Genomic DNA, 72089 nt, shown 5'->3' with positions numbered 1-72089 from the left:
AACTTCTGAACAACACTTTCACTGCATCATGCCCCCTCATATAAGGTCTTCACCTCTTTTATTACCTTTGCACGTCTCCATTGAACCCCATCCTGGATGCAGGAGTCATCACGGCTCTGACTTATTAGTTCCTTCCACTCTCACCGGGCTCTCATCCAGCTCTGTCCGACCCTGACAATGACCGGAGCCCTTAGCATAAGTGTCCAACACGCTCGGCTCTGTACCCCCGCTTAGTGCCACTCGGGACTCCTTTTAGACACAATACATCTCTGGGGAGGAGGGACCGCTGAGAAAAAGGGCTCCATAGATGTGTTTACATCTGGAGCTGTTGGTATTGTTGTTGAATGCTAACTGGAGGAAAAGGAGTGAAGTGGTGGGGGATAATTGAGCTTCATTCCTCTGGCCTCCTGAACTTGGGTTTGCAGGAGCTCCCTGCCCCACCTCTCCACCGGTGTTAATGATGAGGTCGGATGTTTGTACGGTACATGTGTGTGTCGGTATGTGTGTATAAGCATGTGCGTGAATGTATAAAGATTTTTTTTGTAACAGATGTAACACACTTTTCCATAGATCTATTTGTGTTCAGTTTTTATCTTGACTTTTGATTTTGCATGCCTTTAAAGGAAGAGTTCAACATTCTGGGAAGTACACTTGTTAGCCCACTTGAATAGTATTAGATGGGAAGATCGATACCACCGCTGCATCAGCAGCTGGTAAGCTTAGCAAGCTTATCATAAAGCCTGGAAACGAGGAGTAGCTGCTACACTGGCTCTAAAGCAGACAGGGATAAAAGCCTTTAGTGATGTTCAATGGAGACGTGCAAAGGTAATAAAAGAGGTGAAGACCTTATATGTGGCATGATGCAGTGAAAGTGTTGTTCAGAAGTTTATCAGTACCAACAGTAGTAATACTGATGTCATCAAGTTACTTTTCCAGTACTTGTGTTGGTGTAATCCCTTTTACAGCACGTTTGTTTGAAGCAAGAATGGTATTGGAATGTTTTTATTCTCAAAGTAAAGTTAGACACACATATTAACAAGTAATGACAAAAATGTCGTATACTGATAAAAGCCTTTAGTGATGTAACAATGATCTAAGGCAGCTATTTACACAGCTTTTTAGGAAGAATTACATTAATTAATGGTATGGTCCAGCACATGTCGATTTTTACAGAAACTGTTGTCAATCTTCTTATCTAACTCTTGGAAAGAGTTGTCAAACTATTGCTTTAAAGTGTGTGTGTGTGTGCGTGTGTGTGTGTGGAAGGGTTATTAGGTGAGTGGGTGTGTAAGAGCAAGTGAGTCATTCATTAATGCTATTCGTTTGACAGCCTTCATTTATTTCTAGCTTTCATGTGAAATGGGGAATTTGTCGCACTCTCTGGGGAAATTTTGAGAAGATGTAATCAGGCAAAAAGAGTTTTTGATGTCATTGCTCATTCCTGTCTGTGCGCTGACACTGCAAGCACTCAGTTAACAAACACACTGAATGCTTATTTTTCATCACTGAAATTATATGTGTACGTTTAGCTCAGATTAATGTAATGAAAATGATGTGCAGTTATTAAAAATTAGGCTATATATGTCACAAACAAAAACCTGCTGAGCTGCTTAAGTTCTAAAACAGCGAATCTTTAAAAAGCTTTTCCCTCTTTTCTTTAGGGAAGTTTAGTTGTTCTGCTTCTCAAATTTGGACATTTCCCAGTTTATTTGCACACGCAACTGTATTTCCAATGAAAAACTCTCATATGAGGTAAGAGAAGCTTTAAAAATATATCAAGCAGAAACATAATTCATTATCAGCAACCATGAACTTTTCATCTGACCACAATCCAATTAATATTCATTAAATGTTCCAATATTTTTTATTCTGGTATTTGTCTTCGTACGCATACGCACACGTGACTTTCATAATAATTTTCCAGATCATGGATGTGTGCAGTGTCTGATTTTTATGTACATTCATAGACAAAATATATATGATAATGACATGATACTTATGGCTTTATATCTTGTTGTGTGGACAGACAAAGACAAGACAAAGTTTGTTTATAAATATATATATATTATATAAATTGCTTTAGTTGTATTACACATAACCATTAACACCATTTGTGTGACATACAAATATATTAATTGTCTTAAAAATGCCATTAGAGGACAATATGTTCTTTTTTAGGCTTGTCAAGTTAAAAACATTGATTCATGTCTGCATTTGTGTCAGTTAGTGTTAATCTTGTGTAGCTGGACTCTGTTGGAAGTCTGCAAAGATCCAAGTGTAAATATGGATAAAAGGTGGAGATCCGGTAGATTTAGGTAAGTGAAGTTGGAGTAAAAAAGTAGAAAACATCGCCAAACCTCCGAAGAGCTTGACAAGACAGGGTTTCCCTGAGAAATGCCGACAGGGCAGCAACATACTGTATGTGCACATTGTGTTGACCACCACATGCTTCTTTACTGATCGTATCGAGTAGAAGCAGTCCCCCCACAAAAACACCTGTGCAATATCCAGGGGAATTCAAATATCTTGCAATGTTGAAGTTACCAGTGAAGAAGTGGTCACAGTACAATTTTGAGCATATGTCTTCTGTTTTTACTTGGTTTGGGTGGCAATCTTGGTTGACTTTTGGTTTTGGTTGGTTGGGGTCGCAGCTTTCAAACAGTGCCATCATACACCTGTCATCACGGGTGTTGTTTATCTACCGTAAAGAAAGCCAGGATTTATAAATCTGTCACTCGACTCTTTGAAGTCGCTGATGGGACTTCCCTGGTATCTTGTTTATGCATGTAGCTTCTGATGGGGTGTGTTCATAACAGAACTGAAACAACTTGCCACACCTGGGTTGTCTTCAAATGTTGCATGAAAAACAACCAAATGCATTGTTAAACTGAAAGTTTTAAAAGTGAAGTTAGGCACGTCCCGATGAGTCAGTGGTGAAGATATGATGTGCTTACAATGTTGTGGTCATACTGGAGTTATATTTTTGACTGTTTTCACCATGTCTGTCCGAACATTGTTTCACAACTCTGCTAAGCGCAGTACTGATTTTAAATCTGACTAAGGGCTGTTTTTCTCTTTTAAAGTCATATTGTGAACTTTGTGGGCTTGTCTTGGTTTGCCTAAATGCTGCTGTCAAAGCTTGTTGATTAATGTTTAAATGTCATGAATCCAGTGTCTTCCTTGTATAATGTAATTACTGCCAATAGGTGTATATCTTTAGCTGTCCATTATATGTTTAACACTAATTACTCTACATCTGTGCTACAAAAGTTTCAATAAGGCTCCTGTTTGTAAAACTGTCAGTCCTTCTTCCAGCGTCTATGTTTTGTGGCAACATCTGGAAAGATATAACTGACATGGAGCCAGCTGTAGTGGTTGTTTGTTGTTGTATGATTTCATATTTTAAATATATCACAGAACATGATCGCTAATGTAGCTCTTCTCAACATTTTCAAGACTTATGTCTTGTACTGAATGTGACCTTTCAGGAACTATGGCAACAAAACAGCAATACAAGCAACCCCGTGTCTGTTTTTCCTTCCCTTTAGAAATGTCTCTCTATGGTTTGTGTATCTTCTCATTTTCATACCGACCGGGTGATTTGCCTCCATGCAAAACGGGCGCGATAACACGTATGTCATACATGTCCTTGAGAGAGGAGCATGTCTGTGTGTGTGTTTGTGTGCATGTGAATATTATGCGAGCATACAAACGAATTTGAAGATAGTATTCCACAGAATACACAAATGGGAATGGAGTTATGTATCATGTTTTGATACTCAATATCAGCTCTGCCTCTTGCTCCTCCACAGAACCTGAGCGGTGAAGATGCAGCACACCTCGTGTACAGAGGACAGGATCCAGCATGCTCTGGACAGGTGTCTGGACGGGCTGAGACAAAGCCCCACAGCCGCACACCACTGGAACGGTAAGACTCAAGGAGCTAGTGATGAGGACCACAACTGAGATTTGGTTGTGTTGAATAGAGTTTTGTCAGGTCATGTAGCAGTGACTCATGTAACAACAACTAATTATGTTTGTGCACTGCTGCAATGAGGATCATTGAATTATGATGTATCTCTTCAGTTTTTAGCATGATTACATTACATTTCTGACTTTGTCTTGTGTGTTTTTTTAAACCTATTTGTTCAGAGAATGTTTTTGTCATGCACTTACTTCTCCAATACTTGCAAATCAATGTAAAAAAAAAAAGAGAAAGCCCTCAGAGAGTGCATAACTATTTTATTAATGATTGCAATTTTTCAGCCAGCATCTGCATCCAGATCCTCATCAAGAAAATATACACACTGACTGATGATTATTATATTTAACATATATAATGTAAATATAAGTACTATGCTATACAGTCATTTATTAAAATAGCTAAAATGTTTAGATGTCAAAGGTCATGGACGTGTTCTGCCATCTGAAGCCTCTCCAAAATCACATCACTTGTTCTTTGGTCCAAATTTAAAAAAAAAATCTGTTTTTTTATATATATATATTACTCAAGAAACAATCAGATATGCAGACAGGGAATTAAAAGAGAACCTCCTTGGCAGAAATTTGGAACAAGGTTAATGGAGTGGGTGCCAATAAAGAGGAAAACCATTGTCTTTCACTGTTTGATTTCGTAGTCTTGTGGTGTTTGCAGCTCACCTCCACCTGTACGTTTCCAGCTATCAAAAGTCAAAATGCTGTGAAAAAGGTAAATTGTAGGGTTGGTGGTTCAATCCTGGCTCCTCCTGTGCACATGTGCCTCAGCCAAAAGAATGTAAAATCAAACATAACCTTTTATTCCTGTCTTTTTTGGCTGGTGTGCTCATCTAGAGCCACTCAATAACGATGAAGCAGTCTTGTTCAGGGACTTGTGGCTATTGCACAAGGTCAAACCTGCGACCTCCTGTTTCTAAGAAGTTAAAAAATAGAAATATCAACCCCAGTGCACACATTCAGATGTGATATGTGCAGTTTACAGCGCTGACTCCAACAGCAGGCTTGTTGTTTGTTCTCGCTTTCTCAACACCAGGCCAGAGTGTGACAGGCACTCTGCCAGCACGCAGGGCGAATGAGCATATTAATGTCTGAGCTTGTTGTTGGTGACACTGTTGCTGTATGATCGTGTTATTGGGTGCTTAAGGAAGTTGTGTAAATAGACAGCTGGGAGGAAGTGGTGGCACAGACCACAGTGTGTGAGTGAGGCAGCGTGAGGCAGGAGCCACTGGCGCAGCGTGTAAAAACAAGTCGGATGATCAAATTGGCATCGGCCTCCCACACGTCAACCTGTGCTAGAAAGAGTGACGCTCACTTACACAAATATGATAGACTGATGAAACACGCTAGCATGAAGCTGGAGTTCGTTGTCTTCTTCCCTTCATAGCTTTTTTCATGGCATAGTCTGTTTAGAAGATTTCAAGGGATGTGTGTTTTGTCCATGAGTGTAATCACATTCATGTTAACTTGCACTTGTTAGCCAGTAGTCCTTTAAAGTACTGAGATAATCGAATTTACATCTCAACAGGATCATTTGCAACTTTCAACTTCATTTCCAGTGCTGGCGTCAAATCAAAATAAACCCGCAGAGCTCTCCAGTAAATACTCATGATGGGTGCAAAGAACTTTAAAGACATACAGCCACTGACAAGTTTCTTTGAAAACATTTCTAAGTAACCTGAACAACTGCTGTTGTGTTACTTCCTTGGAAACTGAGCTTCTTAGAGATGCACACTCGGAGGCGTTGAGGCCGAGGGATCAAATGGAGAGTCAGCAACTGCTCTCGGTTGTTTTTGTGAGTGTGATAGACCTCATATTGGTGTGATTTGAGATACAGTGTGCACAGCTCACTCCCGTTGTTTTATCTCATGTTTCCATTTCACATTGTAAAGGAAAACGTGCCGTCAGAGCGCGGTGAAAGAACCCTTCTCCTTCATTTACATCCCAAAGCTTTTACGTTTAAATTAAAAGTTTCCAGCGGGCTTTAGTGAAAAACAAAACCTAGAATTTTAAATCCACACTTTATTTAACCTGGCCAGTGATGATCTGTGAGTGTAGTTATCTCCAATTTTTGCAAATTTAACTTTAACTCCTCTTAATTTTCCTTTATTTTTTAAATGTTCCAAAACACATCCTTTTGGGGAGGATACCTTAACTCTGTTTTCTTGCAACAGGAAATCTGTCCTGCCAATGTACAAACATCCTAACTGAAACACTGAACAAAAGGTGATAAAACACGCCCTTGAAGTGCACCAGCACTGACAGTTATAGGCTTTAAAGCCCTGCTGTGAGCAGTTTCAAACCTGCATTTGGTTCATGGCAGTCCCAGAGCCAAATGCAGGCTTGTCTGACTCCCACGTTGTTAACACAGTGTTGTATACATGATGGTGTTAGATGCAGTTCCATTCCTATTGGCTATGATTTCTTGGATTTCACAACAGTACTCAAATGCCTCATATGAACTGAAGTTTCAGCTGGCAATAAATAATAAATGCTAGTATAATTGTTATATTCTCATTTGTTGTGATAATTAATAAATATTAAAACTGCTGCTTCAACTGAATGTCCGCACATATGAAATGGATGTGTAATAAAGATGTGAGATGTGCAGTCAAGTTCAGGTTAATGAAGACATTGTTTACATGAGACTGAGCTCACAATACACTCATGGTCAAAGAAACATTTCCAGTAATTACGTGGACGTAGGGTCTGTGCTGGTGGTCCACTGTATGTAATCCATTAAAACTACAGCCACTTGGCAGCATTCTTGACAGTATAATCAGAGTTGAGCTCAGAGAGCCTTTCCCACAGTCCCTACATGTACCAGTAAGGTTCAACTGTAAGTGGTAAACCTTGAACAACTGCACATCTTGGGAATATATGGCTGTGCTCTATGCTTTAAAACTGGGTGAAGCTTGCATACCATTTTATTTGTTTGCTACAACTGAGAGGCCATTATTGTATGACTTTGAGCCACCTTGGGGCGGTTCCTTTTTTTAATATCTGCTTAAATCTAATTAAACTCTTTTAGTCTAAGCTCCCTGACCATCAGAAAGTATGCACTTTTTCTTGCATGTTAAAAGCACGAACACAGTGCCATTTATTTGTATTATTATAATTCACAACTACCAACACATTACTGACCAGAACATCCTTGTATTAGCTCTGCTGCTATCAGAATATAGCCACATTTAGCAGTGATAAATAGCAAATTATATATCTTTACACTATGGGCCGTGTACAGATATAACTACAGATTACACAAACAATAAATTCTCTCAGTTTATATTCCAAGAAGGTTTCAGGACACCCCCTCTGCACTATTCAGCAACAGAATGAAACAGATAGTCCGCAGTGAGACTTCACCCAGCATCACTAATTGGTGTCTGTTGGCTCTGGTGGAGCACAAGTAAGCAGTTTCCTGGCTAGTGGTGCTACTGCCTGCTCCCCTGTTTATTGAATATCCTTGGTGATCCTACAACTCTGCTGTAACCCTGACAGCATACAGTATGTGAAGTGTTTTCCTCTGCACATGTACACTGATAATTAATGTTTATTTTCTTTAACCCACTCATTGATGAATCATTACAAGTACATGCAGTGTAGCACAGCATTGCTACATGCTCATCCTCAAAGCTTTATTTTAAAGGGCCTAACTGAGAGGTTACAGTGAAAAAGGCTTTTCTGCCTTCAGAAATGTTTTATGTTTGCAGTGATTGTCTTTTTGGGGTCGGAGCAAAATTGTTGTGGCGATGTAAAACATGTGACTTCTGTATCTTGATCTGTTTTCTGCGCACGCTGGATTTGTGCATTAACAGGATTCAATACATGTGCTGTCTTTCAGTGCTGATGTGCTCTGCGGGTCAGTCAATGAACCGCTGGAGCCTGGAGGAAGTGGTGAAGAGGGACCCTGAGAACTTCCTCATCCTCTTACAGCAGATCATCAGAAAGACCAAAGAGGTGAGAGGACAAAGGTTGAAGATCATGGTCAAAGAGAACATATTGTCTACTGTATATGTTTTGTAGTAATGAATGTTTACCATAATCACTGCTCTCTTTCTGTCTGTCTGCCGGTCTCTCTCAATGTGTGTGTGTGTGTGTGTGTGTGTGTGTGTGTGTTCAGGTTCAGGAGCAGTGTCAGTACGAGCTGGTGGCTCCCCTCGCCATCATGTTCTCCTCCACACTGCTTCAGGTACAAATCGTCCTCATCCAGATGTCATCAAAACCTTTAACCTTTCAACACCTCTCAGTACCATGTTTCACATTTGTAAGAGCACACACCCTCAAAAGGTCAATCAGTTCCTCAATTCAAACCATGTTATTTTTTTGAGGTGCTACTGTGACAAAAGCTTCTAGGGCAATTGAAAAATCACTGTATCACACAACACTTACTGGCTTGACTGGAACTATTTGGTTCATAAACATTTGCTTTTATCTTTCAGTCAGGCTGATTTGCCTTCACACTCCCTAAAATCAAGTGGTCTAGTAACAGTACACAAAAATCACGTCATTGGAAATCTGATTCATTGATTTATTACTGGTTAGACAGAGCCAACACTGACTACTTCAATAGGTTAGCATGATTCTATACATGTATTTATACACCAATCACTTTGACTAGAGTGCAACATGCAACTTCATTGTGTATTTTCACTAGGAACTGAGAACCTGAGAGCTCAGTTTGAGCTGTGTAGTAACTGATAATGTTACAGCTTTGAGGTTTTGTAATGACGTGACAAATGTACCTTTGGTTGTTTGTCATAAAGTCTGTAGTACGATAAAACAGTGGATAATGAAATAACATCACATTATTGCACTAAACTGGGATAATTACCTGATAAGGTTTGCAACATGTTTTTAGTCGATGATGTAACGATAAAATTGAGCCGCAATGTAATAATGGATAAGAACCAGTAAAATGTCATGTAAGCCAATATAGTTATTACATCGTCTGTTAAAGTTATATTTCACCTCTTATGAAGTCATAAAGGCCAAATTCATCACATTAACAGGTTTTCATTACATGTCTGATCCATCAGGGGGATCATTTGTAAAAGATATTTTACAAGTTAGTACATTATTTGGAATTGAATAGTGCTGAGTGTTGAGTGTATTTTTGATTGTTGGTAAGAAAAGAAAGCTGTAGCTTGGGCTCTGGCAACTTAATGCGCAATTCATTATTATTTTTGACACTCATCAAAATCAATATCAAAAAATTACATAAAAAATAATTAATTGATTGATTGACCAATAATGAACATAGTTGTTGCTGTAGTCCACACCAGTGTTCTGTTAACTGTGTTTTGAGCTTTGATCAAACGTACCTGTGCAGTACACCACATATATACAAGAAACCTAGATGTATTGGCCACCAAACATCATAAATGTTCCCTCCATTCAAATTAATGAAGCCTCAAACAGGTCTCGCTGCTCCTCAATAGAACCCCACTAAAATACCTGATCTGTGCTTTGGTTGCAGACACCGTACTGTCCTCCAGACACAGAGTTGCTGGAGGAAGCTGTTCAGGTGTTTCGCTGCTTCCTCACCTGGCCTGAGCCTTACTGCAGTGTGTGTAAAAACCTCCTCTCCACACTACAGCTGGAGATCAAGGCCCCAGGTAAATATAGAAGGGTTTATTTTGTTTAAGGGCCTCTCTGTGTGTCTGTTCATGTACTGGTCTGCACAAAGTCTCTGAAACACTTACTGTTGTCTCTCAACCCTTGTGATCGTCTTCCCCCTAGTGACAAGTCAAAGAAATGCATTTAGGATGACGCTTGTGCTAAAAGACCCTGCTTATACCACAAACACAGCATCAGCAACAGCAATGACAGGAAGATGATAAGGCTTCACGTTGAACTGGGCACTTCTTCATACTGACGCGAAATAGTTTGAAAGCGGATGAAACTTCAGCATTTACAAAACAAAAAAGCAGAAGAAACACGTGAACACCTACGCTGAAATTTACAGGAAGTGTCAAAGGAAGTGCTTAAAATGCAACAACAGACTGAATGAAAACATTTGAATTAACTGAATGAATGAGTGTTAAATGGCGATTTGATTAGCTTTTTTTTTTAATTCATCACTGTTCCATAGTTTGAAGCCCTTTTGCTGCAAATGTAAGGCCACCATGGATATGTGACGCCCAAGAATGTTTGTACACACTTTCATTGACTTTTAAGCCACTTCTTGAAAGATAACAGTAGATAATAGTAGCCTAACCCTTCATCTGCCTGCAAGTATTCCACCATAAATACCATTGTGTACTTGTCAAGTTGTTAGGTTAAAAACCATCAACAGATGAAATAAAAGTATTTTTCTATTTTCCTCACAGGGATCTCCTTTCAGAGACTGGTGAGAGAAGAGCAGGGCCTCATCACCTCTAGCCTGTGCTCCAAGACCATGTAAGTCCACACAATAAAACATTTTGGAGTCATAAGGCTCTGCAGTTTCTCACTGCTCATCTGTGAGGTGAGCAAGGGCTTCATTGCTGAACAAGTGTATTAGCAAAGGACATATTCTGTATGTGAACATGCGTAAATCTTGTTTTTACCTCTTTGAACAGCTGCATGTTCCATCCTGTTTCAGACTATCTGTTATCTTTGCACACTTTCTGCTTTCTTATTGAAATGGGCAGGTTTTTTTCATACGTGTCGGTGGTTCACAGTAAGTTGATCTGATCTGACACCATACTTTCAAAGTAAAAAAAACAAACAGCATTCAGTGTCCTTAAGTTAACTGAATCATAGCACTACAGGTTCATGGCCTGGGAAGTCCCTTTTCATCCCCTTCTCCACCCACTAAACCCCACCATCACCATTGCATCCTGTTAGCATCCTCTCCCATGTGAATGTGTGTACATGTTCGCACATTACCAGTGACACCATCTGTCTGCTGTCTGCAGGACCGTGCTGCTGATGAACCCGAACGAGGTGCCTGCTGACTTTCTCTCAGTGGCTGAGCAGCTCAGTTGCATTCAGCACTCGCAGAAAGAGACCTACATCAACCTGATCAAACACGCCTTCCAGTCCACACTAGGCACCAAGTACCCTCTACAGAGTATCCACAGAGCCCTGCAGGTATGTGGTTCAGAGGTTGTGGACTATGGACTAGAATCTATACATAGTTCTCACAAACAACAACAACATTACATTTTGAGTATATGTTTGTGTTTAAAATGTAAAACAGTTAAAACAACAGTTCCCTTTAAACCCTGTTAGAAAGCTTTTATACCAGGAGTTTATAATATTTCAAGACAATTGCAGAAAGGTTGTACATTATATATACATAATAACACCATGTAAGCAATGCTGAGGAATTGAGTAGCATTACATCTGCTGTACTATACATTACATTTATACTTTTGAAGACTAAGTCAACACAAACCGTCAGAGAGTGTGTAATTATTTAAAGAATTAGAGAGGATAACAATACAGGAGCGTGTCAAGACGTGTACCTTTAATATACTATATCATGAATACTCTTTGCAGACAAAAACTGTGAATGACTTGGGGGAGATCTTCTCCGCGGTAAGTGATGTCTTAGAGACTGCCGCTGCCATGAGTGAACCTCTGAAGGGCCGCAGTCATGTGATCCAGGGACTTGAGCAACTGAGGGAGAGGATGAGAATCCCAGCATCCAATGGGAGGAAGTCTGACGGTAAGAGGGCAGGTTTCATGAACTGGGGGATATATACACAGTGTATCACATGGTAGTTATATATGAGTGTCCAGTGGATGGTGCTCTGATCAGCTGTTATTTTGCTCTTTTTTCTGTCGTGGCTTTCAGGAATGCTACAAACTCTACCATTGCCTACAGCGAAGTGTTACATGTTTCACTGGGAAAAAGATAACTTTGGTAAAGTATACTGCATGGTACTTTAATGATTCATATGTGGGAATTATCTTTCTGCTTTGAGCTGAATGTGAATGTTATTTCATTGCTAAATGTGACAGATATGTGTCTATTCTGATTCCTGCAGATGTTCTGAACACCCTTTTGGAGCATGACCCTGATGAGCTGGCCACTAATGGGCAGGCTGAGGAGGAAGAGGAGGTAGACATTGTTGATGATGATGATGATGATGATGATGATCATGAGGAGGAGGATGTGACAGAGATTGATGTAGAAGAAGAGGACGAGGAAGAAGACAAAGAAGAGGAGGAACATGGAGTAGAATTGCCTTCAGTGTCTATCATCCCTAATGGCTGCAGCACCAACCATCGTGCATCCACCTTCTCCACCATCTCCTCCCTGTCCACCGCCTCCAAAGACTCCATGTTCTCCACCTTGTCCGTAACCTCAGAGTCCTACTCTCCGTCCCTCTTCTCTGTCACTTCTGGAGCTGATAGTGACTACTTTGAAGATTCTGATGACTACTGCTCCTCTCCCATCATGGAAAAGTGTTCGCCGAAGTCTAACAACAAAACTTCGGCTCGGCTCAGCCAGCACTTTTACCGGCTCTTCAAACCTAAGAGCCCTCGGTTACTTTACCGGGCCAAAAGCTTGGGAAACACGGAATCAAAAGACCTTTTAGTGGTGCGAGAGAAGCGCTCCAACTCTCTGCCACAGCAAGTCAAGTTACGGAGTCCAGAGCCCTTACTCCAGCCACAAAGTCAAACTCTGAGACACGTCTGCTTCCGAAGGAGGCCTATTCTCAGCAGCGATGAGGATAGCAAGAATACTACACTGAGGGTGGTGGTGTTCGGTGCAGATCATGTAGCAGGAAAGGTGGCCCGGGCCTACAATAGCCTGAGGAGGAAGGAGAGTGCATGCCCACGTCTCAGCAGGGCATTCAATCTTCAGTTCTACTTTGTGCCTGTGAAGAGGGACGCAGCAGGGCCGGGGAGTCTGAGGTCTCCTAGTCCGGTGGTTCACAAAGGAGCAGCCCTCTTTAATGTAACTGAACTTCATACATTGAACACAAATTTTTGTTTGTAACATCATATTTACTAAACTGTCAAAGATCGGAGTTGTACAGAGTAAAGAAAGCCAAAAAAACACCCTCACATGTGAGAATTCCACTGTTTGGTTGTAATTGTTGCTTTTGCTCAAGCAGGATCTTCACCTCATGGGCACAGGGGACAGCACTAATGACATTGCCCATCTGCTTGGTATGTTGGACCCTTGGTACGAAAGAAACACCCTTAGCCTGCTTAACTTGCCTGCCAACGTCGTCTGCCAGGTACAACTGGAATCTAACTTTTATATTGCCAAACTAAAACAAATCTGAAAGTCTCTCATTCACCTTTATCCAACTAAGAACATGACTGCACTTATCATGCAGATAGATAAAGCCTGGAGTATAAATAACTTTCAGCAATTTACAATGTTTGGTTTCGGCTACACCTACATAAATCATCCTGCTGTATAATTGTTCAATTATTTTTGTATTGCTCTGCAGCAAACCTCAAAGACGGAGTCAGAGTCATATGATAGTTCATATGAGCAGCGCCTGCCCATCCTGGCTGATTTGGTCCTGTACTACTGCCGCTATGCTGCCAGACCAGCTCTGATCCAGCTCTATCAGGCTGAGGTCAGACACACACACACGCACACACACACACACACACAAACAATAAGCCCTGGTATCCGCCCTTAGCACCCTCATGCCCTCTGGGTTTTAGTAATAACTAATGAAACACTGTTCCAAATTCAGTGATTGATGGAGGTTTTTTGGTGTTGTAGTTGACGTTAGCTTGTGGAGAGAGGAGGACTGAGGTGTTCGTCCACTCCCTAGAGTTGGGGCACACCGCAGGAACACGAGCCATCAAGGCCATGGGTGAGTGTGACACACACGCCAAACACACAGCCATATCCTAGCAACCGCGTTGCAAACGAATAAAATCCTTCACATTTTCCTTGCAGTGAAATGCTTCATCCGTTTTTATGAGGTTAAGACTGGACTAAATTTATGGTAGAGGAACATCTGCTATTTCTATATCATGATTCAGTCTACTTCTACTTTTCTAGTTTCACTCGTCGCCACCACTTGCACTTCTGATTTTTAATTTCCTTTGAGAAGTAAAAAAAAATCAGGGAAAGATGTTTAGGCCTAATGTCCGGTAGTTACTGTGGTATAGGACTTTATTCCATTACTCACAATATTCTTCACACAAAAACATCTAGTTTGTGTTACTGCAAACATACAGTGGATTATCTTCCACTGTAAAACTCTAAATGTTAGTAGTCGCATTTAACAGTATTGTAGCATTGGTTTGCACTATTTTGAACTGTATAACTGAAACACTACTCTCACATGGATCACTAATGTGTGTGTGTGTGTGTGTGTGTGTGTGTCTTTTTCTCTCTTTATGTAGGTGCTGCCAGTAAACGGTTTGGTATTGACGGTGATCGAGAAGCAGTGCCACTAATGTTGGAGGTGGTGTACAACAGGGTAAGATGGTGATTTTATTTACTCTCAATATGTATGTCTTGAAGCTGCACTTTATAAGAATTGTATTATAAAATGTATTATAAATATGTCTTATCAACAGAATAATATCCTTTTATTCCTTTGGAGACAGTGCAGGGTCTCCACATTTGCCCTTATTCAACTGGTTTCAGTTGTGGTCACTTCTCCACCCACAGGAAATGACGCATCACAATTTAAGTCTGCTAAACAGCAATGAACATGTGTCCTTTCCTGACAAAGCTAGAGCTTTTGCCCCTGTGATGCCTGTGGTATGAACTATTAGAGACTGGTAAACATGATGTCCCTCTTTACTGATATTATAACAGCTCTTATCCATTATAATCTATTATCTGTCCCTGTTCCCAATTCAAAATTCCTGCTGTAGTCAGGCTGTAGTTCTAATCGTTAAGGTTTTTCTCATTTCCCAGTAGTTTAGTGTTTTCCAAAATATAATATAATATAATCTTATCCTCCCTTCTCCTCCCATTCAGGTGGTGATTAGTGGGAGAAGTCAGTGGAAAAGAGAAACCAAAGTCTGTACTTCAGTAAACTTAACCAAAGCATGCAAGAATCCTGAGGAACTAGGTACGCTCCAGCCACTGTCTACTATAATACATAGCTAAGTCACTGAACTGTTACACATTAGCGGCCTGGAGGTTCAACACAACATAATAATTACTGTTTATTGTGAAAAGTAATATTTTTCATCAGCAAGTCAATGTTTGTTGCACAGATCATTCATTAATCTCATAGGAACTATATACTGTTGCTCTGGCTAATGGTAAATGGAAATGTGTTGCTTTTGATACCTGCATTTGGTGACGATGAAGCAATTACTGTCAGATGGGTTAGTGTGTTCATAATATAACTGAAACAATCTCTGACAGACTCAAAGATGGAGTGCCTGCAGCTCACGATGACTGAGGTCCTGAAGAGACAGAACTGTAAAAGCAAGAAGGGCTACAACCAGGTGAGCTAGATTGACATCAGGTTTGCGATTAAAAAAGTGCAGCAGCACCTTGCTTCCACAAGCAACTTTGCAACACATTCTCTATTTAAAGACTTAAAGACTTCAATACGTTCTTGACAGCATCTCAAGCTCATCTCACTGAGAACTGCTTGATGGAACAAAAAGCCACAACACAGGCAAGAGTCATGTCTGCTCTGCTCACGTGTGTTTTGGCAATAACATTATTTGCTCAACTTTGTAGCTTAATCTCTCAACCTTGTTTAGATTTGGAGCTTTGATAGTCATTGCACACCTCATCAGAATGTACTGTAAATTGTTGATTTTTAGCTCAAGGCTCTCTGCAACTCAGAGACAAAACAAGTGCATCAAAAACAAAAATAAAACAACTCAGACATACTGCAATAGCAGTTAATATTGTATCAAATTATATGCAAATGTACAAATATATCTCCAAAAGGTTTATTCGTGAGATGCAATGCATTTAGTTTTGCTCTGTTCCTTCGTTTTGTAGCAGCTGAGCATGACAGAGGTGAAGGTGGACAAGGTGCAGGTCAGCGGTGCTGGAAACACAACCTTTGCTGTATGTCTGGACCAGGATGAGAAAAAAATACTGCAGAGTGTCACCAGGTGTGGAGATAATCACACACGTTTGTCTTTCTGTATTTGTGAGGACACCTCATTGGCATAATGCATGCCCTAGTAAAGACAGCACTACAAGCCCACACACACACACACACAGGAATTGATGTAGACATACGCAGTGTCTGGAAAGGAGGGGTGCACCACCAACTATTTAATCTTTCCAATAAATCGAATGTTTCTGTCAAGTGGTGATAACTCCTCTGAACAGGCTCCCCATTATCTCTGAACGTCTTCAACGCGATTATAAATTAAAACATCCTCTTTCAGGAGTTTCACATGTCAGAGAAATTATTCCTCATCTCAGATCAGACAGTCGTATTCTCACAGCAATTTCTTTTCTTACCTGCATCCTCTGCAACCACAACCTAGTTTCCTCTCAGCGAACATACATTGACAGAAAAAATTACACACATATTTACACCATCCAGTGTAAGTGTTATTTATCTAACCCATGTGTCTCCCTCTGTTCCGTATAGGTGTGACATATCAGTGTGCTATAAACCTGACAGCTCCACTGACTGGAGGCTAAGAAAATCTCGAGACTCAGCCCAAATCCAGCCTCTCCACCCGACCTTCTGCTCCCTCCTCTGCCTGCCCATCGTCACTTTCAGTGGGGCTCTTCCCTGAGACTGCTGACCACTAGTTTGGGTGGTCTAAAAGGAAAGATTCTGTGCACTGTTATTTATGTGCTCCGAATAACAGACACTGACTGCAGAGGGAAAGTACATAGGACATACAGTTTTTTTTTCCATTTCTGCCCTGTGTCTTGAAGCTGCTGTGGTCAAGTTAACATGATGGAGGCCTCAAACAGCAGTGGGACGCAACTGTTGGAAACAGAAGAGGTAATCAGGAAACTGCGGACCTGGCCGGCCTGTGATCATTGATACAAACACATGCCAAAGAACTTGAGAAACAAAGAATGACTAGAGATCCAGAGTTCTAATGATGCTTTCTGCGGCTTTCTCTGTACAAATCAATCATTCCCTGTTGTTAAGGAAATTGTTCAAGTTTCATTCCACAGGTTTCAGTTCCTCTTTCCCTGTGGGCAGAGGAACTGAGAGATGTAAAAATTTAGTCAAAGTAGAGTCAAAGTTTAGGAACTTTTCTCTGGATCAACCTACATGGACATGGGGGACCACAGAGAATTTTTACACCTGTTGACTACACCTCTTGTACTATGTAATGCCTCCAGTACGGGTGATTATGTGACTGTATCTGAGAATGGACACTATGGACTTACACAATATGTAAATAATATGTTTGTAAAATATTGTATTGCATGCTATAACTTGAATGTTACACCATAATGTTTTATGTCTGTTTTCTACATGGGCTTTTAGTGATAACATTTCTCCTAAGGAGTTACAATAAAGTCACTGTTATTATACATACACTGGAGTTATACTTAGGACCAGCAGGGGGCTCTGTTGATCTCCATTTGACTTCAGTTGAAGTACAGATCACTTTAACAATCCAGAGTTGGCTACACTTGCAGTAAAGTCTCACTTTGTAATAACTGTAATGGAACCTATGTATAGACCATATTTTTGCTCTTGCAAAGTGATAACCTTTATTTCATTAAGGGCATTGATGGAAAATATAGATTTGATATTACGGTGCTAAAATATACATTTGGATGCACGTCATCCTTTATAAAAAAGTAACTGATTCATTGCACTTTGTATGTTGTAAACTATGACATTTTTCTTAAGAAAATGTTGTTGTTGTTTTTTGCTGTAAAGGGATAATATACTGATCACCTGACTGAGACTGGAATAGTAGCACTGCACAGAATATATTTTATGCAATTGAAGCACTTGAACATTAGATTGAATAAATTAGGTACTTTTATGTTCAGATAAATGTCATCACTGCCCTGTCCCTACGTGCCATATCCGATGGAAATACTGCAAATGCAATACTAGTTTTGTAATTGTATGTGTATCACCTATACAGTGGATACATCTCAAATTAAATCATCATTAAAATATATGTCTTATATGTCTTCAACTGGCGATTCATTTTCATTACCAACTTGTTATTGTGTACATATGCAGGAAGTATGGGTACAGTGGGTGAATACATTCACTCAAATACACTACATGTAGAGTTTTGATGGACTTCTCTCTTATTTGTGTATTTTCATTTTATACTAGATTATACTTCTACTAGCAAAGAATTTCACTTTTCATTACATTTATCAGACAGCTATAGTTACTAGTTACTTTTCAGGTAAAGATTTCACATACAAAATATGTGATCAACTACATGCATTGTTATTTTAAAAAACATCTGCAGGGGCAGATGAAGATGTCTGGAAACAACAAGTTATGATGTACCAGCTGATTACTCCGTTGCATAAATAGGCTGATAATATCACAGGCCTGAAATGCTTATAAGATGAAACAGTACGTTTACTTTTGATATTTTGAATACATTTTACTGATACAGAAATACTTCTGTACTTTAACTTTGGCTTCAAGATCTGAATAATTATTCACCAGTGTATATATACAGGTATATATACTATATGTGGAAAGCAGTAAGATAAGTGAAGGATTACTGTAATGCTTCTATCTATCTATCTATCTATCTATCTATCTATCTATCTATCTATCTATCTATTTATTATATAGGCTTGTATAAACTTTGGAACACCTGTGGCGTAAATTATTATTTGGATACGTGCTCTGATTGGTTACCAATGTAAGCGCTTAGTGACACGCCATTGGTCGGTTGCCGCGGTGGGCGGGGTCAGCACCCTGTCAGACAGTTGACCAGGACTGAGTGAAGTGCCACCGACAGAGTCTAGAGACGATACCGGAGGCGAATGCGACTTATATGTAGGTAAGTTTTCCCAAAGACCGAAATATTTGATATTTTACCAATAGCAGACATCTTTACATCTCTACTTTATAGTTTACTGTCTACTTACACATGGAAAAGTTCATGTCGACGACTAACGTTAAAAGTTGTAACGTTAACGTTAGCTCGCTGATGTTTCGGTTGATGACATGTACGTTAGCCTAAGTTACTGTAGCTGTGTATGTAGATGTACATTTAATTCCGTTTTACATAAACTTGTCACTAGCTGCTGTTCTTCCTTCTGAGTTGACCTGTTTATATTTGAGGGATGTTTTTTTTTGGCTGTTCTTCATGACTCATATCGTCTTAATGATGTTTACGTTTTGCACTGATGAGCCCTGGCTATTATCTGATTATGTTAGTAGTATACAATATGCCACTTACTGAAACGTTGCTATGCAGATAAGACGTGGCAGTGTGGTTCACTGTGCTGCACCTGGCTGAAATATCTTACCAGAGATTCCTGTGCTGCTGTAAGGTTACATGTCAGCCGCTCTTTTGAAGAAGCGCCTCTTTTTTATCCCCGCATCTTTTTTTGAATGGGCTCTTTTACATGTGAGTCAGGCTATAAAAAAAACGTAAAACATCATGCCGTACGACACGGGGAGACACGAGGGACGGCGGTTTATTTTTTCCCTCCTGAGATAATAACAGGGGTTTGATAACAGTGCCTGATCTGATTGAAGCCCTGGCTCTGTGTTGTGTCTGTTGGGAGTCTAAGAGCACAGCTGTATTTCCTCTAACTTCCTTGTTTTAGATCCGAGCTTCCTGGTACCACTTTGGGGTTAAGGGGATGCTTGTGTTTGTCCATTTGGGTGTGTGTCCCTTGTAAGTGATATTTACGTTTAAATAATGAGCCAATAATCATTTCACTCTATGGGTATGGGAGCAATTTCTTTAGCAATAAGGAACACGTTAAATCTTTTTAGGTTATGTAAAATTCAAATGTTGTCAAAATAAATGTGTTGAAGCCATCCACACAATGCCCAGTTAAAAACCATCTCTCTAATCTGGATCAAAGTCAGACTGGTAATGGCAACTATGGGGTGAGGCTTGAGAAAACATTGATATAATGGTTTCAATTATTTAATCTATTAGTTGCTGGTAATCTAGTCTTCAACTTGGTTCTAGAGAAAATAACGTGACACATGGGGACATCAAAATAACACTGTAAAACAGTAATGGCAACTATGGGGTGAGGCTTGAGAAAACATTGATATAATGGTTTCAATTATTTAATCTATTAGTTGCTGGTAATCTAGTCTTCAACTTGGTTCTAGAGAAAATAACGTGACACATGGGGACATCAAAATAACACTGTAAAACAGTGGTTACGGAACAAACAGTTGTCATAATTCAGCAAATAATTAAGCAAAATGAATTACAGTCCACAATGAGTTAAATCTGATCTCTGTTGTCTAATGATCAGGTTACCACACCTTATCATTAGACAGTGTGATCACCGTGTCAAAATATCTTATGACCACACAGTAAATCTGGGATGATACAGTGAGATAAGGCTGCAAAACAACATGTTTTGGATAGTTGTTTGGGTGAGGTGATGACTGGAATAGGTGCAGCATGAAACGTAGGATTGTAATTAAACCAAACACCCTCAGCCTGTAATAATGGTAATAAACACATTAAATTCATAAAGCTTCATACAGTGAAGTGAACTACTCCTGCTAGAGGGAACCTTTCACACAGGTGGAATGGCATTTAGAGCCTTTTTCAGAAAAGATTCTGTTTATGGAGCAAGCATAGACCGTTAACAAAACAAACAAACAATATTAATGTATTAAGATTACAACAGGTATATCCAGCTGGAGTTGGATTTACCTGTCACTGCCATCTCGTCAGTTGTGTGGAACTGAATAATCAAAATTTGCGATACAGGGTGCAGCTCAGGAGGCATTAAGATGAAGCAATAAGACATCACAACTGACTTTGACATGATGAAACTGCTGGCAATTAAAAAAAATGAGCTTTGTTTTCTTGATAGAACAGTCATTTTCCCAATTTGTGTCTTCCTATCAAGACATGAAAACAGGGCCGCCAAGAGGCGAAAACTGTCTATAATATTTTTACTTTACTATATTTACTTTAGTTTTTCTTTAGATCTGTATCCAGCAGCCATTATTTATCTTAAGGCACGTCAGCCTTTGGAGTTGTCACTTTGCAGCAAGCATCATGATAATTATGATTATGGTGTAAGATTCAAGACCTACCAGTATTTAATAGTTTGATTGGTTTGACAAAAACTGACCAAAATTAACTCTAACCCTGGTTTATCATCTTAACTGAACTTTTTAAAGATGCCATGTTTTATTATGTTTGGGTCAATCTGTGTCAACATTGTCTGGAAGGCAGGGTCAGAGTTAATCGTCATTAGATCCATGAACTGGATGGATGGACCGGGCATGACTCCTTGTGCCACTCCATCCCATGAGGGTCACCATCATGAGACTGTGACCTTTCTATACAAAGACCTTTTAGTCCTCTACGAAATGCCAACCACTTAAAATCTATGTTTGGACCAGTGTTGCGAGGGGTGGCCCAAAGGCGTCTTAACACTAAAATAATCTGTGTTCTATTGTTAATCAGTAGATCAAAAAGTGATACTGGGAAATCAGTCCATGTGAGGACAGCGGTGTCAGAGAATCAGACACACAGTTACACTTGTGTGCTTCAAGGAAGTGGTCGGCCTTTGGTTGGAATGCTGAAGTTGGAGAGGCAGATTGGCACACATTAATAGAGGCACACGATCTGGTGCTCGAGTTAGCTGGTGGTTGCGTTTTGAAAACTGGTTTCCCTTACCAACTTAGCCAGAAACTCAGCTAAGACTTTTCAATTAATTTGTTTTTTACTGTAATTTTCCGAGAACAAACCGAGCTGACCTGTGATGCTGTTGATTATGCTGCAAACACAAAGAACTGACATTAAGGACTTGTTGAGTAGTTTCTCCGGCTGCATGGGAACTCAATAAAGCCTTTTGTAGTCCCCTTTCCCCTGTGATGTTTAAGAGGAACAGTAGTTTAGGGCAGTTAGATCAAATTGACTCCACCAGGTCTGTAGGCAGTGTTGACACAAGACTTGTATGCCTCAGCTGAGGCTATGACCATTTCAGCTCAGTCAGATGACCTGATTAATTCAAGCTATCACTTAGTCACTTGACATGATGCCTTATAAACACAGGGCTCAGCAGGAACCTTCATACCAGTGTTTACAGTCATGCACAAACAGCAGACAGTGCACTCCATATCAGTCAGTATTTTTGACAATAGTGCGTTGTGTTGAGGAGCTTTGTAGAGCCAAAACAATTAGTCAATTGTCAGAAATCTGTAACTATTCTAATAATTGGTTAATTGTCATTTTTCAAGCAAATCATTACCTAGTTCCAGTTTCTCAGTTGTGAGGATTTGCTGCTTTTGTTTATCTGATGTGATAAACTGATGTGTAAATTTAATATCTTAGTAGAAGATGACATACGATATTAAGGTGTGACCTTGAACTGTAGGAAAGTGTTTTGAGCATTTTTCAATTAGTAATCAATAATTAAAACAATCGTTAGTTGCAGCCTGAGAGCGTTGTTTTAAAACCCCTCGACTACATTTGCCTCTTCAGCCACATGTTGCCCTGGAGTGCTGGGCCCTTGTCAGCCTACGCAACTGTTTCGTTTTCCCGGAAAACGTGACCCAACATTTTAAATTGTCATTTAAATTTAAATGACAACCTTGCCTCAAGTTATTACAAAGCACCCTTAATTCCACACAGCTCCCAAAATGCAGACAGCCACAGACTCCAACTTCAATTTGAGACGCCACCCTTTTGTTTGTCCTGTGAGGAATATGAAAACAAATGGCAACACTCCTTGGCATAGTCGTATGCCTGTGGGCTCCTTGCAAAGCAGTCTCCATCGTGGCTATGGCTATTTCATGCCAAGTGTGTCTGTGTGTGTGGATCTATTTGTGTGGCTGATCATGTCTATGTGACGCACTTGGGACATCCTGTGCTTGTAGCAGTTGGATCACTTTACACCCTGTGACCTCCTGTGACAGTTTACCGCTATGTTACTGCGTAGCCTCATTATGCCCACAGTGGCTAAATAAGGTCTAAATAAGGTCTGCTGCGTGGTGAGACTGACAGTCCACAGGAATCCTCACATTTCTCTACAGGCTTTTTACGTTTCCCCTCGGCATGTCTGGAAACAATATTTGTTTTTCCACACACGTCAGTTGCAGAATATCCAGAATATTTGGTTAGAGAATGTCTCAAATGTGTGCTTTACTGTGTGCTCACTGAAGTAAAGAGTGAGTCACAGTAGAGTTACAGTAGATTTACAGTATGTTAAAGGAAATCTGAGATATGTTGCTCTTGATTAAACAGGTACACAAACAAGCAGGGATGCCTCAAAAGCAGAGACTTAAACCCATGTCATCTTTTGAAAGAACAGTCTTGCAAACCACAAGGCCACCATAGCAATTTCTTGAAAAGCATACGAGGGAATGTGTAGGTTTAGGGATAAATAAGCAAACAAAATATTTGAAACAAGCAGAAAGTTACAGCTTCTTTCCCAAGTTTTCTTCCCAAACTGGCAAAGAGTTGTAAGCCAAAGTCACAACTGCAGTAGACAACTAAATATATGATACCCTACCTTCTGTATAATAAAAATAGCTTGTTATGCATTAAGATTTTGTGTGCAAAATACATCATTCATACTCGCTGCTCCCCCACAGCCCTCTGTCATCCACAGGCCTTCTGCTTGAGGCCACAGCTGTATCTATGGTGACAATGCTGTCTTTGTTAGTTGTTTTCATCCATGATAAGAATGGATTTAGAAATATTTCATGTATAAATAATGAATCTAATCACTATTCAAAAACACAGATGCAAATCTCTGCAGTAAGTGGTCATATACACAGGATATAGCCTACTGTAAGTGGAAAGCTGAAGGAAAGCATAAAAACTATTGTAAATATTATTGTTTGTTCAGTAGTTAAGATTAAGTGGTATGTAAGTCAGTGGAACTTGCATGTGCACTAAATTGTACGCATCTTGTGCATAATGTATGTATGTGTGTTTGTGCATCTGTTTACATCTGCATTCATGTTTCAACATTTCTACAAAACTCCTTAACTGATGCATGTTGCCTAATCCAACCTAAACGCCACATCCTCAACTGACCAATTGACCCAGTTCTCACTATCATAGGCCCCACAGAAGGGACCACACACACCCACACACACATTCTCGGGAAACCCCTTTGTATCTCTATCTCTTTCTATCTGTCTTCCTCTTGCCTGATGGATTTAGCACACTATCCCCAGTGGCATGAATCTTCACCTTGTCCATTCAGACCTGTGATTGGATGTTGTTTTTACACCAACTCCCCCAATCAGCAAATTTCTTTTTTTGTGACACATCCTCCTGCTTGTTGCAACTTTTTGGCATTATTGGACAATGTTTGTAGGCCCTGTGGAGGAAATAATCCTTGATCAGTCAGGCCAGACAGGTTTACAGACACACACACACACACACACACACACACACACACTCAGTCACACATTCACCGGTCCAAGAGGACTTCCTCATATTGTCCAGCATGTTGATGCAGGAAATCACTTTGATTGATATCCCCCGTTGCTCACACTGAATTGAACGTTGTCTGTTTTAGGGGTTAACTTTTGATTTGTGCATGTTTCTGCATGCGTGTTCCTCACAGCATTGAGTTGTCTCAGCATGTTTATAATCAAAGATGACAAACTTTATGACTGTGTGTTTGTCCAGGTCTGCATATGAGAGACAACGAGGCCCATGTGTGTCAATAGACCCCATGCTATCCTAGGTTGGGGATTTCCAATCAAACGCACACACACACACACACACACACACACACACATACCATGTAGCACCCAAGCACCACCTCTCTCTTGCTCTATGAACGCACTGTCAGGTCCTTCCTGTTTTCTGAGATATCTGCAGCGTGCCTGAACAGAAATGAGTGCTCCTGTTTTCTGAGACTTCAGCTGACCACTGCGACGTGTGGCGTCAGCTGCCCCCATTTGGGAAGGTGTAGATAGACGTGTTTCGTAGCCAAAACTTAGATCAGGAACTGATTCACATTAACCGTAAATAGTCAACAGTCATAGGGGAAGTTTGTCTCACTGGTATGTGGCCTTTGCAACCTGTAATAACGTTTCAGCTTGTGCCCTATTTATTAGCACCTCTCTGGGTCACTTTTTTTACTGGCACTAATTTATACCTGACCACTCGTGTGGCTTGTTAAAATACTGGAAGAGGATGTCAATTAGTGTTTTTGCTGTAAGTGCACAGTGGTAGGTTCAAAAGGTAAAAACAAAAGGTCAAAAGATTGACTGTAATTGGTGATGTGATATCACATTTTAGGTAATGTGCTGCAGTTTTTGCAACACCATGTCATTGCATTTTTTTCATGCCCTGTGTGTTAGTTGCTATTTGTGCACATTGTTTATTCATATAGTATCTGTCTTTGATTCTATGTGCAGCTGCAGCATTAAGTGCTTTGTGTTGTAGTAAATCACATCACTATCACCTCAATGTCCACATGTGCAGTTTGTTTAACTTGGTTTTGTTTGATGACTTGATGAGGCTTTAACTCAAATTCCTTTTCTACTTCCTGGTGTGTTTATTACAGCAATAGCGTATTTAAGACTGGATTACTACACAGAGGAAAAAAGGCGTGTGGACTTTGAACAAAAGTATGTCTTATCCAAAAGATATACTTTTTTGTTTTATGAGGCTTACCTTTTTGCAGAAAACTTTCTGCAGACTCTGATTTTTCCAAACTAGTTATTTGGAAAGGTTGTGAATGATGTGGTGCATCTATTTTTATCTATTTTTTTTTTCTTAAACTCTAGTTCCATCTGTCTCACTTTTTTCTTTCAGCATATCTCTCTCTCTCTCTCTCTCTCTCTCTCTCTCTCTCTCTCTCTCTGTCTAAATATAGAGTATCGCCTGCCCACTCATTCTGACAGAGAGGAAATGCTGTGTATGTGTCAACTCCTACACTGCATTAATAGTTACTGTTAGAAAGGTAAAAACTGAGTGTGAGATTCATCTGTGTGGGCAAGAGTGAATGCATGCACATTGATGCTTTTTGCATGCATGTGTATGTGCCTGCATAGTGAGTTCTGGATATCAATACAGTACAGTCAGTTTTTGTGTAGAAAAGAAAAAGAACCAATCTTTTGAGACATCATGCGCATCGCAGACTCCGGATAGATGACTGTAGATGTAAACAGAGATATGGAGAGAAAGGGGAGAGGAATGAAAGAGAGAGAGAGAGAGAGAGAGAGACAAGAGAGTGAATATAGTACAGGCAACCGGAAACTTGTGGTCAAACAGGCAGCGTTCAGCTGCTGAGGCAGCGCTGTTAACTCGCCGTTTTTGAAAGTACTGCTTTTCTTAGGGGGATCAAGGCTAAGTCACATCACACAGATTCCTTTCATTGTACACATACGGGCTGTGGAATGACCCCCAGTGCAGTGTGTGTGTGTGTGTGTGTGTGTGTGTGTGTGTGTGTGTGTGTGTGTGTGTGTGTGTGTGTGTGTGTGTGTGTGTGTGTGTGTGTGTGTGAGGGAGAAATAGCAATAGGGAGAAGGAGAGAAATCGACATAACAGAGAACACAATGGCTCGAGTAAAAGTTTAGAAAAGTGAGACCTGTCGTGAGTCAGACGTCCAAAAATAGAAACAAATCCAAATACAGTCAGCCTTGAGCAAACTGAACACAGTCTTTGACACACTCCAACACCTGCACATACAAACACTCTCTCCCCCTCTTTGTACTGTTTGCCCTCCCCTTCAACTCTGCTGACACACACACACACACTCATAGTGCTTATCCCCCGTCACCACCTCATACCCTCACAAGAGGAAATACACTCAGCAATGAATCGCTGTCCTCACTTGGCTCTGACTTGCTCTCTCTCTCTCTCTCTCTCTCTCTCTCTCTCTCTCTCTCTCTGTCTCTCTCTCTGTCTCTCTGTGTGTCACACACTTTTAGTTTCAGTACAAAGAGCGTAGTGTGTGGATGTAAAAGACCTGCGACACTGTTTGGTCCGTGCCTGCACAGAACAGGGTAAGCTGATGCAGTTTTATCTCTACTTTACACCTGTTGAGCTTTGACTGGTAAGCGTTAACAATGGGAAATGGGTGAGGGTGCTTTTGGGAGTTTTATTGCCTCGTGTGGTGCAACAGGCATACGTTTGGACATTTTGATTTCATTTAATTGGTGGCAGAGAAGTTAAGGGGTTCTTGTAATGTTATGAGACATTTCTGGTGTTTCTGTTTCACTAAGGTTACAATCAGCTTCATGAGCTCTCGTATAATGATGAGTTATGATCAGTATGTTGAGAGCAGATTAGGAGAGTTTTTGTGTTTTTTTTAAGAATTTGCCCAAAAAGGACCAAAAGCATGAAAGGTCTCATCCACCACTCTTTGTGTTTACAAGAAGCAGTCTGTTTATGCATAAATGCTGCAGGAAGTGGAATTTCCTGTGACCATTTGTGACCATTTGTTGTGGTTTTGATGGGCTCACATTTAATTTAGGTCGGATATATTAATTTCAACATAAAGGAACTAAATGCCATAAGAGTGATTTGTTCAATTAAATTCAGTTCAGTTTTATTTATATAGCGCCAAATCAAAACAAAAGTTATCTCATGACACTTAACATGTAGAGCAGGTCCAGACCATACTCTTCATAATATTATTTATTATTATTTGTAGATTTGGCCAAATTTCAATCGCAAAGAGAGGTGACTCATAAACCTGTGTGGGACTTGGGTTGAGGTTATTCATAGGAACACTTTTATACACTGTTTGGGAGGGTTAGTGTGGGACGCCTGCTCTTTCTGTCACCTGTTAATCGTCAGTGTGTGTTGGTAGGTGTGTATATGTGTGTGGGGGAGACTTAAACACTAAACGTTTGATTTAACCCCTCAGCAGTAACTACACCGGCACAAATGTTGACTGGAGGTACTAGGTTTCACACGCAAATACAAAAAGAGAAACTTGTAGAGACACACACAGGCAGAGATGGTGTTATTTTCAGCTCACTTGCATATGAAGAGAGAGAGTTTTAAATAGCTTCATTCAATGTATCTGTGTAATTTTACACTATGCTGTCAGCAAGAAGACAGAAAAAACACAGTCATCCCTTATCCAAATCTACTGTCCGGCCACTTAGTGTTTGACCTCAAACATGACAGAACATGACTGTCCGTGTTCTTTTCCTGATTATAGTTGATATGCCCACAATGCATGTGAGACATGACCAACAAGGCCCCCTGGGATAACTCGAGCAGTATGTGCAGCATGGAGCCAACAGGTACACACTCAGATAAACACACACTGTACTCAATGATGCAAATATGTGCAGAAAAATTAATATAATATATAATATCCATCTTGGATACATTTGTAGTCATTTGGTAACATGTCTCTGGCTTTAAAGTGTGTTTATTCTCTATTAAATATGTAGAGTACATCATAGTTTTTCATAGCTGTGTTTCTTTCAAAAGATACTGATCCTTTTTAAGCGAAACTTTTTTCATATTCAGACTTAAACACTCAAACCTCTCGACTTTATTGTTAGCCGGCTGCTCACCCACAGTTCCAGAGCCAGAGCTCTACCGCAGCATCCAGGCTGTGCTGCCCAGGGAGACGGACAACCAGCAGGCCCCAGACGGTTTCAACAAAGGTACAATATGATCTGCTACAACACACTGAAATAAAGTAAATGTATTCAGATATGAAGTTTCTTTTCTTAGCAGCGATGTGGTTTTTGCTGTTGGCTCTGCTCACGTACAATATGTGAAACATCATCCGCTTATATCACTGGGTCTTAACTTTATTGTTATGGTTAAGAGTTTTAAAAAAGTCACAGCAGCAAAAAGGCCGACTTTATGATGTTCAGCATATAGGTAATGCATTCACATAATTCAATATATTTTGTTATACATTTGTTTCCGTGTTTCTATATTTCCAAAGCTATTCCACCATGTAAACCTTTCCACCCTGAATAGCTATTTAATGAAGCCAGCCCTGCTTGTGTTAATCACACTGTGGCATATTCAGCTGTGTCAACAGATTTTGGATTAGCAGTGTAATGGAGAAATGTGTGACACATTTAGCAAGTTTGTGTTCTGTCCTGTGGAAATCTTGCATCTGTGAATGGCTTTTGTGTTTTTATGTGTGTGTGCAGGCATGCTGAGATGGACGCTTCATAAGAAGGTTCAAAACAACCCTGCCAACAGCTTATCTCTGGTGTGGGTGTTGATAAAAGAGCTGGAGAAGGTACTTGATCTCAGCAGTGGCACTGTTGACACAAGATTTTAAAGGAGTACATAAACCAAAAACACCAAATCTGCCCTGACATAGAGTGTGTTTTCTCTGCAGGCTGAGAGATGGGACTCTCGCAGATGCATCATCCCTCTGCTCCACACACTGATGTACGCCATCATTCAGGTACAATATTCCTGGCACACTGTTGCACTGTGAAAAGCTGCCTCAGACACGCTTGTTCATACTTTTTTGTTCATAATGTTTTCGGGTTGTCTGTCCATCCCATTCTCGTGAACGCGATATCTCAGGAACACCTTCAGGGAATTTCTTCAAATTTGGCAACTGATGAAAGTTTGGCGGTCAAAGGTAAAGGTCACTGTGACCTCTCAGAACATGTTTTTTGGTCAGTACTCTAGAATTGATATTTCACAGTCGGTTGGACAATGAATTAGTGACACTTTTGACTTAAAGGTCACTGTGAAGGCTCTCGCAACTGTTATCCGAGAGCGCACAACTACTGTCATTGCTCTCCTACTCGCAAAACTTTCAGCTGCTTGCTCGCGAGTGGTTTTTCTTTTTGGCAGTTTTGCCCGATCTGTTCTGCGCACATACTACTCTCAACAGAGATGAGAAGGAAAGCGAGATGGTTAGGTACTTCCATCATCAGCTCCGGACAAAACAATGTGTTTAATTCAGAATGTTATTGATTAAGACTTTTTTTAAAAAGTTTTCTTTGCACGAAAGCCGTCAATCTCAAAGACAACTGAGAGATTCCCTCACAGAGATATTAACGTTACAGATTATTTGGACAAGATTCCCTTAAAGAAACGTCATAAATGGTTAGTATAAGTGATTTTATCACTGAAAATGTCATTACATTTAAGTAGATTAACACTGTTTGATAATACAACAGTGTGGTGATGTAGGTTCATTCTGGAAAAAAGGACAGCTAATGAATAACTGGAATAATGAATGACAGCTAGCCAATAGCTTGCCATGCTTTGCGAATGCACCCAAAAATGTTTCACACGCTGGCATTTTTTTCCCCCATGCTTCACCTCCACTGCTACAACACCATCCTATCACGTGCCACTGTAAGGCATGTGATGTAGGGACTTTCAACCCTGCAATTTGTATCAAACAGGAGGAAGAATGTGTTTTTATTCCAAGAAAAAATGTCATCAAGGAAATGGACACCTGAAAAGTGTAGTTTTTCCTCATATTTGAGCTACAACTATGTGATGATAACCATGGTAACCTGTGTGTGTTGTGTGTATGTTTGACGATATTCCAGACAGCCTACATTCCAGATGAGCTGTACAAGCGGGTTTACGACTTTTGTAAGAGACTCCTGACCTACCCTCATCCCTACTGCACCATAGGTCTCAACTACACAAGACAGATAAAAACTGAGCGCTCCATTCCAGGTATTCTTCGACTCTCAGCTCGACTGTGCTGCTCATGAGCTGACCAGCATTGATTTTGTTGCTTTTCTCCAACGAAAAAAGGAAGTAGAAGCCTTGTGTTTGTTTGTCCAATAGCTGAACACACAATTTGGATGGAGCTCAACGAGCAGGAGATGATGATGATGGCAATGATGACAGTGATATTTATTCATAGGCCTTTTGTCATGATGTTCTGATTGTATACTGTCCCACAAAGACCAATCCCTCAGACAGGTCAATCAAAACAATAATTACCTGTGTTATGTTGTTACTCATACTGTTGACATTGAAATTAAACCGGTTCTAAGAAAGGGCAAAACACAAAATATTTTTACCTAATGCAAAGAGAAAAACTACATTGAAAACTGTCAAATGCTGACCACGTGGCCTAATGGACAAGGCGTCTGACTTCGGATCAGAAGATTGAGGGTTCGAGTCCCTTCGTGGTTGAAAGCTCAAGCCTAATTTGAGGGCAAGGTCTGGAACCATTTCTGCTCACATGAATACAAATTTAAGTTGTTTCCCCTGCACTGATGCCAAGTGGTCATGCCTGACTAAACACTGAAAACTGGTCAGGTTCTGTGTAATTTCTACTACTTATACTTTAATCAATAAAGTATTTGTGATTCTGATGAAAGAAAACCACAAAAATAGCCAAACGCATCAAACCTGAACGATAGTAGATTCCAAAGAGGCATACAAAAATTACTGACTGACACCAACTTATACTGCAGACCTTAGCAGCCAGTCAGACCAGATGACAAGCAGAAGGCCATCACTCCAAGAAAAAAACAGATTATGGTTACTGTGATGTTAAATGAACTGTCCATGCATCGAGCACACGTCAGATAATCTGTACCAGGTTTTGCATCCACACACTGTCATTAAATGCCAGTTTGATCCACAGGTCTGATGTACCAGAGGATGGTCACAGCAGAGCAGAGACTAAAAAATGAGCCCTATCCTTTTCAGGAGAGGTAAGCCATAAATAGATAATAAAATAATAAATATAGGGAAATTAAGATTTACAAAAGGCTTTTTCTGTTTCCTCGTACTGCTGCATGCAAGTCAAACTGACGCTGAAGTGTGTCTTGTAAATCCCTGCAGGGTCTTTGTGCTGGCTGACCCAGAAGTCTTCTCTGGTTCTTTGGTACAAGTCCTGTTGGGTGATATTGAGGCGTCCGCTTCAGCTTCAGGTGGATCTCCAAGTCGTCTAGATCACATGCGCAGTGTGGTCCAACACTCCATACAGGCTGCTTTAGGAGCAGAGCAGTACCACGGGCCGAAACTGGCTCAAGCCCTAAAGGTAAGTGGTACTGCACAATACTGTTCGGTTGCGCTCACTTATTGCCTTCTCTTGTCAGTTCTCTAGTTGTCAATTGTGGTCATTGAATTGTATGGCCCTCTATAGTTGTTGTTGTTGATTATGCTTTGTTTGTTTGCTTTCTGAGCCTTGTGCTGATCATTATCCTCAGGTTTGCCTGGCCTATTTTGTTCACTCACAAAGCGTTGTAAAGTAAATGTGAATGTTTTCCCACATTGCTTGCCTTTTTCTCTTTTCTACTTAGAGCCTGGCTCTGAATTCCCTGGGCATAGTTGTTTACCCATTAACTCAATCATTTTCATCAAATGTGACATACACACCTACACTAATCTCACAAAGTTTGCTTCAGCTTCAGTAAATGTGCCCTACCCAGGCTTGGTTTAATGTGGACACGTATCGTGGACAGGACAAGTAGTAATTGCAATCCGACTGACTTTCTGAGCTGTCTTTCGTCTTTGCTTCTGACATGGCAGCAGCTCTGGAGGAAGCTACTTCCTCATATTATCTACCAAAATCCATTTCTGTCAATCTGTATGTATAACAATTTTTTTTTTGTGGACAGGTTTGTAAAATATTAACATTTCGTTGCAGGTTTTATTCAAAAAACCATGTGCATGGTTAGTTATTCTACAGATGCTTATAAAATATCCCTCCACATTCTCTTCTCTTTAGTCATCTCCTGACTGTGAAAGATTCAGATTGAATCTGTACAGTCGATTGCGCAACATCTCTTATAATTCTAGCAATATTCCTTATTTTTCCCCTGAGTGCACAATTGCATATTCCAACTGTTGCAATTGTGACTGTGACCTCCATGTACAGTGAAATCACGTGCATAACCTCTATGGTTACTACATGTAGAGCATTTTGGGAGATTTTAAGTGATCACCTGAGAGCTTGAGAGTAGCATTAGTAGTATATGATATTATCAGGCTAGGTTTTTAGTGATGGCAGTACGTCTTTCAGCTTTTGCTCATGGATCAAAAATAGTTTAAAAGTCCCTGTCCCATATGTACGTGTCATGTGAAACATCCTGAGTGAAGGTCTGTTGTCTTTGACCTGCATGGTGTCCTGGCACTCATCCGAAAGTAACACCTCCACAGGACGCACACGAAGGCAGACACACACACGCGTGCTACTGACCCCTCACCTCTTTGCTATTAATACAGAGTCTGTATGTGTTTGTCTTCCTGTGGGCTTGTGTGTTCACCCTCGTGTGTTTGTGTGTTTTGGGACAGGACACGGGTCAAGACATTGAGCAGTACTTTCAGGAAGTGTTGGCGGCTCTGGAGCAGAGCGCGGGGGAGGGCAGCAGAGGGGAGGGGGAAGCACTGAGGAGCCGTCTTCAGCGGCTGTACAACGAGATCGTCACCCACTCAGACTCAGGTAGGAGCTCTCCTTGAAGGAACTACAGCAACGCCATGCACGTTCCTCTGAGGCACAGCTGCTTTGTCTTTGGCATAAATCAACTTAATAACAACAATGGAAGAAGGAAAACCACAAGAGCCACAGAGTTACATCTGGTTATGTAACAGACTGGTGTCAAATGGAGAAAGCAGCAAGATGTTACCAAGTTCTAGCAATTTTGATATTAACGATGAAAACCATCTAACCATAATTATCTTACATTAGGTTGACTTGCTAATTTGTTGCATTAAATGCAATATGAGAAACATACGATGACATGGACTGCGTATGCTTATTTTATACATGAGTCCCATCTTATAAGTATTTTATCTGGCTTGTTTGGCATTCAGGGTTGCCATTGTCGTGGTTTGCAGTCTGAAAAAAAAGCATTTATTTTAACCTCAAAAACTGGTGCCTGTTTCAGAAAAGCGGTATGCAAGAATTGCTTACATGCAGATCACAAATGGTGTCACATTTCACAACGATTGTCGCGTGCAAATTGCAGGAGCCGGTGCAGTGGTGTTCAGTGTTCTGTTTGAGCACACATAGTCGGTGATGGATGTGTTTTGGCACACAGGCTGTTGCTGAGATCAAACATGTGACCTCCTATCTAGTGGTTTCCTCCGTGGCCAAATCAGTCGAGTCAGTTGTCTGTATTTTTATAATTTTCCGGATATCTATTTCCATGACATCCACATTATTATCATGTCAGCGACCCTTCCGATGAACCTGCTCTTCCCTCATCCCAGCTGGGAGAATGAGGGATAGACAGCAGTGTTCCCAGAGAGGAAGTTGTAGGGGTGGAGGTGGGGGTTTTGTTTTGAGTGTCATTGTGACAGTTTTGGTCTCTTCCTATCTCCCTTCCTCCGTGTGTGTGTGTGTGTGTGTGTGTGTGTGTGTGTGTGTGTGTGTGTGTGTGTGTGTGTGTGTGTGTGTGTGTGTGTCTGTGTGTGTGTGTGTGTGTGTGTGTGTGTGTCTGTCTGTGTGTGTGTGTGTGTGTCTGTCTGTGTCTGTCTGTGTCTGTGTGTGTCTGTGTGTGTGTGTGTGTTGCAGAACCATTGTCCAGGGGACCACTGCGTGACTGCCCTCTTCCTAACCCAGAGATGAGCTTCCACCTGTGGACGGAGGATCTGGATATCTGTGAGTGGAACTGGACACCGTGGGGGGTCTAGAGGAAGTTATTACCAGCAAAAACAGAACTGGGCTGAAACTGGAATTATTACCTCAAAACTAAACTGAATTAACATCTGAAATAAATGAAAAATGGACCTTGAAATATAGTTGAAAACTTTTACTGGGGATAGTTCCTCTATCTTTATATTCTGTTTTTACAAAAAGAGTCACATTTTGTTTTTGTATATTTTCTGTAGGGATCACATTATAACACTTAGCACTCTGTCACTTTCCACGTTTATCAGAGCTGGACTGACTTACTGTAACAAACCGATTTAAAGCAAACAGATTTGAATTTAATCAGTGGAACTGTGACTGAGACATGTGTACATGTACAGTATGGTCTTTATGTTCTCAGTAATGGATGTCACACAGTAAATGTGGAAATCATTGTAGTTGCACTTTCGGTGAAAGCTGAAGTGATAGCTTTGTGTGATTTTTAAATGAAGAGGATGTGTCCTGTCCTGCATTATGTCTTAAATACGATTACAGTGTAAAATTGCCCACTGTTAAGTGTACTGTAAGTTAAGAACAGTGATTATCGCCTATGTACTGTATCAACAAGCATTAAATGCTGAGGGATCATAAGGCAGTACGCACTTAAACAGATTCCTCTCATGGAAGCAGAGAAGAAGTCTTATAACCCTTTAATTTGTTTTCAAATCTTCCTACATACCTCGGGTCTTTAGCAACCCAGCACTTATATAATGCAGATTATGGCATATATTAAAACCTTTCAGAATCTATTATTGACAATAACAAACACACAAAAAGTATGTTTTTGTCACTGTCATATTTTTACAATCATTTATAACTATCAGATTGTTTCCCCAAAATTCATTTATATTAATAGTGCTACTACTACTAACAATAATAATATTAATAATACTAATTCTTACCGCTGCCATCACATTCAGTGTTCATGTTGTCTGAGCTATCTTCGTCATTCTCATGCTACAGTTCCGCTTTTAAATGATCTGATTATGGCACAAAACCAAAATTCCTTATCATCAGTAGCCTCAGGTGTATCTTCATTTCCAGAGTTACTGCCATCAAAACCCTCCAATATCCAAGACACAGAGAAACACAGAGCGAGCAGCTGAGATGATTACTGAAAGGACTAAGTGTTGTTCCGTGCTGTGGTTTTGAGCTGCTTTGGTGCATGTAAGTGTCGACCTGAATTACATATAAATGATGAATGTTGAATTGTTGACAGGGCGAGAGCTGGCCAAGTGGTTTCGATCCAGCTCCATGTCGGAGCAGTTCTCCCTCAGCCAGGAGCAGGAGGACTTTGAGCTGGGTGAGTCTCCCAGCGACCTGATGCCGTCTGACATGACTCGCTTCTCCGTCATGTCCAACGACAGCGGCATCGAGAGAGACCTGCCCCCCAGCGCTGATCCCTCCCTATTGTCAGCCCTGGACACTGTCAGCATGAGTGCAACATGGGAACAATGCAAAAGGTAAATCAAATACCTGTTATCTTTCATTAACTAAAGGCCCACTGCTAGTTTCGTGTAATTTACTTAATTTGCCGTCTTTGTGGTAAAACATGCAAAAATGCCATCCATTTTCCACAGCATACCTTCAGTTTTTAGATTTTTAGAGGCATTGTTTTCCATGTAAATGATCTTGAAGACACTTGAAATGAAGTAGGCAATCCTCACCAAGAGCATTTACTGCAGGTCACTTGATTTTCATCCAAGGAGACTCTTACAACATTTAAGAGTAATTTGCTGAACTGAAAAACATCAGTGATGCTCGTCATGGGATCTTTTGCACAACTTGTTTTGGTTGCCAAGCCTTACATCATTAAAATGATTGGGACTTGGAGTGTGACAGTAAACCTTCTCCTTTTCCCAGTGAGCAAGACTCATCGAAGCTGTCGCGGCGTGGAGGCATCAAGATGAAACCATCTGTGAAGGACAGTATGGTGCTGATGCAGGACACCCTGGAGGACCACACAAGCCTCGGAGGAGGAGGAGGAGGGAGTGGAGGGAGGGGCGGAAGAAGATTGGCGACTTTGCAGAGGCGGGCGGGAAGCAGCGCAATGCAGAACCCCTTCCCCAAGCAGCAGAGACACTTAACTGCCAGGATAGTTGTCATGGGGGACGACAGGGTACTGGGCCGCCTGGCCAAGGCCTACTACTTCTTCAGGTGAAGGACTGATCATGTCACAAGATGCAAACACAAGATGATGAAGCTTCTTTGAGATTTGTGTGTGACTGAGCTGATAAAACAAATTGCTTTCCATTGTTTGACTTATATCCCTTTACTACACTGAACTGTTGTAGTTTGGTACAATTTTTGGCAACTGAAATCTGCTTGTTATCGTGTATGTTGGTCTTTCTCATGAACATAATAGCTGAACACTATAATAAAATAAACTAATAAACTAACTTTATTCTCACAACATACACTGGGTTCCCCCTCTTAAATAGATGATGTGAGATTTTGGAGCAACTTGCTGTTGTGTTTTTTTTTTTTTTTTTTTTACATAATAATGATAAAAAAAATGAATTTTCCTCATTATGTAAACATTGCTGAGTTGAAAAAAATAGCCCTCTTTCATGCCAAAAAAAGTATATGCTCTTTTGGATAAAAATATGATTAAAATATTTGCTTGATATGTTTAGTATGAGTTGTTGATTATAGTTGGTTTATTTCGTTTTGATAGGACACCTGTGTATGTAACAAAGATGCCTTAAATGTATGGTGAAAGTTATTTTTGTCACAGTAATAGGAAGCTAGATGTGTGCTGTATGAAGGCTAACACTCATTTAAGCACTACCAATACAATTTGGTTACTTCATCTGAACTGGAGAACTATTAAATACTTTACATTCTTTCTGTGCCAGTTTGAGAAGCTAAACAGTACTTCTTCTATTGCAAATATCATATGTTGAAATCCAAAACCTTTTCGCTGGGATTGTTAAACTGCTGGTGGTCAAGCGTGCACACTCTTTGTGCTTCTCACGTATCTATGGTTTGTCTTTGCAGGAAAAGGGAAGCGCGGAGGCTTTTTCTTACAATGAAAGTCAACCTCCAGTTTTACTACATCCCTGTTTGCAGGGCTAATACTCCCCTCTCCTCTGTCAAGGTAAACCAACTTCCTCTTGGCCACCATCGGCCTGTTATTGTGTCACCACACGTCTAGACAAAACAAGACAAACGACTTCTGTCACAGCAGAAGATCAGTATGTCAGAATGCCCATTTCAATGTTGCCATTGTTTGTTTATTTTAAGCAGTAATGAAGTGACGAGATTCCAAAACATTCATCTGAGAAAAATTGTCTATTCATATTACTGATACGATAGGAGTCCTTAAACAAACTTCAAAGGTAATGTAAATGGGATTGATACATTTGCTGTCTCCACAGCCGTTCTTGGTATGGTATTATAAAATAGGCAAGATTCTATGTGATTTATAATTATCGCACACTTTTTCTTTCTAAGAATCTGTTTTTAGTTGTCATTTCAATTCTTTTTGTCTGATGTCATTGTCATTACTCTAAAATAAATGTTAGCTCAAGTGTATTTACTCCACCAAGGACTTCCTTTTTAACAGACCTGAGCTGTTTGCCCCTGAGAGGTGGAGAATTTTTTTATGTGAACCTTAATAAATGCAGTGGAATTCACATTCAGCAACACATCATCTCTTTCATCGCTAGCTACTCTCCACAAACGACAGAGGCACTCCTCACTGCTGACACACAAAGGGCGCCTCATATGCAACCATGCATTCATGATGGTTTGCCCTGAGCATGTACAACTCCAGGTGCAGAATGCATAAAGAAAACAAGGAGCAATAGTCTTCTTTTGGTGGTAGAACTAAAAACATGCAGTAGCTTGAAACAGAAAGCCTTCACATTTGTTCCCTCGCTGCTCTGGATTTTCTGTATTTGATGTATTTTTGGTTCCACTTTCATGTTCCTTTTTTCTAGGAAAACCTCCATCAATCCAAGGGGAATCCCTGCACTCTTGGTTCCTACTTGAGCATGGTGGACCCGTGGTACAACTCTAACATTAAGAGTTTAGGCAGCATGATCCCCAAACTGGCTGAGATGGTATGATTTTTTTTATTTTATTTTTTTCCACAGCAGGCTGATGTTAGAATACTAGCACATTTTCTCTTCCACTGGGTTGTAGCTTGTGTCGTCTGAATGATTTACAGACACGCTTCACGAAAATGTCATCACATTACTGCATCCCATTTAGTCAACATGGCGACTGTTCTCTGCATAAGTTTAAACACAGGAAGTTGCATAACATCTCTTACTGCGAGGAAAATAAATGTGTTGATTCCACTGAAACCACAGCTACAGTGAGCTGAACATGTTGACGCCGCACTGACTCCGTAAGCCTTAAACAGGAAATAGAATTACCATGAAATTGGAAAAGATATGCAAAGGACCGTCTAGAAAACAAATGAAGTTGAATGTAATAATATGTAAATGATACAACAGTCCAAGAGATTCATTGCTTGAGGTGACTTCTCTTCATGAGAATTATGGAAAAGCTTGTTTTGTTCTTGAAAAAGTTGAGCGCTCTCTGTCTAAGTCCTTCCCTTCCTTCATTTCCTCTAAATACTCAACTAGATTAAATGTGATGTGACTAAAAGTGTTTTTCTCTACTTCCTGCATCGTCCTCTCTCTTCCAGAACGTCTCAAGTTACTGGAAAAACATGCATTTTTTGCAAAACTTTAAGTCACTTTAAACTTCCAGCAGTGTTACCTCTGTTACTAAAGTGACAAGTAGTTGACCTGTTAGTGACTCATTATATTCACGTGATACGACTTAAGTGAAAAATTAGTTTGTGTGACAACATGATGCAGGCAGGCAGGTTAATTTCACATAATTTCTGTCTTCTCTAGCAACAGGCGAACCCAGGGAAGCCAAAAGAGCCCTTCGTGTCTGATGTCATTTCCTACTACGTTCGTACCGGCCAGCAGCCTGTCTACTTCAGCATCTACTTTGTTAAGGTGGTATGATACATTTTATGCGTAGATTTGTTGTTTGAGCTTTAAAGGCACAGTGTGCTCTCCAATTTGAAGCATCCACTGAGCACACAAAAATATTCACGTTCACATTTTTCAAATGTCTTTTGGTTTTTAAAAGTCATTTGTTCTCCATTAGATCACATTCACCAGCATGACAAAGGAAGCCGTAGAAGATGTGTTTCTTACCCATCTAGAAGTGGACTTTCCTGAGTTCAGACAGATCTCAGCGTCAATCAGAGGTGAATTTGCTACACATATACCTTATATTTCCAATGTTTTCTTTGATGTTTCTGTTTTTATGTGCACAGCTTTGCATGTGAGTGTGCACAACCAGGTTTAACATCAAGCCTGCCTCTCTAACAGATAAACAGAAGAAGAGCTCAGGGGAGATATGCGGAGCTGTTGTCTCGATGAATTACAGAAAGGTAAGGTGTTTTTTTAAGATCCATTATTTTTTTATCAGATTAGGTGTTGCTGTGACCAATGCCTTATCAAACTTCCATTTCAGATTGTGTTGTTTGTGTGCAGGAAGCCTTTGTGTGAATGTGTAACCTCTGAAACTTTGCATGCTTTGTTTGTGTGTGTGTGTGTGTATTTTTATCTGTTTGTGTCTAGGTGACATTAAGTGGCCGAGACATTGACAAAGGAATCTCAGTCAGGACGTCAGGCGCTCAGATCAACGCTATTCCCTCCAATGAAGCAGAAGGTTCAGTATTATCTCTAACACTTCATACTTATAGTGACAAGTTACACACACTGTATGTTTGGTTTTATATGATTGTTATGATTGTGTTTTGCTCTTACGCCCCCTTTTTTCCCTCTGCCTTCGTCTCATAGATCTGAACTGTTTGACACTGACAGTGAATGAATCTCCGACAAAAACTAAAAACAACATTGTGGTGAGTCTCGGCAATACATCTCAAATTGCTGAGTGCTCAAATATCTCTAGTGAATTATCCTTACAAAGGCTGCTTATGTTAAACCAGCTCATAGAATGTAAATACAACAATAAACCCTTTATCCTTTTACTTTGTCAAGTCCAAGATTCGGACCAGCTACGTTAAGATTCGCACTTTGGAGAGTCGGTCGTTCACTGTTACACTGGACAGAGATTGCCGCAGGACCTACAGAGATGTGCAGAGGTAAGAGAGTCCATCGTCAGCTGTACTGTAAGTGAATAAAGGTCATATAAAGGTTTGGTATTTCATTGGTTAGACTAGCAGATCAAAGAGGTCTCCAGTCATGAAGGCCTCTTTTGGACACAAGGGTACCAGTGATGGTGGGTTTTAAAGTGGAACCCTGCAGTTTGTATTTGAATTTAGTAGAAGGAGCTAATGAGACCTTTCAAATCTAAAAGAACTGACCCTTTTTAACACAGTCTTGGTTAATCTGGACCCAGTTTCTGTGCAACCCAAAACTGATCGAACATGTTTGTGTTGTAGCATTGAGGTCTCCCCTTGTCTTGATCCCGGATACTGCGTTCAGAAAACCATGAGGTCCAAATTGAAGTTGGGAGATGACAAAGACGCTGGACTGAGCAAATACATGAGCAAAGGACTCCCTCTACCAATCAACACGTTTGCTGGCATCATCACCTGACACGATGGAGTAACGCCGCAGAGAAAGTTAGGAATTAAAACCTTCCACACTGAGATTTTCATCGCCGGAGTGGTTGTTGTTTCTACGAAAACAGAAGTCCAGTCAGACACATGAAAAGTCAAAGGGAATTACCTTTGAATCAGGTCCTGAAATCAAAAGGTTTCAGTTTGCCTGTGTGAAAAAGACTATACTATACATACAGTACTAATGTGGCGTCTTGCAGTCGATAGAATAACCAGTCGGCTCTTCATGAGTGAACTACTGTGCATACAGTACTTTAAGACAGACAGCGAGTATATGCAGACTGGAATAATGCCAAAGGACAATATTGCCTGTAACACTGGAAAGTACCTGTATACATTAAAGATTTAAGGACTACTGGCAATTGGAGCACTAATCATGTGGCGTTATCACAAAAACTCCACAGGCTATCGGGGAACTCTGATTTGAAGGGTTGACAGTTGTCCTACTTCATAGACACACTACCTTTTACACACACACACATACACACACACACACACACACACACACACACAGACTGTACACACAAAATAATGATAACATACAGACTCACCTGGCCTGTTAGCTGTTGAAATGTGCATATTGTAGAAAGACTGGTACGATGACAGCTGACACGTTTCATCGTTTCAGTCATTTTTCAAGCAAAATGTCAAACATTTGCTAGTTCTAGCTTCTTAAATGTAAGGATTTGCTGATTTTCTTTGTCATTTATGACAGTAAATGGACAAGTCTTTGGGTTTTGGACTGTTGTTTGGACAAAAGAAACAATTTGAAAACATCATTTTGGGCTCTGGTAAAACATTTTTCCAAATATTTTTCACATTTCAATAATCATGAGCTGCAGCCCTAGCTGACGGACAACTTGTTATTCCCATACCTGTTGCATAATGTAAGCTGTTATGACGGTGACATCAACCTTAGGTTCAGTGTTTGGAAACCTGGAAAGTTTCTAAAACCACACTATGTTCAGTGCAGAAGCTCCAGCCATGTCATGGAATTACTACAGAACAGAAGCAACGTTTGTGTTTCACTGTATCAGACAGACACTTGGATCATGCACAGACCAAGCTACAAAAAGTAGCTGTTAGACTTCAGACCGCTGACTTTATTGCTGGAGCCACTGTCTACTTACCAGATGTGCAAGATTCATGCTTAAAAGACGAAGAGCTAAACTTGGCGACGCTCACAAGTGAAACTTGCACACATGCCAGTAAATGTCACACACGTATGTGAGATCTAAAACTCACCTCTGACACTGTGTTGTGTTATAGTAGCAAATGATAAATGTGCTAAACTGCATCTGTTTGCACTAAAATGGCAGGGTTTCTTCAATCATCTTCTTGTGGGAGTGGAGCAACTGTGTGCAAAGCATGTATGACGTATGACTACTTGTGTAATTATGTCAGTCATTACTTTACATGTCATAAGTTATAGAGGATAAAAACACAACTATTGGTTCAGTTGTTATTCATGAAAAAGATAAAGGCATTGCTTTTTTGATATCTATGTTTCACTACCACGGAATTATTAGATTACAGCCTGTTTTTGATGCACTCCCACAGGTGTGATTTCGATGCAGTAAAAGTCAACACCCTCAGGAACTGGAGGTGATGTGTTATTGGGTGTACGACATAAAATCATGTGAGCATCTGTGTGTGTGTGTGTGTGTGTGTGTCTGCTGGCCTGGCAGGGTTCAAATCATCAATCGGTTGGATAATTCATGATAAAATTTTGCACATAATTTTCATCTAATGTCATATATAAAGAGGATGCCATGAAAAGCAAAATGTAATTGTGTAAATAAATGATTTTGTTTTGTACAGCCAGTGTTTGTGTTTTACAATAAATGTAGATATAAAATACTTTTTTTCTGAATTAACCACGTCTTACTAATGAGCTGGCTGAAAAAAGGAAGTAGTTTTTAGGAGTTTTGCTTTGACGCACAGCGGAGTGGACTCTCCCATGCTGTAAGTGCGTCCAGTGGCCACCGGATGGCGCTGTTTAGACACTAACCAAGTAGCGCGAGCGTTGGTTGACACAGGGAGACAGATGCACGCTGCACATTCAACACCGGCACCTGCCAGAGCTGGTGGGGACCGCTGGAGCATCTTTGCGCTCTCTGCCTCTACAGGTTGGTTACTGACTGCTGATGACTCAATGAAACACAGCAGCAGACTGAGACTGCAAGACCCTCCCCTGTAGTTTCGCCCCTTGCTGTTTCCCAGCCGTAGAGAGGACAGAAGAGAGGAGCAGCTGCCGGACCGATGGAGAAGAAGCAAGGATCTCCTCATCAGTACGGTTCACTGGAGCGCACTGAATGGACCAGAGACACCAACAAACCAGGTTACCTAACGAACAAACACTGCAATATTATCACTTGACTTGTACATCTATTGTGTGAGTTTAAAGTGACCTTTCTGTATATATTTAGTATCTCCTACAATATTACTCTCAATTGTCTTAATGTGTCACTGTAGTGTACTTAATGTTCTTATTGACATAACGTTTGCTCCAGGGAGTTACAGTGCAGCGAATACACAGACACTCCTCAATCTGTTTCTACACTATTCTGTAATACAATCTATGGCATCTAATGTTCCTGTAAGGCGTCATTGGTTTGTGTTCTGTCTTGAAAATGTAAAAAGGATTACTGTGGTTTGTTTATTAGTCTTTTACTTTTATATCTGGGTCATTTTTTATAGTTTATAGAACCAATCGATGTGTTTTTCTAGCTCACTCTGAAAATGTCAAGAATCCACAGGTGTCTGTCCTACTAGTGTGTGTGTGTGTGTGTGTGTATGTTTGTGTGTGTGTGTCCTTCCTTGTGTAAGAGAAAAGTGAGGCCCCATTACTCAGTGACCTGCACCTCAAATGATGAATAATGACCCACATGTGGGACTTGGCAGGACATTAGACGCATCTCAGCTTCACATTTGAGAGTGATCAGAAACCACAAAACTCTGTTTTGCATAGTGCAGTTTTACATTTGCATTTTTACACAAAGGACTTGTGAAACGATGAATCAATTATCAAAAGAGTTGCCGTTTAGTTTCCGTGTTTCGTTTCAGTTCTATTCCTCTTTGTTGCCGATGGTCATTGCTTTCCTCCATTATAATTGTGTGAACTGTGCTCATAATAGCATTGTTGTCAAGTTTTGAAGTGAAGTATATTGATGTGATCAGTCAGGTGGGAAGTTGGCAAAGCTGTGCAGAATCTCTGTTAAGCCCTCTATGTTTTTTCCCTCTACACTGGAAGATTTCATTCATCTCACTCTTCCTTCCTTTATCCCCACCTCTTGTCCTCTCCTTCTCCTCGTCCCCCTCCCTCTTTCCTACCACTTCTGCCTCTTGGTCTCTAAGCTGGCTGATCTGTCTGCCGGCATGCTGCTCTACCTCATTAGCCGTAAGAAGCACATCGTGGCAGTGTAGAAAAGAGATACTGTAAACTGAGCTCATGATGTAATTCATATTGGGGAGGGGGGGGGGGGTTGGATAAAGAGACGGGCTGGTTCGTGGGGGGAAACGAAGAAAAAGACGAGAAAGAAAGAGAGAGTGAGAAAAGGGACAAAGTGTAACAGAGGTCTAGTGATGAGTCATAACTGCTCAGTGGCAGAATAACCTGTCCTTGAGAGGCTCTGCAGCAGAACGTGTTGTCTCTAACAGTGCAAGAGTATACTAAACAACGCTTGTGACTTTCTTCACTTTCTTTATGATAAGAGATCTGAACCCAGCTCACAGCCCAGTGTTTCAGTCAGCTACATGGGAATCCCCAGTCATAGTCACTGCAGCTCGCAGGGATACAAGTGGTGAATGAACAACAATGCTGATCTGCTTGCTGGTAGCAGCTGTGATGTGATGCTGCAGCATCCTGTTTGTACTTCTAAGCACAACATTTCATCCCCTCTGTGAGTGACTGCTGATGAATTAGTATTCAGCATCTTTAATGTAATGAGAATGAGCAGTGTGAATACAGTGTGCAGTTTGAGATGAGAATACAAAGAGTGAGTGAGTGGCTCGCTCTGTTTTTCTTTCACTCTCACTTTCTCACGCTCAGGTTAACACACACCCACACACACACACACACACACACACACACACACACATATGCAGACAACGCTGACTTCATGACTGACATGTTATGAAAAAAGGTATCATTTACAAATTATTGTTAATTTGCCATTTGCTTTGTATGTTGGAGACAAAAGATTGGTATTCTATGTGGTTGTTTTGTCTGACCTGTGGTTATGTGTGTTTTTCGTGATGAAAGCGTAAATGGTTTTGCAATTGCCAAGATTGACACCACTCTCAAGTTTGTGCGAGCTACGAAGTTAGAACAGGGAGACAATTAGCATAAAGAAGCTTTATTAGCATTAAACAAAATGTGATACAGCATGTTAGTGAGCTTTAGAGGTGCTGGCAGGCGTATTTGGACAGAACCAAGGTTGCTGTTTCCGCCTGCCTCTGGTCTTTATGCCAAGCTAGGCTAATTCTGGCTCTAGCTCTCTCTGCAATAAAGTCGCTAAATGTCAAACTATTATCTTTATGATGCAAATACTTTTTAAATAAAAATAATGCAACCACAGAAATTGTTAAGCTTTTGTTTGTCTAAGAGAATAGAATATGATTCAATAAAATGTCTTCTTCTTTCGTCTTCTTATGTTTGAGCGAGCTTTGTATCCTTAGAAATTAGGCTTATTTGCTTCTACATTATGCAGTGCATTTTAATTAACTTTAATTCACAATTTTGAAACATGTGGGAATTTGTAGATAGTTTCATGTACGTCTTTTTATACTCTTCAATATTCAACAATTCACGCGGTCATGTCTCCTCTAACATGTCAAGGTTGTGTTGGCGCAACACTGACGTCAACCAGATTTGTCATAGTAACAGAGTACAGGACGTCTGTGTGAAGATGTCTGTCTGTACATCAGGATCCCTTTTTGTCTGCCACACAAAGCAGACTGCAGTTGCAAGTGCCTAAACAAAGCTCTAAAGCCACCAGGGATATGAGTCCATGTAAGCTGGCAATTATCACCAAGCATGGTTGATGCTTCCCACAGTGCTTTTACTACTACCCTGAAGTCATACAATCCCTGTTTGAGTTATAATGATACACTTCTCCTCTATTCTGCCTTCTTGTCATGCCAGTACAGAAGACGTGTCTTCACAGCACTTTGAACCCAGTCAGCTCTACCTTCCCCAAGGCTAATGGCTATGTGACTAGAATAGAGGCATTACAGACTAGAGCTCTACTAAGTAATATTGTGCATATATAAAGAGGATTTAAGGGCCCCAGGAGGAGTCAGAGGCCGCCTGTCAGTGGGGGTATTGGTATCTCCCTGGTTATGTCTGCCTCGGCCCCCATGTTGTGCAGCTTTCTGCAGGTAAGTGACAGTCATCCAAGACCGCTACAGTGCTAAATGGACCAATTGGAGAGCAGGCAGTGGTGATTTCTTTCAGTTGTCACTGCAGGTCTTTGATTATCTACCTTCGAGAGGGTCAACCATACTTGGATCTCAGGGTAAATTGAATCTGCAAATTGTGAATTGTAATTTGATGTGCATGGCTAAAACAATTGCTTTTTTAGAAGGTGGTTGCAGTTAAATGTTTGACATTCTAGTGCTGCTGCAGCTCACAGTGTACAGTAGCTACACTGTGTGAAATGCTTTGATGTCCTTTCATACCACACAAACGCTTCCAGGGACCTTGGGACACATTCATTAAAAAATATTACAGAGCTGTTTGGAGTACTGTGCTGTTTCGGTACTGTACAATTTCCCCCCGGGGATCAATAAAGTATTTCTGATTCTGATTCTGATTCTGAGTAAGCCCACACATTGTTGTAAATGGCGACTGAGATAAGTCCAGCAAACATTGTGCAATTTTATATTATTTGCCTTATTTTAGATTGAGGATTGAATTTTCATTACGAGCTGTCTGTTTGAAAGGATACAGTTAAAAGGAGTAATACAGGGATCAGTGTGTGGTATGACATGCATAATGAGAACTGTGTTTAATATTACTGTTCACCAAGCCATCACTGCGTCCTCTGTGCAGTATATGATTATTTAATTGCTTGAAAGTGGAGCTGCTTACTACCATCTCAATGTTCTGTAAAAATAATCATGTGGCATGCTGAAATTATTTGATGGGAGGTACTCTATAATAATGCTATATATGCTTTTAATGCCAATAATAAGTACTGGCCGCAGTACATTTATTTACATGCACATATTTAGCTTTTAACTGTCATGACATGGTTCCCTGGCATGATACAGATTTTGAATTTAATTTCTTCCTTGATTTCACTCTGTGGCTCAGGTTCACAAGTTACTCTTTGCCTTAGAAAGAATAACAGAACTTTCTAAACATTGTTTTGTAATTAGACATTAGACAAGGGAATCCTGATGTCACATTAAACTGCGTCTGTGTTTAGGTTTGCAACTGATTACATCGATCACTTGCAATGGCTGCAACTAACAATTACTTTCATTACTGATTAACTCTATTATTATTTTGTCTGTAAATTGTCAGAAAATAGTGAAAAATGTCTGTCACAGTTTCCCAGAACCTATAGGGATGTCCTCAAATGTCTTGAAAAGAGACTCAATTTACAATACGATATAAAACAGAGAAAATGGGCAAACACTGGAGAAGCTGAAACCAGAGACTTTAGGACTTGATAAATGACAGAATCAATTATGTCAGTTGTCGAAGTTGTTGTTTGTTGTTGTTGTTGTTTAAAATTGTTTATTTGAACCTGAATCTTTTCAGCTCCAGCTGGGAGTGATTTTTAGATCGGATTCTGTAAACGTTGTGGGGATTACACCAGGGGATTTACGTTTTGCAGGAAAATTGACACTGAATGGTTGAACAGTGAATTATCTCTCTACAGCAGAACATGGCCGTGTAGACAGGACTACAGTGTATGTGTCTGACAGTCATACTGGGGGGGGGGGGGGGGTAATGTCCTGGGCTGACCCACCAACCTTGGTTTACGCAATTAATCAGTTTGTATGTGTGTGTGCCAACCACTGACACATGGTTATTTGGCTGTGACGCTCTGCTCCTCATAAGCAATTTCAAAGTACATCTGCTGCAGCTGTTTATACAGTTTAAAATGCAGATTCATAGGCAGTAATTGTTCTGCAGTGGCAAATTGGATAATCTTTAAAAGCTCCTGAGTGTGTATGTGTCTGCCTGTCTCTGTATAGTATTCGTGTACTGTAAACTCCCTTTAATAAAGAAGAACATCTAAATGCACTTTAATGTTTTTGTGTCAGACATGTTGCATATTTGTCCAACATATGGTCTTTTACAACATTCAGTAAGACTAAAAACTGTCCTCCTCTTTTCTCTCTCCCTCAGAGGACGACGTGGTGTCCATGGCGGACTCCACCATCACCGTGGACGACATTGAGGGGGAGCTTTTTAAGATTGATAGGATCAGGGATGTCCTGGTCAGGAGGGAGTCAGAGCTCAGATACATGTGAGTGGTTTAAGAAACACCAACACCTTGCTTTCATTTGGTGTCATGGTTGCCATCTGCAGCCAGTGTGATTACTGGAGACAAAAACAGGCTCAATAACAGCAACCCAGACTCCAGATTTACAGTAGAAAGGTGAAAGCATCTTTAAGTTTAATGCTGGTCTGGTTTTGATTAAGTTACTTATTTTGGCAATGTGATATGGTTTGCTCATTGCACACCAGAATATATAAAATTAATGAATAAATGAAAAGTGGAGACGGAACTCAGATCCTTTCCTCTAGCGGTCACAAAATACCTTAAACAATTGCTTTACCCTAACCATACCTTAACCATAATTTATCAGCCATAACATAATCTTTTCCTAACCTTAGTTAATGTTCATTTTAAAGTTATTCTTAACATGCTAAGTTTGCTGGACTGTGCACTGTTGTCAAGCCAGAACAACCCATAGTTCAGAAGCTAGTGCCTCGCTGGAGCATTGCATGCATCTTCAGGCTTTGGCTTTTCCCACCAAGAATCAAATCATTTAAGCCATTTTTCCATTCAGGAGCACACCTTGGTGTCAGAAACACATCTCCTAACAGCCCTCTATTCTCTCCCCTCATTTCTCTCCATCACACCCCAAGCTGGCCCCCATTACAATTTCAATGGCTTTACCTTTGCTTCCGCTAAGAAGGCTAATGCATGGATATTTATTCATCTACTCCTCTGAAAGATAGGCAATAACACTGCTCAGAAAGCGGGGGGAATGTGAGGAGTGGCGTGAGTGGAGTAGCAAGCAAGAGTCAAGCAGATAAAGTGGGAGAATGAGAGACTGGAGGAGGAGGAGGAGGAGGAGGAGGTGGACATGAAGAGGAAGAGGACGGAGATGGAGAGACAATTTGAAGCAATTTTTCCCCCCCAGCGCTCCACAAACAAACAAACCCCAAGGTGTGTGTTTCTTCTAGTAAGTGAAGTAAAGCGTATAATTTGTATTCCAGACCTCATGGCCATTTCTGCACATCTGTGGGAGAGCATCTTACATGACAGGTAGACGAGGCACGGTGGCGAGTCCCTCACTCTGCTGACATTGATGAATGGGTGTAATGTGTGGGTGATTTTGCGTCTGACCCTGTGAGTGCCTGTATGTGTGTGTGTTTCTTACAAAAGACTCAGTTGCTCTGATACCGGGTCACGTAAGGGCCTCTAACTCCGTCAGGCGAGGAAGGCACACAGGGTCTTCCACCTTACCTCAGTGTCAGTAACGATCCACCGACTTGAAGGGAAAGAGCGTGATCAAGACGGAGTGAAAGCTATCTGACTCAGAGACGTCACAGGGATTTCTGCGTCATCTCCTGTGTGAAATATAAGAATGAAATCAAGCTTTCTCTGTTTGAATTTCATTTTCCCATACAGTAGAGTCAAGATTTCACTCCTCACCACCCTTTAAAGTACAAAGGGAGCTGATATGCAGCATGTGCAGTACTAATAAGTGTTTGTGGGTTTCTTTTGTTCCATCATGCCTGTGCAGGATGGATGACATTCAGCTGTGCAAGGAGATCACTCGCCTGAAGAAGGAGCTGCACAAATTAGTGTCCATACCAGGTAGGAGGTTAAACTAAGAAATGAACGGAGTTAGAATGATTATTTGCTTTCTTTCCAAGAATTAGTTGAGAAGATTGATGCCACCCTCATGACTGCACGCTAAATATGAAGCTGGAGCCAGCAGGTGGTTACACTTAGCTTTACCCTAGCTTAGCTTAGCATAAAGACTGGAAACAGGGGGAAATAACTAGCCAGGCTATCTCCAAAGTTCAAATCAGAGGTGTAAAAAATCAGGAGCAACAGGAAAACCTGTTGGACCCAGGCTAATTGTTTTCACCCACTTCCAGTCTTCATGCTAAGCTAAGCTAATCGTCTCCTGGCTCTAGCTTCATATTTAATGCATATAGCATAGAGAGAGGTACCAATCCTCTCATGTAACTCTCAGCAAGAAAATCGTAATCGTATTGCCCAAAACGTTCTATTCCTTTACTATTCCTTTAAATAAATTGATATTGATATTATTTATGTATTTGCTTGTTCAATGACCCTTTATGTTTATCGTAAAGTAGGTAATCTGGGACAAACACTACATACCCAGATGTCTTGTGTTGCAGATAATGACAAGTCCAACGAGGACCGGCTGAAGGAAGAAGAGCTACTGCAGCAGATCCACAAGCTGGTCGAGACCAGAGATTTCCTGGTGGACGATGTGGAGTTTGAACGACTCAGGTGTGCTTCTGCCTCTATGGTTTCATCACAGCTTGGTAGGAGTCCTTTGGTCATCTGTCACTATAGGCTGTGAATCAATAATTCAAAATGAAATAAAATGAAAGTCTACTGCACAAAGCCACCCGATAGAGATGCAGTGCACATATAGTACCCATTCAGTCTCCCAGAAAAGGCTTCAAGGGAATTCTTTGGAAAAACTTAACCGTGACACCTATTTTTTCATGCACAGGAGCACAGATCTTTGATAACACCAATTCATGAGCGTCGCTCTCATAATGACTGATAGGGCTCAGATTGGAACATCGCCTGTAGTCATGATTGCTGGTAACGTATCTCAGTTCAGCATCATCCATATGCATGCTTCCACAAAGGCGCCTCATTGCACTCCATTAAAAACACTGGAACATTTCCTAAGGCACAGCGCTGTGAGAGAGAGTACCGCAGAGCGCACAGCAGAGAGCCATTTCAATTAAGGATGTGTCAGCGGACATCAGGAAGTACTGTGAGAGGAGCTGCCATTGGTTCAAAAAAATAAACAGTGTGCATCTATTTCAGGTACGCCAAGCCTGCTGCTGGCTGTATACAACACACTCCAGGGAACTTTACAGAATATTAGAGGAAACGGTCACAGGAAAGCAGGTGTCTTGCAAATTCTGTTTTCTAAATGCAGAGATGTAAAATGCTTTTTATTGCTTATTAATTTAATGTGAGCTTATTGTAGGTTAAGTTATTAGTATTATGGACGACTGCTCTCTCAGAGTTACCTCTTTAGATGTTTCGTAAAGAACTAAATCACTGTATTTAGCTTACTCTGGGTTCATTTAGAGTGTGTTACACTGCTTGGTAATCTTTACAGAAAATGAATGGACCTCTGCTTACTTCCTGATCCTGATGCAGCACATACATCCTTGCAAGTTCTTTAACTTGACACTCAACTCGTAATCTAATGGGACTGTCTGGGACAGTGGACAACCAGATGTGGTTTTAGGTTTCAGCTTCTCTCCACTCCAATTCTCAAGCACTGTTAGTCTTGATCAACAGTTTGAGTTGGCAGCTGACAGCAGCTGTGAAAACCTAGAAGGGCTGCTGGGAAGGTGAGAGGCAGGAAGCAGGAGAACAACAGCGCGCTAATGGATCGCAGCGACGAGAGGCTGTGACAGCGCTTAAGGCCATGTTGTCCATGATAAATATAGAGATCTTTCTATTGTTAGTTCTCTACTTTTTGTTATACCCGGACTGTCCTTCACAACGAAATTCTGCCCGCAGTTTGTATGTTTTAGTGTTTATTTTCAAAGCAGGACAGACATGGTACAGTTAGTAACAGAACATAACAGATATCAACACTATCTGTTATATATATCCTGATGTATTTAGTAATATTGAACTTCACTTGGCACTACAAACTATCCAAATAGCCAAATATGCAGGGTATGTTTATCCAATCTAAGAATATCTTCATAGACAGAGTGGCTGCCAGATTTATTGAATTTATCACTAGAGCCTCTCAGAGTAAATCTAATCTTTTCTAACAGCCAGAACTGCATTAGGTTTCTTAACCAGCGGGTATCTTGGGGGGGTGTTTTTAAGCTCTACATTTTGGTAAAATCAATCCTCTTTGAATTGTTCATTCAGTACTAGTGGAATAGATAGCAAGTGTAAAATAGAGACCATATTTGACTTTTACATCAGTATAATAAGGGATTCCTCTCAGGATGTATTTTGGCCAGCTAGTCTTTTGTGATCTGAAGACTACATTGTTGTTGAAGTGGTTTAATTTATTCATGTATTTTATATCAATCTTTCTCAATTTCTACAGGGAGAACGAAGAAGATAAAGAAATGGCAGATTTTCTGAAGTCTAAATTCCCAAGAAATATGAAGAAGACAGGTATCTAAGCATAAAGAGAGCTGCAACTTTGTGCTCCACCAAAGTATCAACACATAATAGCACGTAACACATAATAGCAAGTGGCAAATATTTTCCTTGTTCCAAATGTTTTTCTTCTTCAAGGTGTTTTCCTCCTGAGGGCTTTGAAGGATGAAGTTTCACATATCCACTGACTGATTCACCATAAAATAGAAATAGGAGTATGAGACTATATTTTAGACCTGTCTGCAAAATGATGCTCCTCTTAGCCAAGTCGTTAATCATACTTTTTTATGCATTGTGTGTGTTTACCTGCTGTGTGTGTGAGAGAGATAGAGAAACAGAGAGAGCATCAGAATCAAAGACAAAGATGAAGTTGTCTCTTGTAGCACACATAACACAATCCATCATAACCTTGTTTGGAGAATATTTCATATTTTCATATACATATATACATATTCTCTGCATTTCAGGTGTACCAACCAGACGGGTGCCATCCAGGGCTCAGCAGGCCTCTTCTCCCTTCACCAAGACAGGCCTCACCCTGCTGAAGGAGTGCTGTGGCTTCACCTGCTCCATCATGTAGCCTGGAGTCAAAATGGACTCCAGGGCTGACCCAGGGGCCACAAACCAAAAATGGGCATTCCACAGGAGTCAATATTTCCAGTTTCAGCTTTTCAGTCCGAGAAAGACTTTGAAGCGTGGATGGAGCACTTACAGACGCAAGTTGAGAATTTCCCAGAGGGAGAGCAAAGGATGTTGCAAAGATCATGTGGTGTGTTTTCCATGCCAAGACCCAAGTTTGTCTTGTGTTGGATCTGTTTGTCTTTTTCATCTGATTTAATTTCTGATTTTTGTTTTCATCCCATGTCTCCGCTCTCCACGTCTCTCATCCCACTCCTGTTTTCATTTTTACTCCTTAATTATCACTGCTCAGCCAGCTTCTCCTGAGTAATAGTTTCCAAAAGGAACAATCCAACATACAGTATTTATTTCTTTTTTGTTAGGCAGGCAAGACAGGGTTTGAAGGACAGAAATAGCATGGCACAAGTCAGCATAAGGCATGTATATTGCACACACTAATTGGATTGACACGCCTACAAGTTTTACATTCAAAGACTCAAATGAGCTATGATAACTGTCATCTCCTAATTAAAAGAAGGAGCTGTTTTGCAGGAGTCAGCAGGCCAGTCTAGACACACTGCTGGAACTTTATAATCAGTATTAAGGAGATAACGCTAATGAAACTGACATTAATCGGGAGCTCTGTCAGGATGAAGTTGCCTGTGACTCCAGATCCAAATTGGTACGACCTTTTGAAAAGTGGTGGCTTGTGAAGAAAGAACGGATGTCTCATGACGCTCCATTTTCCTTCAATAATAGTTAGCTAATATTGACTAATGTCTTCTTTTTTTATATGTTCCAGTATTTTTCCATCAGTGACGTTGCAAAACCTCCATGTTGTGCACTGTAGGCTGCAGTGCTTATTTCGTTTTTTTGTTTGCAAAGAAACATTGAAGAGCATCACACAATATTACATTATATAATATAATTTTTTTTGCTAATCCTCACTTGTGTTTTACTTTTCGTCCCCATGCTTCATTATTTTATGACATATTTCAACAGATAGCACATTATGGAGGGAAAGGTAGTGATTTCAGTGTCATGTGGGGACACATACAGTATTAAAACATACCTTGGTGTTCATATGGTACCGTGTACACATGAGCAAGCTGAGGTATGAGCACATATAGACTACTTTCACTTAATTAGTCAATTGAATTATAATTCTCAGTCCATTGCGCTCTGTTTCCACAAATGATATGGATCGGCTCACAACTGACACTGCAGACCACTAGACCTAATATATATATATATATATATATATATATATATACACCACTCCAGTGATAAAAACAGTCATCAGTCACATCACTTGACATTGTTTTGAGAGGGTTCTTTATGTTTCATTTTAATCCACTGGCCGGGGCAAACCTCTTCAGCCCACTTCCACTATGAAAAAACATTTCTTACCACCCTATATTTTTTTATCAGTTATTATGGTCTGAATATGTACCTATAGAAGGTGTATCCATGTCCATTACATTGGCCACAGGGATGGCCAATCAAACCACGGAGCAGATCTCTGTGTTGCCAAGAAGAACAGTCGCCATAGCAACCTTGTATACCCCATATCTTTACAATGATGCAGGTTGGATGGATCAGAGAGATTAGACTTCATAGATGTGACAAAAACAAATACTCGAGCGCTATCATGGTTTGCTAATGAAAGGCAAACAGGTAATTGTGGTGATTTTCACATTTTGGATTCACTCTGGGGATAACACAGCCTATTTAGAATTGCAAAAAAATCTACCATAATTGAGCCTCTGAATCCCTTTCACACCCTTTTAGATTAACTGATAACCACTTGGAGATTGGGTAAACACAAGGCTGCTGTGCTTGACTGGAAAGTGTACATGTTGGATTTGTAATCATTATATTTATACATTTCTTGGTGGATCTCCCAGTTTGTTTCTCATCCTCATGTTTGATGCAGTCTTCTCATTTATGGTTTATGCCCAACTAGTCCTCAGGATGGATACATGGATGCAGCTGTCTCTTTTGTTCAATCGCTGGATCTTTTCATATTCAGTCTCAACACTGTCACAGAGGCTTTGGGTCACATATCACCCAGCAACCATGTCTGGTGCTGTCATGCAGGTTCACAGGGGAATTAGATGTGTGCCAGTAATGTGTAAATACTATCAGCCATGATAGAAAAACAAAAAGATACTGTGCCAGGAAAATATTACTTCTTGTTGTTTGGGTCTGTGAAAGTGATATACAAGAGGTGGATAGGAAATTTGTTTCAAAATGAAGTATGTAAACCATTTTGCTGTTTATTTGTAACCCAAGTTTGAAAAAGACAATAACAGTTAGTTGAAACATACAAATACAAATATCTTGGAAACACAAAATCTATCATCTGAGCCAAAATCATCAGGTCATGCAGAAACTAACTTTTTCAAGTCTGTTCCCATGACTGAGCTGCGTGGTGAATAAATGAAGACCGTCATCGAATCAGTAATTGTTTTTTATGAGTGTGTGACGTATTTCTGTTCTTCAGTTTTCACATTTCGACAGAAAACCAGCTGTTCACACCTGCTGGAGGGTGTGTTACATCCCCTAACTGTGCTCTGCAAGGAGTCATGGAAAGATTCGTGAATTTTCAGAGGAGAATTCTTAGAGATGTGGAAGAGACCACGTAGCCTCTTAGGACAGACAGTGTGTCGCAGGAGAATGAGTCGGAGAGAGAAAGTGACACAAGAAGAGAGGTTGAAGTGGCTGAAAGCAGGGGAGATGAAGAAAAAGAGAGGAAGAGTGGGAGGGAACAGAGTGGGGGGGTGGGGGGGTCTAATCTTCAGCGTGAGTCATCCTCAGTGAAACCACTGCGAGTTCCCACAAGGGCAGCTCTCAGTGAAAGCTACGTGAAAAGGGCAGGACTGTCATTCAAACACCGTAATCCTGTCCACCTTCTGCACAGCTCAGTGTTTAAGAGGAGGCAGCGCAAATATGTGTGTGAGAAACAAATAAATGAGAAAGAAAATGTGAGTGCGTGTGAGCTTGTTTGTGTGCCTAGGAACACAAGGGTGATAACGAGAGGTACGGTAGCTGTCACTGCTTTGTTACTATGGTTACTGTGACTTGATGGCACACTCTCACTTCTTGTTTTATTTGGTCGTGCTATGTAATAAACTCTAAATGCAAGGCTGCATGTGTTTTAAAACTGCTAGAGGAAGATTATATGGACCTGTTTTTATAATGTTCAGGGTACAGGGTCCTTAAATGTTCTCAGTTAAAGCTGCAAATGTAATAAATTAAATCTTATCTCAAGATTTGGTCTCATCGTTACAATTCAGCATGTTACTACTCTGGACTGAACAGTCAAAGACATTTAAATCAGTACTCTCAGTACTGTTTTTTTAGATTTGTCACAACATCACTCATCTGTGTTTCTTGTTTTTTTTTAAAGTGAAAAATGTGATCACATAGATTGCCAACAGTTAGATAGCCTAGGAGATCAATATCACTCGCATAGCTGTCCGTTAAATATGAAGCTAGTGCCAGGAAGCAATTAGCTTACGATAAACAGCCTGGCTCACTTCATAGTTCAAAAATACACCCATACAAACACCTCTAAAGCTTACTAATTAAAACATCAAGTTGCTGCCGGTTGCCTGGCAACCTCATGGTGATTATAAGACTCCAGGAAGTTGACACACCCTGCTCATGGATGGATGAGCAAGAGAGGCGCTGCCGCTCACTCTCGCTGCTAAATTTGTCCTAGTGGCCACTTGCGGTATTGCAACAAAAAAATCCCCTGCCGCCCCAAAAGCATTTTCCCCAAAGACCACAGGACACACCCAACTACAAACAATGTCAATTACCTATTAATCTATCCAGGTTTTATATTTGTAAAACTTTACCAGAGCCTAGAAAAGCATATTTAAAGTATGTGGCGTTATCCCAATGTAAAGTCTATGAGTCCAGTGGGACTGCATGGATGGGCAGGGCCAGTGGGAGAAACACTAATGAGCATGTGCAGTGGACCATGTAACACAGAAGCAAACCTGGAAGAAAACTTTTTTGGCGTATCCCATGGATGTAAACGACCTGGATACGGCACCGCCGCTCAGCCTGGCTTCCAATTTGACCCAGTGGCCACTCGCGGTATCGCAGCAAAAAAAAAAAGAAAGTCCCCATAGACCACCATAATAAAAGAGACGTCTGTAAAACTGGACATCTTGAACAGCAAACAAGGTCAATTATAACTGTATTATGCATTTTTGATTCATGGAGGTTTTATATTTGTAAAAGTTTCCTTCAGCCGAGCAAAGTGTTTCCTTGACGTCATCTCAATGTAAAGTCTATAGGCCGCGCCGGAACTCGCAGGTGGGGCCAGCGGGAGAAACACTGCTGAGCATACTCAGTGGGCTGCAGACCCCCGGAAGTAAATACGGAAGATAGATCTTATAATACATCCATGGCCTTGCTGCTGTTTTGCAAGGTATCAATCTTCTCATCTAACTTTCAGCAAGAAAGCAAATACTTTAACCTATTATAGCGGCCAAGACTGAGCAACTACCAGCCGTGGGTGAAACAACAATCTGGCGCTGAGTAGGCGAAGAGCCAGGGTTGACATACTGCTGAGTTGAAGAGTAGATGGACAGCAGGTGGGCAGGTACAGCAGGTGTGCATAATCAGCAGGAGTCCAGGAGCCAGGAGAGTCAGAGAGGGATTGCCACGTCCACACCACAGACGCTTAGACTCAGAGAGAGACAGACAGAAGCACAGGAGACGCAGGGAAGGGGAAAATATAAGGAAACACAAGGGAAAATACTGGGGATCTTCGAACCGGTAGGCTGGCAAGGGATCACACAGGCAGAGTCAGACAGGCAGGGAATCGCTGGACAGCTAGGCATGAGACACTAGACAATCTGATAGAGGGTGAGTGGATCTGGGCTGGTATATGAATGTGTGACTGATCCAGATGTGGAGATGGGCAGGGAAGCTCAGGTGAAGGGACAGGTGGGAGAAGGGTAACTGTAGGGCAGGAGGGAGGGGAAAGGATCTGTGACGACAGGCAGAAAACACAGGACAAAAAGCGTGACAGATGGCCTCTATCATACATTTATTCCCCACTCATGAGGCAGATGAGATGATATGTGGCTCAGTGAGATCAATTTAATATTTCATCCATTTTTACTGTATGAGAAGTACTTCTGTCTCTATTTGTAGAACTAGGGATGTTTTTTCCCTGTTCTCATACTTGAAGATAGTATGTCATCATTTCCTCTCTTTGATCTGCCTCTGTTAATGCCTGCTGGCATTTAGCACATCCATAATCAAAGGGCAATGAATAAAGGGGAACTATTACTGCACAACTCAACATGAGTGCCTTACAGCCAGATGAATATTGAAATGTGAAAATAACTATTGAAAACGGACAACCTTGATCTCAGATCTTGTGATTTTCCTCTTCTCATAAAATGTGTCCTTAACTGAAACAAATGTGGCAGCTTCTTTTTTTTTGGAATTAGTTTAGTTTTCTTTTATACTGTACATGATTACGCTCTTATTATCTCATTATAGGATATATTTAAATGTTAATGTAGGTATTATGTCAATTTCAGTATCATAGAGTGTAATCTGCCAAATCTGAATCTTTGTTTTATGTGCTGCTATTATATTGCAAAGTATTCAATGATCACTCAATGATTCAACTGTACGGTCATTTTAGAGGCTGTTGTCTGTTGTGCTGTTGAATTGTTTTGCTTTATACTGTTACTATGTATATATATATATATATATATATATATATATATATATATATATATATATATACTATTTTGTCCATCCCCATTTATATCAATGAAAGTGAGCTAAATAATAGAAACACCTCTCTGTATAATGCAATAGAATTCAACAGCACCACAAACTGCAGCCTCCAAAATGATCGTAAAGTTGAATCAACACCTCTCTAAATCAGAATTCAACAAAAAACTGAATATTAAAACCTCCATGAAGATAGGATTTATTGCAGGACTGTTGCATTCGGCTGCATTAGTTTTAGCTAGGTGTATCTAATAAACTGGTAACTGAGTGTATATCCTCCATTAAAAGTTCAGGAACAGTACGAAGCATTAAAACTTTCAAATTTCAAGTGATTAATGCAATACTGGAGCTTTCTATAGCAGTGAAGGCGAGGCAGGTGAGGATCTGATTAACTTTACTGAACGATGAAGGTGGTTTGCTACAAGACATACTGTATATGACAAAGTGCTGAAATGAAATAACCACAACAGCACAGTGAATATAATACACACAATAATAATGCTTTGAAATAGAAGAGCAGATGCACAGACACATGCTTTTTTTCAGCGCTGCAAAAGAGTTTGGAGAGGTGTCAGATTGTTGCTCATGTCTTCATGTTGATCTTGTGGAGGTTGATCTGCTCTGAAGCACTTACTGGACGAGTTATTTGATCCTATTAGTACCAGGACTGTGTGTGCTGGCTAATTAACAATCCAGTGACATCTGAGCACTGCGGATACCAGCTGGAGCCTGCCTGGTTTCTATTCTTTCATGTGCATAACCATAGTGATGATTTGCACTGCATACTTGCAGTGTATAGCACTATATACACTATATTTTGTCTCACCACCTTCTGTCAGTCTCTGTCATGTAGTTCTGTTTTAAATCCACAGACAGTTCCTACTGGTTCTCGTTTGTGTCCTGTGTCTCTCTTCAGTCCAGCGGTTTCTAAATAACAGCAACACTCAACCTCACAGTCACCAGTAATGAGAGCGTGGGCAGTGCTAGCGCCTTTTACTTGGAAGGTTGCCATGTTCCATTAACTCTCTCCTAAAGTCACCAATGCAGGAAACAAAACTGATTTCATCACTTAAAAAAAGAAAAAGAAAAAGCAGCTCTGACTCATCCCCCAGTCAATCCTACCTCCACGCTTTCTTTCTTTCTCTCTATGCTCCCATGCCTGTCCTCCCTCCCTCCCTCCCTCCCTCCCAATGTGTCCTCAAAACACTCTCCCGGCATCTCAAACCAAATAATCGAATGATTATGCAGCAGGTTGCCAGGTCCCGGGTCTGCTTCCCTGCTTATCTCCCTCTCATTATGTCAACAGGCAGCAGCAACGTCATGCAAATGTGGGTTTGCTCAGAAAAATGCCAAAGTAGCAATGACAGCGTGTGAGTGTGTGTGAGCACCTGCAGGCCTGTGTGGAGAGAGTGCGACCATTTGTGACCAGTCGACGCTCACTGTTGTGTCTTGTTTATTTATTTTCTCGCTTGTTTGTGCTTCTTTATAATATATGACAGGCAAAGGAATAATTTGACTGATGATTTTGCTCCCTTCACTTATGATTGGCTGCTGAAAGAACTGAAGGTTGTTTTGTTTGGGCATTCATCACAGGGATGTGCTTGAGGTTATGAATGAAACAACTGCTAAGCTGAATATAATGAATTGTCCAGTGTATTGTCCAAACATCCCAACATCCCTTGTGTCCTTGAATATTACATTGACCCTGGAAATCAGGAGGTAAAATGTCAAAGGCGAAAGAAAAGGGGAAGAAAGAAACTGATGAGATGAAAGAAAGCTAAACTCTAAAATGTGATTTTGAGCTATAGAGATAAAACTGACTTGACTTGACACCTGGCAGCAAAGACCTGGATCTTGGACTCATCCAGGAATCTCTTTACCGTTTAGTTTTTTTTCTGTCTTACAAATACACAGAGGAGAAGGCGGTGCTTCCCCTGATATAATCTGATTCTAGTTTTTATTTGCTTTATGGGTTTTTACCATTTTTATTTTATTTTATTACGTGGTACGTTATATTCTATTATTGCTGTTTTTCTATCTTATGTTTCATGTATTCTCTGCTTGCCATGTGAAGCACTTTGTGACTTTATTTTGATAAGTGCTATATAAATAAAGATATTATTATTATTAGCATTTTATTACTGCAACTGTATGTCATTTTAGCACACGTGTACTATTCCCTGCTTCTCTTTATTGATTAAAGCTGTTTCTTTTATTTGTTTATTGTACAAGAATGAGGAAACACTGTACAAAAGCCCATGTGTCCAAATCCTGGTGGCTGTGGGAGAAATATTATTTTCTCTGAGTGCTTAGACACTCTATGGAGCCATGCTGTAGAAATATGCTCCTCGTCCGTTTTAAATGTAACAAGAGTCATCTTCACATCCAGGTACTCCATCCCCCTCAGCTCCCAACCTCCCAGCCCTCATTGACACTGCTATCACACGCAAAGCACTCACCATCGCACGCGACCCCAGCCACCCCCCAATGCCACCAGCAATAACGCTCAAATGGACTCGTGTTCCGCACGGAGGACAACAAATGAGCCAACTGTCCGTCGTTGAACAGCAGTGCTCTGGCTCCATCTTGTGGCCACATAGAGTAAGTGCAGCTACAAGCGAAGCGCGGTATCTCAGTTTTGCCAGATTCTGATTCTCCGCCAAGTTGAGTTACACGTCAGTGGGGAACCTGTACTGGTGAGTGGACGTGTACAGCGCGCGTCAGCCGGTTCCCGGATGCGCCGAACAGAAACATGGAACGGGTGGTGGTGGAAGTGCCGATCAACAACGGTGAGATACATTACCACCTGCACGTCTAACGCGCCTTTCAGCCACTTATATTAACATCTAAACGGCGTTTGGTGCTTCTTTCGATTCGTGCACAAACGCTCCTCCTCCTCCTCCTCTTCCTCTGACGCACGGTTCGGCATTGAGCGTGCTGTAGCCTCTGTAGGGCTATCAGTGCTTCTCAGGCTATTTTGTCTCGTCTCTGTGTGTGAACGCTTGTAGCTGCAGGCTACCGGCTGCTTGCACTTGTGCACTGTGTGACGGAGCTGCTGTCAGCTGCCAAACGGCAGCTCTGCAACTGACTGCTGCTGTCACCACTTACCTCTCTGCACCAAAACACAGGCCCAATGTGTTACCCCTCATGGCTTTTCACTTCTATGCATGGTAATAACATGTACTTACACGAGTAGTAGTAGTGATTGTAAAAGAATCCACTGAATGAAATAATCCATCATTATAGAATATATCAATCTATCATAGATCAGTTTCACACCATGTTTTGTTTTTAAACACAGGGTTTCCTAGGTTACAGTGGGTTTAGCCCTAACATGTGCCCATGTTGATAGTATTGATAACAATGATAACTACAATATTGTATTTATGAGGTATCGTTGATTTGTTTCCTTTTCATGGAGGTCAGAGGTCAGAGCAGTTCTGGAGCAGATCCCCTGTGTGAACGACACTTTCTGTATTCATTTTCTCACCTCGCTGCACTTCAACATATTTCTAGTCTGCATCTTTTCTCTTCTATTCGATTGTATTCTATTCTATTCCCAACTTCAGGTTTTTCCCTCGCCGGCCCTTCCACGACCCCACGAAAGCGTCAGGTGCGTTTTTCAGCGCGGCATGACATCATCCTTCTGCGGGAGGTTATCGCCCAGAACCCCTTTGCCTCCAAAGAGCCAGGTTAGTCCTGTTTTTAAAGGACTAATCTGCCTGAAAGCACTTATACGAAATACTGTTTAGATGGTAGTTCATGCATGACAAATATGGACAATGTGTTGTCATGTCAAAATATTTCTAATGAAGCTACAGCAGTGTTTAATAGAGGAACATTTTTTTAATCCATTAAAAAACATCAATATTAACCTGACAGTTCCTTAAACAAACAGTAAGGGGGTTGTTTAAAACTGCCTTTATGTAAAGACATTACTGTGCATATGTCCTATGAACACAGACATGCCTGTGTATTCATGAGATAATTGGCTACAAAGTTAATGGCTGATTTCCTACATGTGGGTGAACTCATCCATCTTTATCAGGACGTATCTGGGCCCGTGTGGGGGAGATCATTACTGCAGCGCTCCAGGATGAAAACTTTGAGGTGGATGCCAGGAGGTGTAGGGAGAGGACCATGCTGCTGCTAGACTACTACAAGAAACAAGACTTTCCCAGTCTGCGCAGGTTGGTTCAGTCACTAGGACCCACATTTTAGAAGAAATTAAAAGCAAACTGTACTGCCAGGGCCATTATTTCCTCTGAGCTGGACTTGTGTTGGAGATGTGCTCGGCCTTACCAAAAAGAAAGTTGACTGTGTGTGTGCTCTTGGTGTTCTCAGGTTTGGAACAGAGAGGTTGTACGCCCAAAAGGAGGATCTGCTCCATGAGGTTTTGGAGCTGGAGGCTGAGAAGGGGCTCCTGGTCAGCGGGGAAAGCACAAAGTACCAGGTGGGTGTCAGTGGTGCTGTGTTTGCAGAGAAGAGCAGGTAAACTTATGTGACACCACCAGCGCAAGTAATTCCTCAAAACTGAGCTGAACAGTTGTTTTAATTTCAAAGACTGACATGAATATTAAAACCACAGACTGCTGTATAGTCCAGTAATGCCAAACCTTTTAAGCTTGTGGTCCCTTAAAATAAAAAAAAGTGTCCATCTTCAGCCCCTTGTCACAGGCTGCATATGTCCAGGAGTTGTGATCAGCCAAAGTGTGACTTTTATTTCAAAATCTCTCAGATTGTTTCACCTGAAAAATCGTTAGAGGCCAGAAGAAGCAAAACTTTTCACATGAAAAAAGTCCCAAGAGAAAGAAGAAAGAAGAAGAGAAACAATGTGCTATACAAGTTTGTATGATACAAACTTGTATAGCACATTGTTTCTCTTCTTTCTTGTCTCATCAATCATCTCTCGGCCTCTCATATGTATTAAGTGACCCCTTGGTTGGGAACCAAAGGTACCGTCTATATTGTCTGAGATTAGATATATTACACAATATGTTTTTAGCTGGATTTGCACATTCTATTTCATTTCTATTCTACACATTTTAAACTCATTCCACACTTTGTTATTAGGGCCAGGATGTGCATCTCATCAAACCTGTCCATACAGTCGAGTATCTGTTCTAACACTTCATTGGAACTGAGGCGAGAGAAATTAGACGTCCAAGTCCAAGCAGATATGTTTATGTTGTCTGTAACTACTCGGCCGCTTCCCTTTTCTTCCTCTTGGTGGCATTCAGTCACAAGTAAACTTAAACTTCCAAATCTGCTGACTGCCGATACACTACCACTACTGCTACTAATAGTAACGCCTGCTGTTACTAAAACAGTTGCTGTTGTTGCTCATAATGCTCATTTTCTTTCTTCTTATTGTTTAGGCATGATATTTAATCTCGTCCTCTTCTTTCCCAGGACGATGAACTGAGAAAGCGAGCTATGGAAGAACTAACTCTGCCAGAGCAGGACAAACCCAACATCACTATCACACAAACACCCACTGCAGGTAAAAACACATTCAGAACACTCGACAGGACAAAACTCTGGCACTCGATCCCCACAGCACATAGATAAAAGAAAATGCATTCATTATTGCATCCAAGGTTGTTCCTTCTCAATCTTTAAATCCTGCCGAGAGGCAAGTTTGTTTAATCACGCAAATATGACTCATTAGACAATGTGGATCTAGTAAAAGGCGTTACCAAGAATTAGGGGTGTGGTCCTCACTGGTGTCACAAATACTGCATCATTTTTTAACTCCTGCTATTGTAAGATACTGACACTGCAGTCCACTGAGTATCATAGTCACTATATTTCATACTGTGAGGAAGTAGGTGATTTTGCACCACTGGGTTTGGGTTGCGGTGGCAGCAGGCTGTCAACAAATTAATGACAACTACATTGGTGGAACGGTTGGACCTTTGTTTATTGTACTTTTGATAGACCCTCAATTTTAAGTTCAAGCGCATGTGTAAGCAAGTATTTGCCCTTCAGCAGTTAATCCCTGCCAGCTCCGTGGATGTTGTTCTGTAGCTGACTGTTCCCTTCAGAAATGGGTACATTTTTACATAATTACTGTTCCAGCAGAACCAGAAGAAGACCGCGAGGAAATGGCAGAGCTTTCAGCGGCACCCATGGCCAAGCGGCCCTGCCAGTGCTGCTGTCAGACCTACTCTGAGATCCTCAGCTTCCTGGAGAAACGCTCCGAGGCGGAGCAGCGGCTGCGAGAGGAGGAGCTCGCCCTGCGCCGGGAGGAGCTAGAGATTCAAAGGAGTGAGATTTTCAGAGAGCAGTGACCTGTGATTTCAAAGTTATGTGGATATTTCTCTCTTGCAAAGTGGATTTTTATTAGTTTTAGAATCACAATTTAAAAAAAATAGTTAGTTAGTTGTTTCAGATTAAGTTGTCAGAACATTAATTGTAACTAAAATGGGCAATAAATGTCCTGTCTACTGATGCGATGTTAAGGGTGGATCCATTAGTAAGCAGACTCTAGACTCTTTATTTTAATAAAGTTAAAATTAGCCTGATAATCATTCTGAACATCCATTTCAGGAAAAGGCAACAGGAGCTATTACACTTTAAGAATGAACACATCAGTGAAGTCATCAATGAGACGTGTACAGTTATTAATGTCAGTTTAAAAGGTTTTTCAAACCGATCTCAAAATAAAAGGAGGAAATATTTTCTGTATATGCTGACTGTTATGCTGCCATTGTCCTCAAGCGGCATTGAATTACAGATTTCGTTTCCTTTTTTTTAACTCTCAGGTAAGATCGCTCTGGAGAGGGAACGTCTGGGAGCTGAGAGGAAAGAGAGGGAAAGGAGATTTGAGCTGGAGAGCCAAGAGAGGCAGGTCATCTTGGACCTGCTAAAAGAGAAGGTGCTGAAAGGCTGACAGAGAAAAACTGAAGCACCTGCATTTTAATGCCATCTTTAAAAAAAAAAAAGTCAAAGCATGAAACGGGAAAAAAACATAACCGTCTCCTCTAAAAAGAGGAAAGAAGCCAAGGGAACAGGAAGTGAAAAGATCAATGGTTGTTGGTTGTTAAATGTTGACTTGGTGAATCAAAGGGGTTAACGGTGACCTGAGATTTAAAATGGAGGGCAGTAATGCAGGATTCGCAGTTGCCTTTGTCGATCTTAAGGGTTTATGCAGGCTTATGTGTGTGCACAAAGTACCAGAAAAAGACATAAAACTGTGAAGGTGCAATATTTGCTAAACCAGCTGATCCATATAAATTTCAATAGACACTCCCTGCGTTTTACTCCTCATTGCATTGCCTGCATGAGGATTTACAGGCGCTGCAATTACCGGAGTGTCACCTAAGACATGGAGTGCAGGTGTGGTGTGGTGTCTTGGGTGTGGCGATCCACTGAGCCAAAACCTGCAGACAAGTTCACCGTGTGCCAGGAAAGCAGATAAATGCATTCCCTCATGTGTCAACAACAGCAGTATGTTTTTATGAGTCCTGTTTACAGTTTGAGAGACACTCTGTGTGGTTCCAGGATGAAGAAACAACTAAGAAGCTGTAATTATAAAGTTAACGTTAAAGTTGTGGTGCAGCTGAAGCTTTTTGAAAACCTGTATCATTAACATATTAATGACTTTACACATGCTTTATTCAGCCGATTCTTTTTTAAATTTGAAGACATTTGAATTAAGATAGAATTAAAACTATATTTTACTGACTGTGAATCCACTGCACATTGACCGGTAAGCACTTTTGTACTGTAACCAATACAAGCCATTAAGTGTGTGTGTCCCTGCTCTATAGATTATACAGAAACGACTGACATATTTTTAAACTGAAATTACATTAAGCGATAATGTCACATCTTAAGTGTGCTACCTTCCTTTTGCAATATGGTAGTTATCAGTCAAATTTATGTCAACATCCTCAGATGTCATTGGTTAAAGTTGCAATATTACTTTCCATGGATTTCATGACAGGAGCACTTTTTATTGCATGTTCCACTGAAGTACAGGGCGTTTTTTTTCTGCTCATGATAAATTTGCTACTGTAACCTTCTGTATATTGTTCATTAAAAAAATGCTATATTTCTTTAAAACCCGACAACATAGCCTACATTGTATAAAATGAAAGTGTTGAAGAAAATTTGTTCATCTAAAATATTGATAATTTCTATTCTGCAAATAAAGAAAATGTAAGCCGAGCTTGATTCATCATCATCACCATCTATGCTTCACTGCACTTGACTCCAGGTGGCTTCCAGCAGGTGGTTCAGAAAGGAGGCCATTTAGACCACATGTAGCTTTATGGTATGGTTACTAACTTATTAAGAGTTATTATTTTTCAAAATAACTATGAAATAGTTACATTTTTAGATCTTTAGAGCTAGATTTGTTATACATACAAAACAAATGATCAGGTTATAAAATAGGATGCTTGTTTAAACCACCCAAAAACACAAAAAGTAGCTAAAATTATCTCAACATTCTGCCTATATACTAATTTATCGTTAATAATGCACAAATAAAGTGACAGCTGCAGAATATATTCTAGCAATTTTACAAAATAACATTTTGCTAATGATACTTTTACATATTTGCAAATATATACTTAAGCTTAAGTAAGAATGCAGGATTTACTTGTAACCCAGTATTTTATAATGTATTATTACTACTTGAGTAAAACACTCTGAGTACTTCTTTCTCCGCTGTAGACACTGTGGCAGTCCTTAAACCCAATGATTGCCTTACTATTTTTTAGGGCCCACAGTAAGAAAAACATTCCCACTACCGCATTTTGTGATAGTTGCACTTTAATTGTAGGTCATACAAATCCCACGCAGTGATTGGTCAAAATAATATTTTACGCGCCCTCTGTTGTTTCGATCTAGTCTGCGATTGGTTCTCTTCAACGTCACTCCATCTTCTCATCCACCCAATGAACCTGTGCTCGTGGCGTCTCTTCCCCTGCTACGAACGCATTGCTACAAAGTTTACAGTTGCCACATTTGAATGCTGCCGGCGGAGTTTTGAATTTTGTTGCGCTGCTGCAGCGCCCGAGAAGTTCTTGTTACATTTCAGTTCGCCTTCATGGTGACATAAACCGGTGTGTGTGTGTGTTGTGGAGACGAGAACAGACTCAAGTGACCCGCATGGAAACACAGCTTAGCTTTCCATCTGCTGTCGATTTATTGGTGGACCGGGGCTTTTTGTGGTGCTGGTCGGTGAAGGCGGTGGTTGACTCTCTATCACCTGCAGGAGTGTCGCTCCCACGTTATATGTGGAGAATGTGCTCTTTGTTGTTTTAGATTATGTACAGTGCTGCGTCACACTGAGTTTTTGTGTTTTCGTACTTGAAGATGCGTGTGCATGGTGGACGTGCAAACCAACCAGAGCTTATATTGTAGTGTGGAAACTGCCCCTAAGGTTATAACGGACGGGGGTTTGGGCGAAAACGTAAAACCAAACACCACGTTGACTCCAAGGAAACATGCCTATAAGGCGTTTTGGGGGTCACAGGTCTCTGGTCGCTCACTCTCCAAAGCTGTCGTATGGTTACAAGAAAATGAATGTTTCAAGAAGCGGCTACCGTGTGTTTTCTGCCAACTCCACCACCGCCTGCTCCGAGCTGGCCAAGAAGATCACAGAGTAAGTGAGGTTTGACTATTAATGCTATACCACGTATAATTTCGAGAGTTGGCCTGTCTTTGTTACCTGCCATGTCCATGACAGTAAAGGCTACACCAGGGAGTCAAAGCCGTAGGTGAGCTGAGGCGAGGGGGTGTGTAGGCCACTGTTGTGAATTTTAATGCAGTTCAGTTAAGCTACATCATCATTGGGTCACTCATGACGGTAACATCACATGTTGTCCATAAGATGTATTTATTTGTATTTACTTGTGTATTTGTAAGTTTAATGTTAAACATTAAAGTTGCAAAAGTCTGAATTACCAGAAACAACAGAAGACTAAACATTTACTTAAGCACTGTAAGAAAACTTGTTCCCATATAAGTGCTTGTGTATGTGATCCTACATCTGTATTATTTGTCCGATCTTACATTTCACCTGACTTTTAGCTTGTCACTTGCACCTCCAACTTGTATACCCTTATAAACATGACTTAGCATCAATACTTCATTGGTGATCAACTTGTGGGCACAATCTTCTTTGGTTTGACTGAGTATTGTTTTGCTAGTATTGTCTTAAATATTGTATATTTCCCATGTAGTCTTGTATAGGTGTCACTTCTTTCTATCAAACCAGCTATGAAACCACCTTTAGGAGTTAGTGTCCCTTGATGGTCTAACTGAAATTTCAGTGGCTTTTCCAACCTGACAATAATCATAGTTTACGTATTTCTTGGCATGAAAGTTATCTAACTGTAACACATTGAATGTTGGCGCAAAATACTGGCAAAAACAAAAGAAACTTTAAAAATCCTTCAGCCCTTAAAGAATTGTTTTGATTGAACCCTTCTTATAGCATTATAAGTTTCCTTTGATTAAGTCTGTAAAGCTTAATCATCATTTCCCTTAAAAGTATAATTGCAGATTAACAACACGCTATGCACAGCGGTACAAAAATGAAAGATTTGTTTTATTAGATTATGACTAATGTGGGTCTTTGTCTCGGTGTGGGACATTTAAAGGAGCTGTCAGTGAGAATCTTGGTGATGAAAGGAGTGTACTGTGCAGACACTGCCCTGTCAAGGGAGTAAACAGGGCACATATACTGTACACTGGATGTTACTGTAGCAGCCAGGCTTTATTTAATAGACAATAAGTCATGGAGCTTTTAAATGGGTAGTGGCTCACTAAGCAAAACCAGTGAAACCAGATGAGATACAATGAATGATAAAAATAAGAATAATAGGAAGTATCTGTTTTTAATCCTTTTATGAATAGTGACCCTGATCTCTGCAAACATCTTTTCTTGTTGATGGCCCTCTGAATTCAGGGAGCAGCCAGCTTTTTCCCGGCCCTGCAGACTTGTCCGACAGCCAAGCAGAAGTTGCATTGCTCACACATTGAAAAAACAGCTCATCTCTCTCAGTTTTCTCTGTTTGGCAACATTGCAGAACATTTTTTCAGGAGATTATGTTGCCATTCTGGAGCCAAGTAGAGATTTCTTGTGGAGCAAAGGTTAAATAACAACACAAGCACACAGAAAATATTAATGAAAGCTTTATTGAATATGTTCAGGTGCACGTGGTGACTGGCCTGTGTGTAAATACCCCTGGAACTGAAGTCATCCTTTTATAACCATGTAATTCTTCACTGAATGTGACTAATAGAAAGCAGTTTATAAGGCTGCAAACTGGCTCTTATTTGCCTTGTTAGGCAAATAGACATACAGGACAGAAATAATACGTAAAGCACATGTCCCTTATTCTTTGATCTTTTGTTTTAATCGTCTACTTAAAGATACCGTAGTCATAATAGATGATGGCATTATATCAAATATTTGAACAAGGTCGAGGGATGTAAACAGGGCGAGGCTACAGAGGCAGCGAGGCCTGTCTTGCCCAGCAGGATCCCTGCTGACTGTAGTGGCGGAGCCAGTTGGCACTGTTATGTGACGATTCAGTTTTAAGATTAACAGCATAATTTTCTGCCCAAGGCACAGCTGTATTCATAATGCCTGGACTTGTTCACAGTTTTACTTGATGCAACAAGACTGTTCTGCACTAAATGTCCATATCAGTATCAACTTAGTTCATGTTTGTGCCAAGTGTTTTCTGTGGATGCTTTCATTTTTGTTTTTACAATTTACAATCTTATCGCAGTTCACATCACAGATCACAGTTGCTCTACTCAACAAAACATTTGTAGGCTTCCTTTGTGGCTGTCACATTTTTTTCCCCTCCCTTTCAACTCCTACGAATACATTTCTCACTTCATTTCACTGCTTTTTATAGTCTAGTGTGAGGATGCATTTGAGAAGTTGTAGCATATAAATAGATTTGCATGTCATAGATTGCACAGTTTGCAAAGTTGTAATGATATTATTATTCTAATTATTTTTATTATTGGCCAGTCTGCCAATTATTTTTTCCATTCATCTATTTATTGTTTGGTCTATTAAATGTCCAAGAAATCCCCATCGGTCTTGTTTTGTCTAAAAGTCCAAAACCCAAGTGACTATTATATAAAACCTAGAGAAGCAGCAGATCCTCACATTTGAGAAGCTGGAACCAAAGAATGTTTGGTTCTTTTTCTGGACACATGCTTGCAGATGATTATTCTGTCAATTAACTAACAAATGAATTGACTCATCTGCAATGACTTTAATAAATGGTTGATGATCCAAATTGTTTTCTTCCTCACTATCAACGAGTCCTTTTAGACCTTTTTTAGTTCAGTTGTCCCGTCCCTCCTCTCCGACTGAAAACCAGACAGGCTGGTGGTCACAGACGCACACTGTAGTCTAATACGTGCTAGAACATTTACACATTTCAATTAATGGGACACATAAAGGTGTGCGTTTGTGTATTTAACACTCTGTGTCCTGTATGTTTTTTTTCTAGACGCCTGGGTGTGGAGTTGGGCAAGTCAGTGGTTTGTCAAGAGTCAAATACAGGTAAGGCTGATAAATAAAACCAACTAAAAATTTACGAAATAGCCAGTGAAGTCGTCAGCACTTCCAAAAAAGTATGTAACACTTTTAATGTTCCACAGCAGCAGCACTTTTCAGCCCAAAAGGCTGATGAATATCCTCAAATCCCTCATTACCACAATGAATGACTTAGATTAATGAGCTGTGGTTTGGTGTCGTCTCACTTGACTCTGCACCATAATGATTGTGGTTTTTTTGTTTGTTTTCAGAGACTAGAGTGGATGTGAAAGAGTCTGTCCGTGGACAAGACATCTTTATCATTCAGACCATTCCCAGGTGAGACGGAAGCATGACGCCTTTAATGTTTTATATTAACAAAGAATT

At 40.6% G+C, this 72089-nt stretch overlaps 4 protein-coding genes and 1 non-coding gene across 8 annotated transcripts in view; all 5 read left to right on the top strand.

Annotated features, from left to right (window-relative positions):
- The first annotated feature begins 3828 nt into the window (after positions 1–3828).
- On the top strand, positions 3829–18004 carry pik3r5 (phosphoinositide-3-kinase, regulatory subunit 5). Its single transcript, XM_070916401.1, has 17 exons — positions 3829–3928; positions 7838–7953; positions 8117–8185; positions 9473–9611; positions 10326–10395; positions 10896–11070; positions 11482–11650; positions 11780–11848; positions 11973–12889; positions 13050–13175; positions 13395–13526; positions 13679–13772; positions 14311–14387; positions 14897–14990; positions 15293–15375; positions 15887–16002; positions 16494–18004. Exons 1-17 carry the CDS (start codon positions 3829–3831, stop codon positions 16642–16644), a joined length of 2697 nt encoding a protein of 898 aa, XP_070772502.1. The 3' UTR covers positions 16645–18004.
- A 10164-nt stretch (positions 18005–28168) lies between these two features.
- On the top strand, positions 28169–41569 carry LOC139296177 (phosphoinositide 3-kinase regulatory subunit 6). The gene is made up of 20 exons (XM_070918517.1): positions 28169–28250; positions 28518–28622; positions 29127–29218; positions 29321–29389; positions 30501–30633; positions 31559–31628; positions 31759–31957; positions 33214–33361; positions 34436–34522; positions 35772–36015; positions 36416–36709; positions 37553–37652; positions 38497–38619; positions 39427–39534; positions 39689–39791; positions 39916–39977; positions 40168–40258; positions 40390–40451; positions 40591–40694; positions 40995–41569. The coding sequence occupies exons 1-20, from the start codon at positions 28193–28195 to the stop codon at positions 41149–41151; spliced, it is 2409 nt and encodes an 802-aa protein (XP_070774618.1). The 5' UTR covers positions 28169–28192; the 3' UTR covers positions 41152–41569.
- trnar-ucg (transfer RNA arginine (anticodon UCG)) lies at positions 31029–31101 on the top strand. Its single transcript has one exon. It is a non-coding gene; the product is annotated as a tRNA-Arg (tRNA).
- Positions 41570–43436: 1867 nt separating the features above from the next.
- On the top strand, positions 43437–53366 carry LOC139301917 (bMERB domain-containing protein 1-like). Its single transcript, XM_070925423.1, has 6 exons — positions 43437–43515; positions 48541–48661; positions 50172–50245; positions 50800–50914; positions 52731–52801; positions 53254–53366. The coding sequence occupies exons 1-6, from the start codon at positions 43437–43439 to the stop codon at positions 53364–53366; spliced, it is 573 nt and encodes a 190-aa protein (XP_070781524.1).
- A 14763-nt stretch (positions 53367–68129) lies between these two features.
- The window catches only part of LOC139296151 (phosphoribosyl pyrophosphate synthase-associated protein 1-like), a 12502-nt gene continuing 8542 nt past the window's right edge, over positions 68130–72089 (top strand). For 3 of the 4 annotated variants that reach the window (XM_070918505.1, XM_070918488.1, XM_070918479.1), the window contains exons 1-3: positions 68130–68798; positions 71677–71729; positions 71975–72041. In XM_070918505.1, coding sequence (XP_070774606.1) covers positions 68641–68798; positions 71677–71729; positions 71975–72041 — 278 coding nt within the window. In that variant the 5' untranslated portion in view covers positions 68130–68640. The remainder of the gene's footprint in view (positions 68799–71676; positions 71730–71974; positions 72042–72089) is intronic. The other variant, XM_070918495.1, reaches the window with a different exon arrangement.

This window comes from Enoplosus armatus, chromosome 2, assembly GCF_043641665.1.
Source record: "Enoplosus armatus isolate fEnoArm2 chromosome 2, fEnoArm2.hap1, whole genome shotgun sequence".
Lineage (NCBI taxonomy): Eukaryota > Metazoa > Chordata > Actinopteri > Centrarchiformes > Enoplosidae > Enoplosus > Enoplosus armatus.
This window is presented reverse-complemented; position numbering and strand designations above follow the sequence as displayed.

Bases quoted from the DNA above. Each gene is read 5' to 3' on its own strand.
- pik3r5 (XM_070916401.1), top strand. From the start codon at position 3,829: ATGCAGCACACCTCGTGTACAGAGGACAGGATCCAGCATGCTCTGGAC. The intron at 8,186-9,472 runs GTACAAATCGTC...CTTTGGTTGCAG, and splicing joins TCTCCTCCACACTGCTTCAG to ACACCGTACTGTCCTCCAGA. The intron at 11,071-11,481 runs GTATGTGGTTCA...TACTCTTTGCAG, and splicing joins GTATCCACAGAGCCCTGCAG to ACAAAAACTGTGAATGACTT.
- LOC139296177 (XM_070918517.1), top strand. From the start codon at position 28,193: ATGACCAACAAGGCCCCCTGGGATAACTCGAGCAGTATGTGCAGCATG. The intron at 28,623-29,126 runs GTACAATATGAT...GTGTGTGTGCAG, and splicing joins CCCAGACGGTTTCAACAAAG to GCATGCTGAGATGGACGCTT. The intron at 29,219-29,320 runs GTACTTGATCTC...TTTTCTCTGCAG, and splicing joins TGATAAAAGAGCTGGAGAAG to GCTGAGAGATGGGACTCTCG.
- LOC139301917 (XM_070925423.1), top strand. From the start codon at position 43,437: ATGGAGAAGAAGCAAGGATCTCCTCATCAGTACGGTTCACTGGAGCGC. The intron at 43,516-48,540 runs GTTACCTAACGA...TCTCTCCCTCAG, and splicing joins CAGAGACACCAACAAACCAG to AGGACGACGTGGTGTCCATG. The intron at 48,662-50,171 runs GTGAGTGGTTTA...ATGCCTGTGCAG, and splicing joins GAGTCAGAGCTCAGATACAT to GATGGATGACATTCAGCTGT.